We start from the raw sequence: 70687 nt of genomic DNA on the forward strand, positions 1-70687 counted from the left end.
CAACTAGTGATTTGTGGTACGGTACGATTAGAAAATCCGACGCTTTTTATAAGCTTACGGCGTCGCCCCTAATACGACTAAAAGGCCCGAACATCGTTAGCGACACTTTGAGATGTAAAGTCGATTAGCAAAGAAAAGGCTTGTTTTTTTGTCGGGTGAAGCTATGAGCAGGTTGTGATCAAATAACAAATGTTAAAAAGCTAATAAAGAGGTAATAACTATGGGAAACGTTTTTTTCGTGTTATTTTAAACAAAAATAACACGAAAAAAAACCGAAATTTTCTCTGTCTGGCCTTAAATCACCCGAGCAATAAAAAAAAAAAAAAAAAGAAAAAGCTGAAAATAAAAATGAAAAGAGAAAAAAATAATAAAAAAAAAGAAAAAAAGATGGAAAGATATATAAAAATCTCAAGAGAAAAAGAAGCCGCTAGTTTTGTGGTTCCTTAAGCACCCCCGCAACTTTTTAAATTGAGTTATTTTCGTATTTAACAATACCTTCTTTATGACGTAATAAAACGTAATGAGAATATTTTGATCGTGACCCTTTAAACCACATTTAAAGAATTTTTCTGAATAGAAATCACTGTCAAAACCAAAGTTGAAATTGAGCAAGAAAGCGACAAGTCACTAGAAAGGTAAGGTTTGATTATATTTAACGTTTCATGCATATATTTTGAGTCATCATCGTGAAAATTCTCCTTTTTAAAGTGTATAAAAATACATTCTTATAAACAGAAACATTTATTTTTTTTTAAGATTGTAATTTTCTTAAGTAAAAATGTGTTTATTTTTAAGATGAACGTTAAAGAAACCGGAGAAAATACAAAGAAAACGCTGGTACAAATGTTGTCAAAAAAGAATGTATTAGTTGCATGTGGTTTAGGCGCTGGAATTGGATTAATATGTATTCTTTTCTTAAAAATTTAACTTACAAGATTTATGGTCTAACAATAACATGAACATCACATATTTAAGCACTCTCTCTCAAAACGTTTTCCAACTTCCATAACTTACATCTTCAGATTTGAATGTAACTAAACAGCTCTCATTTCCGCACTTAAATACAATAAAATGCAAGCATTAACTAGCTACATTAGTTTTAGTTTTGGCTATTGTAGGGCTATATAGTTTAAGCTACACAGAGTGCTTAACATGCGGTAGCAACAAAATGATTCGACTAATTCTCTCTTTTTTTTTTTTTTTGTAAGTTTGTAAGTTTAAAATTTGCTATTAAAAATTAACAGAACTTTTATGGCAGGTAACTGTTTGTACTATTTGTTGATTTTGATTGCTTTCTTTATTATTATGGTATTTCAACTTTTAAAAGGATTTTATAGAAAAAGAAACGGATCAAAATGATAAGATCATCAAATTTTTATAGGTCTGCTTTGTAATACTTAAGCAATTATTACACCCATTATTTCATTTGAATAATTTTAAATTGGTATCATCAAACTATGGAATGGAAAGAGCGAAAAGAATAACAGAAACTCAACATTCAAGATGTTTTTAAGATGAATACTTCGACGTTAAGTTGCAGCTCAATTTGGAGTTTAAGGACAGGAGTCTGAAATGTTGTTAAACGTTAAAAAGAATGAAGTGTGATGTGTGAAATCAAAAAAGCTGCAGGACAACCTTGTATTTTAACAGAGAGAAGAGAGGGTCATCACAAAGAGAATTGCACGAAAAAAAAAAAGTTAGCTACGGTGTTAGAACTGTAAGACGACGTCTGCGTGCTTATTGATTGTTTGAAATGGGTTTTTTTAAGAAACTTTTGACTTTATATATCACATCACCCGAATCGAGTTTACTTGACTCAAAGATTGGATTCAAATTTAATATTAAACTAGAAATGAAGGTTTAAAATTAAGTCTTTGATCTGCAGGACATCAAACATGCTTTATTTAATCAGGTCTAAACAAACATAAATTTTGACTCCACACTGCAGAGAATATTGGTTCAATTTTTTTATGTCAAGTGAAGATGGCATTTGGGAAACTTACTTCACCGACTGTCAAGCGTGGTGGATGAGTCGTGATTGGGGGCTGCTTCAGTCTCAATGCGATTGGTCCGATTCACCGTATTGAGGGTATTCTTGATACAAGAAAATCATTGACAAGATAAAACTTACGGCAAACTTAAGGAGATACTTATTGATGTCCCTATTAGGCTTGTTGACTCCATGCCGAGACGTTGTCAGACTGTTATTAATGCAAAAGGCTACCTAACTAAATAATAACTGAAGTAATTCAAATCATTGTTCGAGGATCTATGGACAAAAAGTATATTTCCTTGCTTGTGATGTGATGGTCGCTTCATGATCCGTACAATTTCCGTTAAGCACTTTAAAAGCTGAGAACAATAAAAAAAAGAAAAGTAATTAAAATCAAAAAGTTAAAAAGTCACCACATTTTGTACAGTATATTTAACTCTTATCTCTCATTATACCATACTTAACTTTAATTTCTTAACCTTTTGCTGCGTAATTTAAACTAAAATACAACCAAATACAACAAAACAACCTTGTAATTGAGAGCATTTTAATTAATTTTTAATTAAAAGTAATTATCATAGTTTTTCAAGATAATGCTTTTTGCTTGCACATTCTAAAAATATTACTTACACAAATTACAGCTTATTTAAATATTTAGGGTAAAAATATATTAACATAGTTTAGAGTTATGCAGCTAAAAAACAAGAGTAAAACAATTTTGTAGAAACTTAATATAAAAACAACGTGGGGTGGGGGAGTAGGAGTGTAAGTACCATCATGCTTTAAGGAGCTCTGCAGTATTAAAACTTAAAAGTGTTGATTTTTCGAAACCGTGTTATATCTCGCAAAAATTTGTTTTAAACTTAATGGCGTTTTGCCAGATCAAATGTCAATTTACTTGAAAATATAATAATAAACATACTACTTAAATTTAGTACATATACTTTTTTTTTTTACAAGTATTACAGCGCTAAAGTATTTGAAACACGGCAAATACATGCATTAAAACATAAGTTTTAATGCAACATTCAACCGCAAGGCACGATAAATAAAATTATTTTCAACAAAATAAATTCTATTTAACCTGTAAAGACGTTTTTAAGAATTTTTTTTTGAAAATTGAGGAATAGTTAAAGTTTTAAATTGTTTCCGGAATATAAAAATGGTAGCCCATCAAATGTTTGACAAAGATGAAAATCAAATTAAAGTTTGAATTTAAAAAATTAAAAAATAGTTTAAGAAAATTATTAAATTGGAAAATAGAGTTTATGCATATGGTATGATTTTTGATGATTCACAATTTTTTGTGAATCATCAAATTATTTCAATATTGATTTTTGATGATTCACAATTTTTCGCCTCATAGCAGTTATCTAATTACTGAATATTTATTGAAATTGAACTTTGACTTCAGCGAACACAGTAATATGTAATATATAAATATAATATATAGTAGAATAAGGTCATTTTTCGTAATTAAAACAATACTTCCATAATATTTTAAACTTATGATAGTCTAATACAATTTTTTTTATATATTTTATTCACCAATCAGTATTTTTATTTAGCAAAAATAAGAGTATTAGAAAATCATGGATTTTTAAAGAAAAAATGAACCTTGACTTTTTTTGTTTTGTTTTACAGACTGGTTTAGAAATGAAAACGAGAAAGGAGGTTGGTGGGGTAAAAATGCCCCCAAGAACTGAGCTTCAAGCACAATAAACATCTTTTTTGTCATCTTAATGTAAAACAAGTTTTTTTTTTTATTTTTACACAAATGTTCTTTTTTTTTTTTTTGCTCTTCAACTATGTAAATAAAGATATAACTTTTTACATACCACAAAAAATTGGTTGTTTTTATCTTTTGGTGTGAGTTAAGCTGAAACTGTTAGGAAAATCATGCTTTGAGTAGAAAAAAGAATTTTAAAATATTAATCTGTAAAAATGGTTACTTTCATCATTATGGACAACATTTAGCGTAAAAGATGTCACTGTTAACATCAGTTTTCTGTCGAAATAGGAACCCAGGAGAACTCCTTACTCTAACCGAAAAGATTGCTTAAAGATCCGAACTTAATCTTTTGATTTTTTTCTGATTTAATAATTCAGGACGAGAATTTTTTATATAAAATAACAAAGTCAATAAAAATTCGCAATCCAATTAATTCCAATTAAAGCCGTTTTGTAAACGAATTTCATTGTCAAGAGCAATTTGATTGAATTTCTATTCAGATACCAATATTTTTTAGACCATAACTAATTCACTTGTTAAGTCACATGCACAAATGTCCTTACCATCTGTTAGACAAATTTGCAGATCACTGCAGTGTTGCCCAATGTCGCTGATATTTCTTGAACTTAATTTTCTAAAATTGAATGACAAGCTGAATTCGTCACAGATTTTTTTAAAATCTGTGACGAATTCATCTTGTCATTTAATAAAGGTTTTAGGGCTGTATAGATTAAATGGTTGAAAAAAAGTAAATTTCAAATTGTTTTGATGTAACATATTTTACTGAAAAAAAGCAATCAAGCGACATTTGTGTAACTGATTTCTTTTATCGATCGAGTCCTTTTATTGCATCAATTAGTGATGCAGCAACGTCGGTTTGCGTACCAATGCTCTGCATTACTGACCTGCTTAGAAAATGGTAACCGAAAAAAAGCAATCCAGTGATATTTTAACAATCGATTTAGTGAACCATTTAAATTTTGAATAAAGAAAATCTGCTTACATTTTCTGATGAGAAAATGTTAGTAAATTAAATATTAAGTCTTTTATTAAAGATTTTTAATTATTCAATGAAATCGAGCTGTACTCGATTTTTTGTTTTTTTAGATATGGCCCATTTTCTAAGCAGGAAATTTCATTTTGTTCACTTTGTTAATCTGTGTTAAAATCGAGCAAAACAAACCAATTTCATTCGCCGAACTTTAAGCATCATTTAGAATTATTCCGTCAATAGTTGAGTTACGAATATTAAGCAAGGCGTCTTTAAATTTCTTTCCATTTAGCATAAGTACTTTGGTGCAATTACTTTTACACTCCTTTCTCTTCTCACTCCTACCTTACATCTGAAGGAGGTTTAAGTGATAGATTGTCCATTAAATATTCTAACATGTGACCTTAATGCAGATAAAAACACTTTTTAAAAATCAAAAATGAAATCACTCTTACAGAGAGTTAGGCAACTGAAACTACCAGATTAAACTTGTTCTTTGCAAACAAAAATGGGAATATTTTTTTGCCCCAGAAACATAAGTATAGATTCTGTTAGACCTTCTCTAGTTGCTTCGTTGATATTTAAAAAATCAGAACCTAAAGAAAAATGGCAGGCTCCAGCTCTCAGCTTTTTTAACACAGGTTCTGGCACTGGCTCCTTTAAGATATCAAACTCTGGTAAAAAAAATCTCAAAGTGGTAAATCTATAAGGCACCAAAATTCTGGTGATTATTTATTCTTATCATTTATCTGGTAATCAGTTATTATTGCATTTATCATTTATCTGGGATTGCAGTTAACATTTATCTGGCATTGCAGTTATCATTTATGTGGTGATCAGATCATTGCATTTAACCGTTATTGCATACCAAGTATGTTACATTTGTATAATGAAAAGAAGAAATAGAAAAAAATTTAAATGACTTAAGCTCAATCTAAGAGCAAAAAATGAAATCCACGAGCTAACTTTTTTAACACATAAAAGACATTAAACAAAATACATATAAACATTTAAGACATTAAACAAAATTAGAAAGTTATTATTGAACTTTATTGTAACTATATCAAAGTAAATTGGCGTGATAATTTAAACGTGAATGAATTCTCGTTTGCTATTATTCGAAATCTTCATTAAGATAAAATAAAAACCTGGGGCCAATGCTATAAACATAAAAAAATAAGTTTTTACCGTAAAACACGAAGTTTTTACCTTAAAAAGCGAAGAAAAAAAAAGTCTATAAACATTCAAAAAAGTCCGTTTTTAAGATAAAAACTTCGCTATTAAATCCAATGCTATAAACGAACCAGGGAATCGCCTTTTCAGATAAAAAATGCGTTTTTTCGAAAAAAAACTGCAGATAGATTTTTTCAATGATATATTAAAAATAACTAGATGTCTAACTTCCGCGTATTTTTTGAAGCAAAAATCGGCCATTATGGGGGGGGGGGGGGGCAAATTTAACAAATCAAAAGCTTCGTATTTGTTTTGTTTTGATAAATAGCGTAAAGATTTTGCCCCCCATAATGGCCGATTTTTGCTTCACTTTTTCTTATACTGATTTACGGCAGTTAGACATCTAGTTATTCTTAATATATCATTGGATTTTTTATCTCAATTTTAGATATTTTCTTCGTGATTTTTGGCGGCCATTGTTGGAACAACGTTAGCGCTTCAAAATCATTGAACATTCTTTGTTTGTGTTTTTATGTAGATATTTTATAGATAAAACTGAAAAGGATTTTAGTAACTCCATAATAAACTAATTACTTAAAATACGCATTTAATCGATTATTCAGTTCCTTGTTGTGTCGACAAATATGTCATATAATATACAAATACACAACAAAATAAAATGCTGTCTAAAGAACTTAAAATGATACTAGCAATAAAGATCAGAGAAAACAAAGAGGTTCTTCTTGGGAACTTAGTATGTTTTAATTAGCAAACTATTTAAATAAAAATATGTATAATTACATGCATATATATATATATATATATATATATATATATATATATATATATATATATATATATATATATATATATATAATGTATGTATATATATTTATATACTTTCAATAGTTTTATTAACTTAATACACTAACATTGAAAATAGCTTCTCCTACACTGTGTATAATACGATAAATTGTGTTGGTAGAGATTCCATGACAGACAGTCTCTGAGAACATGAAAAAAAACATTTGTGCCAATAAAATGAAGAAATACCATTATCTGGAAACGTACTGAAATGCTTTTATTTCGCTTAGTATAATGTTGCAAACCATCTTTAAGCCTAGTTTCTAAAAATCTAATACAGCTCTTGGGACTCGATACTGCTCTCAAAAAACGTTGTCAGAAACATCTTCGTTAAAAAAGCGGCCATTTAAACTAAAACGAAATTGAAGAACAAAGCAAAAATATAATTTCTGCGCCTATTTAGTATGATTTCTGATTTTATTTGATAAAAAATCATTAAAAAAAACATCAAAGTTTAGTAATTTTAAGTGATGTTTTAAACACCAACCTCTCGAGGCAATCGGTGGCGAAGCTCATTTTCTGCAACTTCGAAATTTAAGTCTTCATCCGAAAAAATTAAATCATGTTCCTATTTCAATTTTACACAGTTTTTTTAAACACCAAATACTAGAATGTAAAAATATTCATAAAAATAGAATAGACAGCACAGCCCACTTAATAACTAATAAAATTCATTAAGTAGGCCTACTTAATAAAAATTTTAAAAAAATTGTTGTTTTCAATGACTTATTACGAATAAAAAAAGTACGTGAATTTTAGTGACGTATACGTTTTATGCTTTATAGCAATGGCCGAAAAAAATACAAACAGCGATAAATTCTTCGAGTTTACGAACTTTTTTTCGTAAAAAAAATTACGTGAAAAGTTGCGTTTTTACGAAAGATTTTCTCGAAAAAACTTCGAATTGTTTATAGCATTGGCCCCAGGTTGTTAATACTTTTAAAAGATAACTTTTAGACAAAAAAAAAATCGGTTTGTCGTATAATTTTGTACATTCAACTTCAGTTTAGAGCACTTTCCATTAGTTTTGAGACCCATGTTTTTATACGATTCTTAATCAGCATAAAATTCTCTATCAGAATCAATCAAAAAATTAGAGGAGGGGGTATGGTAGGGTGGGTTGGGGGAGAAAGTCGAGTAGCGCTGGATTTAGATAAATATCGGCAAGCATTTTTTCCATGGAAAAATGGAAAAAGATGGGTTTTTTTGCAGCCACTACGACTTGCCCTATCTTATTGATAAGATCAGTTGCATTTCTTTCTGCTAATCCATCCCGAATCGCAAGCTGTAATGTTTGTCACCTCACAATGCATGTGATGAACTTTCAAGAGATTCTACACTTCAAGCTTTATTTCATTTAGATCCAGCTATTCTTCTTCAGGATACAAAAGATATTGATTTTGTGATTATCGTTAAAATAGAGTTATTTACCTCAGCATAATCTGTTTTTTTATTTTCTTTTTGTCTTATATAGTTTTTGTCTTATATAACATGCTTATATATGTAAGAAAAAATGTATGTAAACGCCGATCTTCGAATGTTGTAATCGGTTTTAGTCAATCATTTTTGTTTATTAAGAACATACATCATTTAATATGTTTTCTTACAGTTTTTTGTATTTTCTTAAGGCACGTTTGAAGAACATCTTAAATTCCTGGGAATTGCGCTGTTATTTTGCAGTCAAAGGTTTTTATACGAGACGCTTGAATTTATCCAATCCAAAATGTTTGCACTTCTTTTATAAAGACACATAAACACAGTTTTAAAACTTTTGCGGACCATAGCTAAATCGCTGATTAAAAAAAAAAAAAAAAGCTGAAATGTAAATGATGATAAAGAAATGTGATATTTCAGATTTTAGATATACTATCAAAATAGCTGTTTAAAATGACTTATCAGGGTATGTTATGCAAATTTGATGTTTTATGCAATGTTTTGTATACAAAGTTGTCCCCAAACATACCCTAAAATACGTATCCTAAAAAGCTCACACGACTCTCCAATATAACGAAGTTGTCATTAAAATCTGATTTGTACGCCACTATTTATATTTGAATGCAGCTCTGGTAAATTGAATTTCTTAACAGAAATTAACTTTTCCGATCTCAAAAATTTGACTAAAAATGACTGCACAACAAGTTTTTTTTTTCGTATTCACTGTTATTACTTTCAGAGCATGTAAAGTCTAACAAGTGTTTATTTACTACTAAATGTTAAAACTAACTTTAAATATAACTTAAAACGATAACTAATAGAAATAAGCACCTTACTGATAGGTTCAGTTTCAGCTAGGCAACTTTTTTAGGAAAATAACAAGAAGGAAGTTCAATTAACAATCACAATTATAATAATAAAACATCAAAAGCAAGCTTGATAAAAGAACTACATATAAAAAAATATGCTTTAAGAACTCATTTTGTTGTAAAGATTTATACAAGCTAAAAATAAGATAGTATTATCTAAATTTTTGAAAGCAGTCAGTGTGTATATGTATAGTTAATAATGCATTTCTAACATTCTTTTTAAGGCAACCTACATGATAGCTTCAGTATGCTTAATGGAATCATCATAAGGATATCAGATAAGTTCTCATCTCCTCGCAAAGTAAGTCTTTATTACATTCAAGGTTTGTTTGATTTTCTATATTCTAATATAAGTACGATAGTTAATAAAAAATTTATGCAAAATATGTATATAACTTAAAGCACTTTAGGAGTCAATTTAGAGTGTTCATGCAGACTACAGTTCTTAATAAACTACTTTTGAAATTCTTGAAAATAATTTGATTATAGTTGTTTAACGAATTTAACATAGAAATAAGAAATACCAGAATAAGTAATTTTAATTGAATCTAAATGGATCTTTAACAAAAAATAACTAATTTTTAGTTTAATTTAACTATACTTTTATCATATAAATAATATTTTGCTATTATTTCTTGATAGACGCTTGATTGAGTAAAGCTTGATAAAAGGAAAATAGCCTTGTAAATGAAATGCAATACTCTTGTTGTTGTTAACAAATAAAACTCATTATGATGCAAAATAGACTTTTATGGCCAAAAAGTGGTAACTTCTTTGATTTTGATCTTTTCAGTATAAATTAGTTGACAAAGCCAATTTAGATAAGAAAATCTAGTTTCAATCAGTTTATTCACTATTCTATAGGGACCAGGATTTCCAAGGAGATGTGTGTGAGACTCCAAATAGAAAAAACAAATGTTTTTTTTGAGAATGTTATTGAAATTTTGAAATAAAGCTTAGAAAGGGACATTACCACTCATAAAAAAACTACCATCCCCTCTGCCTTGGATCTGTCCCTCTAAGAAGAATACAAATTTTCAATCAGTTTAAATAATTTAAACTTTTTAAATTTTGCTTTCAACTCAGAAAAAAAAATCTTAATGTTATTTTTGTTAAACAAATAAGTGTTGATAACTGGGTCTGTTCTAATGAGCAGATAATGGAGTTTATTTTCCATTAACCTTGTTTCTTGAAATTTTGTAAATGTAATGTTGCCTCTGCAGAATATATTCCAATAGGTAGTTCTAAGAAATCTGGTACTTGGTATCCTGGTGTAAAGTTGGAGGCATCTGAAGTTATGAAACAATATGATTTAAAGACATCTAAGTCAAAATGATAGCCACAGAAAACTACTTTCAAAAAATTACTGAGTATGAGGATTATATCTACATTATTTTACCATTATTTTGAGAAAATATCTTTGCTGTCTTTTAACCAGATTCAGCGTTCCTTAAATTCTTTAGTTGGTTTTTTGTTCTTAAACTGAAAATTATTCTTAGTTTTTTAAAAATTTCCTCTTGTTTGGCTATCATAAGTTTTTGAATGATTCAATTTTTGAAAGTGTGTGATTACCTATTGGCTTTAAAGTAGATCTTGTAAAAATTTCAATGGTTTTCAGTTTTTCTAGATAGCATGCTACTTATTGGCCCTAGTGTTGTTTTAAACTTGGGGTATATGTCCACGTTTTGTAAAGAGAATAAATTCTAATCAGCTTATGTTATGAATCAATAAGGTCACAATGTGCTTTCAAAGCCAGAGCGCATTCTTCAGTCATCATAATTGGTATGGGTTATATATTATTTTGAAAGAGAGTATGATTTTAAAATCAAAACTCATATATAAAAAGTCAAAGTATCTCTAAAGATTGTAATATTTGATAGAAAAAATTTTTTTTAATTGTAAAAATTTTTTAAATTAATTTAATTTAATTTAATTTTAAGTAAAGTGGTTGAGAAATCATTATTAGGAAATAACTAACCTAACTGTAAAGTTTTGTAAGTAAAGATTCTCTTGCACAACCAAACTCAGCAGCTTTTTGTGTAGCAAGAATTATTCCAAAATCTCTATATTTTATAATTTTAATTTATATGTAATGGGTTATATATATAACTTTTCCTAAAACAACTTTTATGTACCCATTATGCAGTGTGTGGTATAACATAAAAATCTAATTAAAATGATTACTATGAGTGGTGTATAACTTGTCCTTCTTTTTGTCCTATCTAAAAACTCAGTCCTTGGTTTTTCAGGTCCAGATCCTTCTTATTACTGGTTAAATGAGTTGCAAAAACAAAAAAAAAACTCTTCAATTTTAGTCTTAGTGTTCATTCTTATTCAAACACAAATACAAATTTAAATTTCATTTGTTACTTGTAAAAGTAACCAAGATATATTTTTACTATGTATCCATTAAATTTCTTTGTAATTTTAACAAATAAACAACTTAATTTAACTCTTAAACTTCTGAAGAAATTTTTGATGAGCTCAAAGCCTTAGAGAATATGATCCTATTTAAATTTTTTTGAAGGTTTTTTTATAAAGTTTTTAACTTTTACTCAAATATTAGTCAATTACATGAGATTTTTTTGAATACAGTTTTTGTCAAAAATTTTTCAACAGTTTTTTATCGTTTGTTTCAGGTCATTCTTCCTGCTGATTTTTCCAGTTCCACTGAAACTGAAAACTTAATTTCTTATAAAGTATATTTTTACACTTTTAGTTGCTTTTCTATAACAAATCTTATATTTTTAAATAGCTGTAAAAAGTTGTAAAATATTTTGTTAACATTTCATTGAGTTTTTTTTACTTGCTTTGTTTTATCTTTAGTATGATTTTACTAAGGAAAGATTGTCAGTTGATCTAGCAAAAGAAGAACGGTTGATGAAGGAAAAACAGCTGAATGCAAAGATAGAAGAAGAATTAAGGAATAGAGAAGAAATTCAGAAGGATGATTTATCAGGAAAAAAAACTAATGAAGAAAGTGCTAATAATGAGCAAAAAATTCTTGTGCCACAAGTAATTTCCTTAAAAGATTCCCCTGCACCGCCAAAACAAAGTACTCAAAATATTGACTTTCACGAGTTTGAATCTGAAAATGTGAACCCATTTGAACTTGTTGAATTGCAGACATTAAATGAGAAAGATGAACTGCAAAGAGTTCTTGATCCAAAATCTGTAAAGCCTCAAAAATATCCTTCAAAAATAGAAGATTTCAATTTAAATATCTTTTCTGAAAACCAAACAAATGCATCTAACATCTATTCTGTGTGTAATACAAAAAGTGTAACTGATTTTAGTTTAAACAATTACCCAATAAGCTCTTCAAATACTATATTTACATGGCAAAATATTGAAAATCCAATACTTGATACTACTCATAATAGCTATTTTTCTCCCACACAAAGTAATTTACTTACATATTCTGCAGCTAATTCCTCATCATTTGGAAACAATACATCTAGTGCACAAGTAAGAGTTGATAATATAGTTGGTTACCATTCTTATGGAGATTCTGTTCCAATAACCCCATACAGATCTGGAGATACTGTTCCAAGAGCAGACATTCCCATAGAAGTAAACTATCAATTCGGAGTTCATGATGGAGTTCAAGAGTTTCCAAACAAAATGTCTCGCACAAAGTCATTACCAAATTTAAATAACTCATTGTGTGATGAAAATGTATTAAATGCAAGTTTTAAATTAAATGACAAAGAAGACCGTTCTTGTAATAAAAGCATTGAAAACCTTAGCAATCTTAATATTGACACAAATCGAATCAACAATATTATGCAACAATATCAATTCCAGAGAATTTCTCAAGTACCTCAACCTGGAACCGGTATGGGAGTAAAGCAGGAATATCAAAATATATGTAGCACAAACTTTTCTGATTCAAATCCTTTCAAAGTTTCTTTATCGAGCGAAGATCATTTCAAGTCAAATATTCATTATAGTAAAGCAAACCATGAAAATAATACGGCATCTTATAAAGATTTTAGCACAGACCAAGCTTTTCATTCTGCAAATTACCATTCTGCAAATGTATTTTATCCAAATGATTTTACTTCAACATCAAATATGGCAAGTTATACTAACAATGTGAAAGATTTTAAAAATTTTCAGGAGCCAAATGTTTTTAATCCTATCTCTTGTTCTCAAAACATACACTCTGCACCAAATGTTAGAAGACTTCCTTCAATTTCAATGGACACTAATAGTTTGATAAATCCAGTACAAAAGAATATACTTGACCAACGTGTGAGGGTAGGTGTTTTTTAAAAAATTGTTTTTTGGTTCTCAATATTAAAAGCTGAATTGAAAATGATTTTGTATTACAGTTATATTGTTTTATTATACAGGTTACACTAAAAATATCGATAAGTATAACAAAAGGTCATATGTTGATTTTCATAGGTTTTTACAATTGACTTTAATATTTCTTGCAAATATCACTTAATATCTTATTACCTACAGAACATAAGATAATGGGTATTTCTAATTTCATTGCTAATAACTGAGTTGAAGATAAATCATTTTGACTTATCTTAACCAATATATTAAGTTTTTTTGTAGGCTCAAAATTTGCAAAAATGAACATTTTGCCTATTCATCGATATGTCATTTTACTGTCTCATTCTGAGATAATAAAATGATTTTGACTTTGAGCAAGAAAAATATTATATTCAAATGTTTTTCTACCTATTGAGTACTAAGGATTTTTATAGCATTCAGTTTGTCTCAGTTGTTTAGAGATTTTTCTCTCATTGTGATAAACAAGTCTACCAGTTTTTCTTAGAGTGAATAAACTCACAAAAGTATTAAATCAATTCAAGCTAAAATAGTCTTGCTTTTTATGCAAAAAGCAAGACTATTGACTATTTAAGCTTTAATTTATTTAATATTATATATACATACATATATATATATATATATATATATATATATATATATATATATATATATATATATATATATATATATATATATATATATATATATATATATATATATATATATAATTTTAATCATTAGAAAATCCCTGACCAAAATGTATCATTTAATTAAACTGAGTTGTTATAACTGTTTTTTGAAGTTGTGAACTGAAAATTTATTTCAAATAAATTAAATATCAATGGTAATGTTTGACTGTTGAAATTTTTTCTTGCATATTAAAAGAAGAAAAAACTAAAAAAATAATAAAGAAATAAAGAGAAAAATATTTTAAAAAATAATAAAAAATTATAGTTAAAAAATATTATAAAAAAATAAAGAGAAACTATCATTTTTCAGATTGCAACTGATACAACACAAACACATAAACTGGTAATTGCAGCAAGCACAAAGATTTTGCACACATCTGGCTTTTTTTTTTTTTTTTTTTTTCAAAAAACCCAGATTAAAAGGGCAATAAATGTTATTTTTTAAGATTTATTTAATATTTAGTCATCTGCCTTTTGTTCTTAAGTACCATTTCAATATATTTTGGCATGTTTTCAGAAAGTTTTTGAAAGTATTGCAAAGACATGTCCTAAATCCAAACCCTTTTTTTTTCTGTCATCAGTTTTAGAATTGAAGTGGAGCATGCTTGATAAATCTTTGATTTAATTTCCTTCCAAATATTTTCTATTGGGTTGATATCTGGGCTGTTGCTGGGCCATTCCAACATATTAAATCCTTTGCTCAAGAACCATGCTATTGATAACTTCAATATATGGCAATTTTTACCATCTTGCATAAAGAAAATTGATAAATTTCAAAAGGGTACAGAAATTTTTGTTCTAAACTCCTTATATAGCATTCAGAATTCAATTTTTCATTTTTAGTAAGAAAGTACAGTGTCCCTCTGCCTTATTTGCCACTAAAGCAACCCCAAATCATTACATGTACACTATATTTGACAGTTCTTTGGGATTTGGGATTGAATCGGTCAGAACCACAGGGGCGACCATAGGCACCAACTTTTGACCAAGGGGTGAACAGAAATGCTGGGAGGCAAAAATTTTCACCTCCCTACAAATACCACCACCCCACCTCACCCCCACCCCTACCCCTTAATCTAATGACAGCAGAATATCTAGTTCTTCCACATTCAGCCTCAGTGAAAAATCTTTTTGTCTAACCAGACCATTATTCGAGTGTCCAACTCTTATGCCCAAGCAAATGCAATTCTTTTCTTAGCCATCACCATAAGCTATTTCTTTTGCACTGACATGCAACATGGTAAGCCTAGGTCTTTTTGAAGCTTAACTTGATTTGTTCAAGCAGATACTTTTTCAAGCAATGACAGGTGTGTATTTTCAATTCAGTGCCCTTAGTTGTTAATTTAGGCCTACCAGTTTGCTTTTTATTTGAAGGAACTACTCCAAAAGGAAGATTTTTAGCTAATGCAAGAGTTTTTTCTCCACACCAAGCATATTTGGGCTTTTTCCATGTCTGTTAACTCTCTACCTTGCATCATAAATTTTCTATTTTAATTAGTTCAGTGCTTAATTCTCATTAAGCACTGAACTAATTTATGTTATGTATGTCTTTAAAACACCAGTGTACAGTTGCCAGATGCACCATAACCTTAAAATCTGTGCTAATATCAACAGAAACTAGAAATATTGGTGCATTTTATAAATACATGAAATGCAAAATTTTTGTGCTAGCTATTAATGCCTTAGAGTCAAGCATTTATGTTTCTGCTTTACTCAATTAAATCAGCTTAGCCTTATGGCAATATAGGATGCAAATTTTGGAAAATTGGTATTTTTTTGACCCAATTGCCTTCTATGGCATTATTTTTGTATTTTGGCACAGAAAAATTAAAATTCTTGAAAAAATATTTATTTTTAGAAAAAAAGTTTAAATTAATTTTTTCTCCTCATGATTTTTACAGATGATGAATAACATCTTTTGACTTTTGACATTTACATGTAAAAATGTTGCCAATGCTAAATTTATTGTATATATATTTTTGTATGTAGATTTATTTTTCTTCTATAGGTTAGATTCTGTAATGTTAATGATATCAAGCAGATGTTGTTTATTAAAGTAATAAATGGTACTTTAAAATTATCAATGCCATAGTATAGAGAAGATACATTTACTTGGAGATAGCTTATAGAGAAGATATATTGGTTAGGAAAGATAACTTATAGAGAAGATATAGAGTTTTTTAACTTATAGAGAAGATATATTGATTTGGAGAGATAACTTGTAGAGAAGATATATTGATTTGGAGAGATAACTTACAGAGAAGATATATTGATTTGGAGAGATAACTTACAGAGAAGATATATTGATTTGGAGAGATAACTTACAGAGAAGATATATTGATTTGGAGAGATAACTTACAGAGAAGATATATTGATTTGGAGAGATAACTTACAGAGAAGATATATTGATTTGGAGAGATAACTTACAGAGAAGATATATTGATTTGGAGAGATAACTTACAGAGAAGATATAGAGTTTTTTAGTTTACTATGTTAAAAATTTTCTAAATTTTTTCTTCATTAACAAAATATTTTAGTAGTAAATTACATACTATTTTTCCAAGGTATGAGTCAGAAACCCCAAAAAATGATGCTAAATATTAGTATGATATGAAATCTTTCTTGAATAAGTAATTTTAAACAGCACCACTAAATAACAAAAAAAGTTGCAGGTTAAATGATAAAATTACCAGTTTATATTACATAAAATACAATAATATACAATAAATATATACAATAATATAGTTGATTTGGAGATAACTTATAGAATTTTTGGCCTAGACACAATTACAAACTTATAGTTGATAGAAGAAGACTCAGAGAAATTTCTTTATCAGTTAAAGAAAGGAATAAATGTTTTTGTAATTAGAACCAAGTATTTTTCAAATTTTTGACTTTTTTTTATTTACAACTTTAAGGTCTTTACAACTTAAGGTCTTAATTGTTTTAAGGTCTTTATTGTAAAGTTGTTTCCCTGCCACCATTAAAGAGTTACAGAAGATAACTGGCAAGAAAAAGAAAAAATATCCAAGAAAGAAAAAAAAAGCTATAGAAAAAAGAATAGAAATCAAGGTACAAATCAAAGCTATAGAAGCCATTGAGCATAACGAAATTTACAAAAGTGTTCATTGTAAATCAATTGTAAACAGTTGAAACTAGCAAACTATGTAAACTGTGAATGCAGTAAAAAAAATAAAAAATATAAAAATGAAAATGTTCTTAAGAGTGTTTGGGACTACACTGCACTTAATAAGTCAAAAAGGAAATTAGATGATAAAGTTTTGGCCATCAAAAAGAAAGTATTACAAATGTATTTAGAAGCTGTAAAAATATCCACAAAAGTTGTCATAATGATAACTTTTAATTTATAGTCCTGCTATTGTGCATGTTACATAGTGTTGATACAAATACAAATTTAATTGCATCTGAAACTGTGGTGCTAATAAATAAATTATCATTCATAGCAGTTGTTTATTTGAAAAGGTTTTTGGCTTCTTGTTGGTTGAAACAACTAAAGCTAGAAAAGTAAAAACTGAAAAAATTAAAACTAAACTCAAACAGTGTTAAAAACTGATCAAAACTAAAACCAAACTTATGCTGCTTATGCTGAATAGGAAATTTACACTGGTTTAGTAATAAATGAAAAAACTTTTTATTTGTTAAAGTATTAGTAGCCTAACATTTTATTAAAACGTTAACTAAAATCTCTGTAAAGTTATAGATAAAAAAGATAAAATTATAAACATAGTTAATAGAGTTATAAATGTAGTAAATAAAAATATAACTGTAATTAACAAAATTATAAATATAGTTATTAAAGTTATAAATAAAGTTAACAAAATTATATAGTTGATTAAATTATAAATATAATTGATAAAATCATAGATATAGTTAACAAACTTGTAAGTAAAGTTAACAAAATTATAAATATAATTATTGATAATAATAAAAGCTTTTAACTTTACCTGTTTAGTCTTCCCGTTTCCCTGTATTACCTCATATATCTACTTCTCAGAAACCTGGCAACAGTCAATCATGGTTAATTGATGAAACTCCATCATTGTCAACGAGTGAAAAAACTTTTGCTCTCCAAATTTCAGCTATGGGTTTTCCACTTCCATGTGTTTCAAGGACCATAAAACGTCTTGGTGTTGATGAAAAAGAGGTTTGCCTTAGAAATTTTGATTAAAAATTTTTAACACTTTAATTTATTATTTCTATAAATTATAATTAATATATCACTTACAAGCACTAGACATAAAGTCACCTGGATTTTGAGTATTTTAAGTTATGTTTATTTACACGATTTTTAATTTTTTTTTTTTTTTAAAAAAAATCTCACTTTTTTTTTTTCAAGAAAAATAAATTTATAAAGTATAACCTTTTTGTTATTAAAACAGCAATAGTCCTTTTGTTTTTGTTCATAAAGTAAGTTAAAAGACCACAATATTTAACTTGTAGACATTTTTTTTCTTAAGTGTGATCAGACCAAGTGCAGGCAATTTTTTAAAGTTGGTTATTTATTCCTATTTATATTTTTGTGTTTAAATAAAATTTACATACTCATATTTAATACTTTTACATTTTCCAGATCGAATTTATAAAAAATAATTCACCATGGAAAGAATAAGTTTGATAGTCATCATCATCATCATCATCATCATCATCATCATCATCATCATCATCATCATCATCATCATCATCATCATCATCATCATTATCATCATCATAGTTTCTGAGCTATTTGAAACTGGAAAAATGCCTAGTGAAATTTTTAAGATTTTGAAATCTGATGTTAACCAATCTGGTGTCTATAAAATCTTAAAACATCTTAGAGAAACTAGATATTCCAAAGGTAAGAACCACCCTGAATTGAAAAACCAGAACACCCAACCTTATAAAGAGCAATTGAGAAAAAATCAGGAGAAATCCAAAGGGAAGCAGAAGAAAATTGGCTTCAGCAGCAAATGTCAGCTATGGTGCAATGCAAACCATATTAAAAGTTGATCTAAGACTTACAGCATTCAAAAAGAGCAAAGCTCAACTGCTGTCACAAATCATCAAAGCAAAGCGGTTGAGTAGAGTGAAGCTTCTTTTGGATAAGCTTAATGATGGCACACAACCTCCAGTGCTGTGGACAGATGAGAAATTATTTACAGTGCAAACAATGCAATTTTGCGAAACTATTTAAATAAAAATGTTTCTACACTTGGTCTGATCACCCCATAGTTTATATATTTAAAAAAAAAAACTTGGAATACTAACTACTTATAATCTAAGCATCTAATTCTTGGCATCAAATATCCTGTGGTTAATATCCAGAGGTAAATATCTAATTCCTAGGGTTAACTAATAACAATTTCATAATGCACCTAAAATACAGAACATTTTATTTTAATCTAATTATTTTCCTATTTATAGCATGCATCTCAATATGAGTGAATGATAAATTGTTCTTACAATTGGGTGCGATTAATTTTCCACCAAAAAAATAACATTCAAATTTTTGGAGTTCTGTTTTAAAGACTTGAGTGGTGTCAAAACTCAGTGGTGTCAAAACTCAACTTGAGTGGTGTCAAAACTCAGAGATTTCGTGTTTTTAAGAAATTTTAAAAGATATACTTTTATTTTTCTAAAAGTATTACCAAATTTGATATAAATTAGCTATTAGCCTTCAAATTAAAGATGACAATTCATAATTACAAAAAATGTTAGTTAAGTTAATTTAAGTATTATCTTTTTTGGGAACATTAAGCGGTTAAAGGTTAAAAATATTGTTACATACCATTTACATCATTTTACAGGTCAATCTTTTACTAACCACCATTCTGGGGTTGTTTTTTTAGGTGCTTGATTTTCTGTGTCTTTATGAAAAAACTAAAGAAAGTGGACACGAACCAGACAGTGTAGAGATGGGCTTAGTCTACTGTGCAAATAAACTCGACAAGGTTCTTGAATTTCCTTCATTCTTATTTTTCTATATTTTAAATCCTTTTATGTAAAACTATACTAAGCTTCTACTTTAAACTTCCTTTACTTGATATTCTTTGAAACCAAATTATAAAAACTAAAATGTTATGATTTTTTTAAATTTATTTTAATTCTTTTATTTTGAATCCATTAGCTTAAGCACCAGTGAAATATGGTCAACTTATTGTTGCAATTTTTAGACTGTTATCTTTTAACGAATCTCCCTTAATTTCTGATGTCTAAATATGGATCTAATTGTGTGCTCGTTTTTTGATGCCTTTTTTTGGTGATTGAGTTTTTTATTAGTTTAGAGTTTAACTTGTTTTTTAAAAACTTGTTTTTTAAAAACTTGTTTTTTAAAAACTTGTTTTTTAAAAACTTGTTTTTTAAAAACTTGTTTTTTAAAAACTTGTTTTTTTTTTATGATTGGATATTATTAACTATATTGAACTAATAATTTTTTCAGGTAAACGAATATTTGGAACTTGTAGAAAATTTTAAGAAACTTGGATTTCATTCGCGTGATATTCACAATGCAATCATTGAGTTCTCGTTTGATCAAGACAAAGTACTTGACTTTTTAACAAGGTAGAATAAGCAAGCATTTATTGTATGGTCTATATTCACGCTCGCGAGGTGCTACACGAGTTACTGTTTCACCAAGTGAAAGGTCCACATTTAACGCTTTCACTACTTGACTCACTTTTATCCATTTAACCGTTTACATTATGATGTGCGCAAACAAAAAAAATAAACAAACAAACAAACAAACAAAAAAACATTTGGAATCTAAAATTTATTACATTCAAATTATGATTTTACATTTCATCGGGTTTCATCTTTATTTTGATACATGTTTAGTTTTGTTGGTTTTTTTTTGTTTTTTTTTTGCCTGTATGAAAAAAAGTTCACTATTTTTTTATTAAACTTAAAAAATGTGTTGTTTTTTTTTAATATAATTTTTCATATAATTCCCAGTTCTTAATTTCATTTAAATATTTATTTCGTTTTTTGATTCTAATTTAGTGGGAATATCTATTCAGGTAGATAAAATTCTGTATTAGATACTAACTATAACATCTTGTAAGTTCTTTTACCGGAACCGATTTCATCTTATTGTGTAAAAAGTATGCATAGACCGTCCAATTTGATTTGAGTGGCACTTTGTTTCCCAAAAATTCAGTTTCGTATTTTTGATGGAGTAAAATTAGTAGCATCGTTGCTTTGTATTTTTATTTTGAATTTTATTTCGTTAAATGAAAGCAAAATTTTTATTTCCCTGTTCTGTGAAAAAATAAACCTGCTGTAGAGAATCTAGGATTAAACTACTGTTTTAACTCTCGAGAATTTAATTCTGTTCTTCCTTGTTTATTTTGGGTAAGTTTATGTTTAAAGTTATTCCGCTGCTTGGGTAAGAAGAAGAGTATACCGCCGAATAGGACTTACTTATTGCTCTCGGATATCTTGAGCCTGAATAAGAAGAGAATGAGGATGAAGAGTTTATCGATCTTTCACAGGAAGAGTGGGATAACAGTGAATTCAATCTTAATATAAGTTTACCTCATTGTTTCCTCTGAGAGATGAGATGTAGGTGTATTCAATTTGGTGTCGCAAGGTAGATGGTAATCAGGATCTATGACGAGATCTATGACTAAAATGGTCGATGAGCTCGCCGTAGATCTACTAACAGATTTATCTGTGGAGAGTTTTTAGTTTAGATATAATTCATTCCAAGTATCTTTTATGATTCTAAGATGTTGATAAAATTAAACACAAACTTAAATAAATCTACATCTTTCCGTCTACAACGGCAACGAGTGGCCCTGTTTTTGAAATAAAAAGCATAAGCTTGCAAAACATACTGACTGGAATTGACAGCACATATATTACCAAGTAATGTATTCAAAATCTACGCGATCGTTGATATAGCAATTACAATGAAATTAAATGATGCAATTCCCGATTTCGTATGTGATATGACAAGTTTAGTTTATTTTAGTCTATTTTAGCGGGACGGTTAAGTTGTTATAAATGACTGATCTTAGGTTATGTCCACATGTCCTAATGTTAAAATAGTTACGAAATATGTTTGAAAGAAGACCGTGTTGTGGATTTTAAATATAAGCAGTTTAAGAACTGAACTAAAGCGAAAAATTTCGGATGTAAGATACAGAATGCCGTGAATAATTCACCTATAGCTTTGAAGTTATTTTTAAGATTTTCTTGGGTTTTTCTTTTTCAAAAGCTACCCTTAAAGATTTCAATATTCTAAACGTGTTCCTTTTTCTCTCAGGTATCTATTTCAGTCTTTTCCATTTTTTTTGTTTGTTTGGTAAGCTCTTAAATACATCATTTCTTTCTGAGGTTGAAGTTGATGCTTAAGCGGTTTCAAGAAAAATATTTGATGGACGTATAAGCAAACTTAAACTAACTATTTTCCCCATTTCCTTAAAACCGGCGCTCGATAAATTACAAATTTCTATATTTGTCTTTTTAAAGAAATGTTGAATTTCTCGGAGTTTATTAAAATTATCAACTTTTCAAGAATTTTTTTTTAAAAAAAAAAGAATATTGGTATGACGAGTTTAAAATTTTTATAGAACCTTTTTTTTTTGAAACATAAGTTTGAGACATTTAATCGATTAGTAACTCTGCTCTGATGAAAGGTTGTAATAAAATGACATAAGGAATGCAAGGTATTCTAAAAGCTTTCCAAATATTCTCCATTATAATTGACAACGTTTCGACATTTTTCTGGTTTAGCCATAATGTCATAGGCGACTTATTTGGTTTCTGGTTGACAAACTGAATCAAGTGGTTTTTTTAAGCTTCTTTTGAAACCAGCTTAATTCTATTGAGAAAATTCTACAGAATTCTGAATAGGTGATAGTCAGAGGGTGCTGTGTTTGGATTTTACGGTTGGCGCAACAAAATTTCCCTTCCAGGTTCTTGCAATTTTTAATGGGTTCTTTAAAAAGTGTGTGATCGGGCGTTGTCAAGATAAAAGATAAAACCTTTTCTATTATTCATTTCGAACCATTTTCTTTCCATGGCCTGGAGTAATCTCTCTAGTTATCCACAGTAGACTTGTGAATCAATTGTCTGAAAAACTGGAACAAAGAAGACAGTTCGATGGAAGATTCCTTTCCAGTTCCACTACACACGTAACATCACATTGTTCGACATCAAACATCGCTTCGCGATTGCTTGTGACGGCTCACTATTGCTTATCCACGATTTTCTACGCTTTTGATTGTTTTATTTGATCCATCTATCAGATGTTAATTCGGTCTATCATGTTTTTCACGCACGACCCATGTATCAAGCTTATTTTTTGTAGCCAGCTTTCTGTATATAGTTCAAAACAGTTTTGTAGCCCGTGCTAATGTCTATATTGTAGGACATTTTTGAAGAATTTCATCAGCTTTTTCACTGATTAGACAACCAGAGCTTGAATCATCTTTCAAAATAAAATCTACCAGAACGAAAGCAAGCGAACTGTTTTTTCGTGCAGCAGATTTTGATAAAGTATTTTTACCTTTTATTGCACAATTTTTTTAACCTTTGCAGCGTTCTTTCCTTCGTCGTAATAATATAGCAAAAAATTGCGCAATTTTTCATTTCTTTTCTCCATTTTCGAACGATAACAACTTTACAGCCGCTACACAAATTTTGATGTTAAGACACAAATAAAATGTCCGAACTGTCATCTTTCCTACAAGCGCTTAACTCTTTCATGCGCTGGGTTGTTGTATAACAATAAATTAAACTAAGCTTCCCCAATTTAAATGGTGCATTCTAACCAATTGAAAACAATTTTATTTTATAAAGGAGAGTTAAAAAAGGCTATAGAAAAAGTCTACTCTATTATTTCGTAGTACCACTGTCATTTTGTAGATGATTTTTTATGAGTTATGTTAGTTACGGAAAAATAATTGGTGCATGAAAGGGTTAATGGTGTTGCTGCGATCGGTGACGTCGTCTATCGACGAAAACGCCACGAAAATTTTCCCAAAACCAATATATAAATTATTTTAAATTTGAATGATTTCAAATTGGCACCTATACTGTCAGATTCTAATCTTAATTTGAGTGAAATTCTAATCGCTTAAACATTTTTATTATTTAACTTTATAGTTTCCTATAAAGAAAATAGTCAACATACGGCTATTCAATAAATAATCTAAGGTAGCCCACTTGAAGTCCAACGTTAAATAATATTATCGTTCAGCACAATAAGATGCGAAAAATGTGAGCGGAACGAAAGAAAGCAACTTTAACAACTTGCAAACTTCGCACTAAAATCCTTATCGCGTCGACATAAAAAGCTTGCGTTTGGTGTCACCATAGCATAGAGAGAATCTAAAAACCATCATGACTACTGCTATTTCCATGCGGTCAATCTCTAAAAATATCTAAAATATTAAACATTGAATCAAGACACATTTTTTGTATTAGATCGATTAGATCGTATTAGTCCTGGTGAACTCGATCAAAAATACAAAACTGTGTCTTGATTCAATGTTTAATATTTTAGACATTTAAAAAATGTGTTATATTTTTTACAATAATATAATACTTTTTTCTACGGCCCATTTATCTCTGCTTCTTTCTCTTAAAAAGCAGAGATAAATGGGCGTAGAAAAATGTAAATCTTAGACCCATTAACTGATAAAGTAAACATGGATCCGTTTAGTAAGTATAAAAACAATGGAGGAAGAACTAGCTGCTTTAGTTCTGTTTAGATCTTTTCTTGGTCTGATTTTAGAAATCTTTGACTGTTAAAAACAGAATTTTTTTGTCTAATAAAACTAAATCCTGTATGCGTCCCTGATACACAAGCACGAACAAATGCAAATAACATTCAACAGAATCGTTTTTGTCAATTTTGTTGTAAAACCAGTTACTAAATTTTGAACAAAAAAGTTAAGATATAAAAATGCATGCATAAAAGATAATTTAACAATTTTGGTAAATAAGGGTTTCACTTGAAAACTTCTCAGTATTTTTATAAGCATTTTTGTAAATAAGGGTTTCAAGTTTTTATTCACGTAAAATTGAGCAATTACTGAGTAAAAGCAGTTGCTCATTTTTATTCACCCGGCCTAGGGTTCTCACTTGAAAACTCCTCAGTATTTTTATAAGCCTTTTCATTTTTAGGTATTTTTGGAATCATTTATTTATTTTTTGCTGTTTGATTATGATACTTTCAGGAATATCAAAAAATGCCAAATAACAAAAGAAAATACATTAAATCAGAAAAATTAACATTTGTATGATTTAGAGAAAGAATAGTATAAAGATCTGATATTTCACTATAAAATGCTCATACCGCTTAATAATATTATATATTAGGATATAAACATTAAACTGTAGTTACTCTTAATGCCCTTAGGGCCCTGTATCCTAAATACTCTTCTACTGCCAACTCTAAGATAAATCATCACCCCCCCCCCACCCCAATTAACAACAACCTTGTTGTATAGGCCTGTTAGTATTGTCATGGTTTGTAGTGACTCTACTCTCATGTTGGTGATCAGACTTTTCTAATGTAATTAATTTATAAAGTGAAATCAAGATCACATTTTGTAAAGCTGCCAAATTAAGAGTTAATTTGAAATTAAATTTTCAATAATATCAGTTAACTTGGTTTATCAAACAACTTCATACAACATGAAACAATTTTTTGATGGTGATGTTTTTTACTCCATTAAATTAGTAGTTATACAATAGGATTTAAATTTAATTTTACAATATTAATAAGTAGCTAATTTTCGTATTACATTAAAAAATCAAAATTAAATACCCAATTTTTCAGAAGGAAACTAACTAAAAATGCTCATCTGAAATTTTTGTATTTTTATCTAATGATGTGCTTGAATCCAGATATTCATGTTTTGTTAGAGGCTCTTTCTCATTTACCTCTAATCCTTGTTGAGGGTTTAGATGTCTATATAAACTGTTTACAGTATAAAGTTTCCCAAAAAATGAGGGGTCAAAATGAGAACTTTCGCTGACAATTACTGCATCACTTTTCAAAAATTCGCTCATGTGTAAGTTCTTTAGTTCTCGCAAATGTTTTATCATCTCCTTACTATTCTCTTTTTTATTTCTAAGTTGAATCTTGTGAAGTTTTTCCTCTAAATAAAATGAACTAAGAGTTAATTATTGATAAAAAGTTAATTTGATAAAAAAAAGTAACAGAATTGAAAAATTTAACTTTATTTTACCAAAAAGAAAAAAAACAAAAAAACAACCTAGTATCAAAGAATAGTCAAGTCCTGAAGGAATCTTATTTTTCTTTACACTTGGGAATTTGATTGTTGTAATAAAGTCATTTTCAAATCCTTTATGTATTTCTTCATTTGAAATTGATGCTTTCTCTGTTAAAAATACAACTTTATTGGTTGTAGGTTCTTGTTCTGTTAACCACGCATCAGCATTAGTTTGCATCTAAAAACTAGTTTATAAATAAGTCAAAAAAACTGATTTTAAAATAAAAATTACCAAACAATAAAGGTACAGCTACCCATTATTGTTAATTAAATAACCTTAAAAATCTTAAACAATCCTAATAATTACTTAACTATTCCTTTCGTTTTTTAAGGGTCACAGCTTCAAAAAAGTTATCACTTCTGCATTACCAATAAATAAACAAAGTTAGTATTAAATCATGTCTTGTGTAACTTTTAAAAAATCAAAAATGTTAAATTAAAAATAAAAAATATTTAAGTGCACTAAAAAAATTATCATAAACAATGGAAGAATAATTGTAGCTTAACTTAAAAAATTGAATTGACATTTAATTGTGACTTTAGTTTTTTTCTCCTTTAAACTTCAAACGATTTCGGTTTATGCTGACTGTTACGGAAACAGGTATGGGCCAGGGTGCAAAATTCCTAAAAGTTTTTTTAACGTAAACTATCGTTATTGAGTTTAATGGCCGGGAAAGAAGTCTACGCTAACGAATATCGTCACAAAAGGGATTTCTGTGTGCATCAATGAGCCCCTTACTTTAGTAGAAATTCATAATCTGAGATCCGATTTGAATTTTCCATTCTTTTCTTAAAATAAAATGATATTTATTCTATTAATTTCCTCACTATCTTATGTTGAAGGAAATCTTTGTGGACCTGAAGGATACTACGCTTATGATTTACTTAGGTGAGCAAAGCTAAAGTGAAATTTAGAATTACTTATTTTTTTATTTGTGTTTAGTTACTGATTTTAAATTGTAAAATGAGAAATAAGTTTAATAGCTACTGGATATTGTCAGATCATCTTTGTTTCCTAAAAGCTAAAATACCATAAATTACATTAAAAAATCAAAAGATATTCTACTATATATACTCTTTTGATCATAAAACTTAAGTCAGCATTTGATGAGTGCTGAAAAGGCAATTTGTAAGTTAAAATATTCTAAGTTTAATATTAAATCTCTTTTTCAAAAAAAGCTTTTATGAGCTTATTTATATTTTGTTGCTATAAAATAAATATAAGATTACAATTATTAACTTTTCACTTTTTTTAGCACTGTATGTTGAGGTTTTGAAGAGAGAAAAAATATATATTAGCTAAAATTTGTTGTTAAAATGTGCAGTCAACATCTGCTGATGTAAATTCTATTATAAAAATTTATTACCTTTTGGCTTTGCCTTATCATGTTTAGTCCCTAGAAAAAAAATTTTGCTTTTATTAAAATTGCATATAACAAATATTTGCTGTGGCAAACATAATAAGTGATATAGATACTATTTGCTGTAAGGATTGGATTGAGACTGTATGTATACAAGTGTTGAGTAGTTTGTAAAACTCATGTTTATTAATTGCTAAATGCACTGGCATTTGTGTAGCAGTAACCAGAAAATTTTATGGTAGAAAGCTGTAAGCAATAAGTTAATAGTCTAAAATTAATAACTATTTATAGCTAAAAGAATAATAATTTACTGATATTTTGGTTGTGAAGTTATAACATTTTAGTAAACTTAGAATAAATTTCTTTGTAATTTTAACAAGTTCTTGTACTTATTTTATAGTCCAAAGTTCTGGTATGTTGATTTGAAATCTACAGAATGCCCACCAATCTCTCAAGACTTTATTAACAAAAATATTTCAGTGAATGAAAGTTTCTGCCGAATTTATTTCAACTTATGCAATGATATGAGCTATCAATGTGCAGGTACCGTTTGTGCTCGGTATTTAAAAACGTTAGACTATGTAATCATACTTGGTGAAAGTAGTGAAGATCCCTTTAATGAAGGTTCATGATTTATGTTTCATTGTTTTGATGTTCTTCTTTTAGTTAAATGTTTTCATAGAATTTATTAAAGTGGTATCATACTTATGTTGACAAAAGTAGTTTTAATTTTTGCTTCATTTTTATCTATACTTTGATTATACAATGAAAATTTGTTCAATCATATTTTTAGGTCTAAATTCCTTTGAAGTATCATATCAAGGAGAAGAACTCCCATGTGCTAAAGGCATGACAGAAGTAGAGACAAAAATAAAATTCTCTTGCAATCAAAATGCAACTTGGAACACAACAGCAGTAGAAGCACATGGTGGTGCAAAAGCACCACAACCTTTTGTTTCTTTTGACCAAAATAGTTGTCAGGTAATTTTTGGAAGTATAAGTCATGTTTTTAGCTCAACAAGTATGTGATTTGATTATTTCAAAATAGTATTATTAAGTTTTTTTTTTCAGTCTGAATGAGGTCATTGTAGGCAAATTGAATGACAGTTATAACTGATTGCAGTCTAAGTTACAGCTAAAATGAATGTTTTGTATATCTTTTTTGTTTGTATCATTAGATACTTGTAGGATTTGATACTTGCATCATTTAACACTTGCATCATTTAGCACATAGTTCTGATTTAATAGAACAAATTGAATTGTTAATAGAAAGAAGCAAGGCATTGACATAAAAACTTTATTCGGTTCCAAAAGTGTTTTTTAAAATTCAACTGTTAGATATATTTATGGTTAAAATTAGTGCTTGTTAAAAGCAGTGAAAGTTTAGAGTACAAAACCCTAGTTACAAAAAATAATATTAACATATTTAAACATCATTAGCTATCCTAGGTAATGTTTTAAAATGTCTCTTTTATCATTTTTGAAGGACCTTCAGAGCCAATAAAGCTTCACAGAATTTTCTTGTTTTCTCCCAAGCTATTGTTTTATACTGGAGAAACTTAAAATATTTGGATTCTAAGAGTTATTTTTATGTTATGCAATCTTTTTTTATGTACATATCTCACATTAGTGCAGTAAACTCCCACTTTTTCACTGAGATGTTAAAAATTATTCTTTCTGGAGATTTGCCCCCTTCAATTTGTTTCATTTGCAAGAATAAAATTATATCCAAAGATTCTGCTTTTCAATTTCTTTATCATCCTCAGCAATGTAAATGACAGTGCCATGAGCAAACATTCTTGCTTCATTGAAGAAAAGGAGAAATGCTAAAGGACCTACAATAGATCCTCAAGGTACCCCACAAGTAATGGTTGTTCATCTGATAAATAGCCATTAATTTCTAGGGATTGCTTGCACTTAAATAAATAGGAACAAAACCAGTCAAGTTCGTATGCTCTTAGTTCATAAGCATAAAGTTTACTTACTCTAATATTTTTGACAATACAGGTGGGCTAGATCTTGTTTGGTAGTTGTTTGAATCATTTAGCAATCCTAATTTGTATATAGGGATGATTTTTTGCTTTTTTCTAACCAGCAGAGATTTTTTCTGTTCTAAGAGATAAGTTTGTAATATGGCTAAAATAGCTGATAGCTAAAGTAGAAGTATTATCTTTCAAAAAGAATTCTGTGCAAACCAAACTTTTATTGCATTTTACATATTTAAGCTGTTTTTCTATATCTGTTTCTGAATCATGTTTAAAAACAAACTTTTTAAGTAATGCATCACTTTTTTTTTTCTCTCTTAAATTCAACCGATAACCACGGAAAAAATCCACCTTTTACACGCTTTGTAACTAATGTTGTATGGATATTAATAGTTTTAAGTATAATAGAATAAAGAAAAATATGGGGTAATTGAACATCTGAGGTGTCATATAGAGTTCCAATTAAAAAAGATTAAACTGATCATACACTTAAGTTGAGTTATAGAGTTTTAGTTATAAAGATCAAGTTGACCATACACACATTTTTTGTTGTAGTTTGTGTTATTTCTGCATTTTATTACATAATGAAGGTATTTTTTATAATTTACCTTTTGAGAGCGTCCTATCATATCGGTCTTATAGACTTAAAAAAAAAATGTCTGTTATTGATAAATTTTCTGGTTTGTTAAAGTTACATAAAATAAAGTTTTTGAGTCTATTTTTATTCTTGTTGGCTGAAAATAATAAAAAATAATAAAAATTCATAACTATTTAATTTCATAAATTAGATGTATTTAGCATGATTTGAGAGACAAATTAAAATTAGTTAAATATAATTGCTCCCAATTCCTGAGGGAAGTAAGCAGTAGTTAACAAACAACGTTTTTTTGACATAATTTCTCAACATATACATTCAATATTTAAGCACTAAAAGTCTTCGCGTCTCCTATAACATTTTTATTTATATAATAGGCTACCCACCTTCCAACTCCTGGTGTTCGATTTTTTTAATAAAGTTATATTTTGGAAAAGAATAAATGTTGTTATTGTTTAACTCTGATTTATGTATGATATTTGTTTCAGTAATAGCAAAAAAGGTTAAAAAATCCCTATTTATGATTTAAAAATACATTTAATTGATACAAACAACAACAGCAAAAAAAAAAAAAAATTTAAAAAAAAACACAGTTTTAATGAAAAAAAATTTTTTAACCGTTTTTTTTTACAAACATTCTATTTCGCAACACTTATGAAGACGTTTTATTTTTCACAGTACTCTCTGATTTTCAATTATTCGAATGCGTGTCAAGTCTCACCCAAGAACGAAAAAAAATCTACCACTATAAGCAACGGTTCATTTATCCTTATGCTGTAAGTGTTAAACTCACATCTTTAAGACGCTGTATAAAAATTTTCTTATCTTTTCAAATTAATTAGATGTGAATGTGAGTTATCACAGCTTTTTGTTCTCTATAGAGTGATCCCTGGCTTTGCACTCTACATGCTCTTAGGTGTATTGTTCAACTTAGCTAGAGGAAAAAAAGGAAAATTCGTGATCCCTCATTTAGAATTTTGGGTGCAGCTGCCAGATTTAATAATGGTGGGTATCTTGATTTTTTTTTTTTTGTTATTTTTTTTAAAGTTTGTTTCAAGGACTTGCGATGTCTCTGCGCATGTAAATTCAATTTTATGAGTTTATCGTTAAAAAATCATCGCGGTAACTCTCATCGCGGTAGTTTCGGAAACGTAAAAGTAGTGTTTATAAAGTTACGGAGAAAAATGTTCTTCGGTTTAGGACGGGTTTGCATTTACGATGGCGACGATCACTTGCCGTCACGAAGATCGCTTTCCACAAGAATATCAAGACATCGAATAATCCAGATACGAAAAATAGGATGGTAATTTATTGGACAAGCAGCGTAACTTGCTCATCTTCACAGCAAAAGACTTTTTCGCTTTTTCACATTTAATAAACCAATGACGTTTCTCTTGTTCTACTGTTGCATCGACAGTTTCGTAGAAGATACGGAAAAGGTTTCATCGCCTTGGAAACGGTTTATGTCTTGTGCGTTACACTTTCTTCTAATCCGAAATTCTGTTGGACTATTTTCGTAACCAAGTTATTTGCGTACTCAAGCACACTTTTATTAGGTCCAAATTTTGTTCTTAAAGTAAAATTAAAAGGATATTAAGAAAAGGTTTTATAAAATCCTCTTCGCATGCTTGTGATCTCGCGCGTTTATCGTAAACTTGCGCGCCTATTGTATAGTTAGTACTTTTCTAGATAAATTAAAGTTTTATAAAATGTAAATATTTACAATTTTTAAAGAAATTTGCGTGCATTTATTATCTTTGAAAGTTCTTTGAAGTTAGTCGAAAATATTTTCATAATTTTTTTTGCTTTTTTGAGTGTTTTTTTATTAGTTTATAATAATTGCGTTTAATTGAGTTTAACTTGGTAAAGGCGGTTCATGTTCCCAAATCAAATCAAACCTTTCACTCAGATTTTATCTCTTTTAAAAACTTTTCTTTTGATTGAAATTTTTTCTTCTGACATCCTAAGCGTAAGTTTCTGTATTCTTGTCATTTATATCGCCTAAGTTAAAATTGTAAACTATTCAATTTTTAATGTAACTGATGGGGATTCTTAGTGTACGCGGTTTTAAAGGGATGAACGTTTGCACAATTATAAAATGCTAATTGTTTTCTAACATTTACAATGAAAAAAAATAGCGGTGCAGGATGTTGAAGTTTTTTTTAATGATTAGCTGTTGAGTAATATAATTTCAACTTAAGTATTGAAGTAACTACGACCAAATTGCTTTAAATCAGGGGGTCAAAATAAAAGTTTCAAAAAACAAAACCTTTGAGGTCCAAAATATGTAATGCAAATAAAATGACAAATAAAATGACAAATAAAATGACAAATAAAATGACAAATAAAATGACAAATAAAACGACAAATAAAATGACAAATAAAATGACAAATAAAATGACAAATAAAACGACAAATAAAATGACAAATAAAATGACAAATAAAACTGAAAATGACTATTATTACAACTCTCTCAAACCATTACAAAAGTTTACCAGAAAATTGCTACTCTTTAATCGAGTAAGATCTTTTTGTACTATGAAAAGATAGTTTAGCCTTTGAGAAAGCCTGAGCTAAACATTTAAAATTTCTGCAACATCTGATGTTCATACAACTTTTATCATGTCTCTCAAAAGTGTTGGTATTGTTTTTTTTTATTGCTAGCAAATCAGTGGCTCAGTACATCATGATTTTATAAAGACGTGGGAAAATTTGGATTGCCTCTAAATTATAATTAACATCTTCTAAATCTGAGCAGCATCTTCTGAAAAAAGTCATTGAGTAAAAATAGTATCCACGTGAGTTTCAAGAAAAATAATTTGTGCTGAAAAATAAAGAAATTTTCTTGTTTGTTTTTCGATAACTCAATTCTTGTGTAGAATCACAAGAAAAATAATCGAACTTTAAACACCTAAAGTATATCAGATAAAAAAAAAGAAATCTTTTTTCCTATGAGTTATATATTTATTTCAGGAATAACATTGAATTATCCAATAAAAATTTAAAAAAAAACTCAGTAATAGCGAAGAAATTAGTGACAACTGTCAAGGTATACTTGGGTCGTTAGGAAAGTTCGTAGAACTTCCCTATAAAAAAAAAAAAGAAGAGTTTTTTTTAATTTTATTTTATTAAATGTTCAAAATAATGTCCATCGTTATCTATACAAAGTTGCATCCTTTCAAGCCATTTGTCAAACGTTTTTTTATACTCTTCTTTGGGTATACTTTGAAGTAGCTTCGTTATGCGAGTTTTTTGACTTTCGACGTCAGTATCGTCATAAAGATTTTTTTTTATCAAAACGAATAGCCAATAATTGGATGGAGCTAAGTCTGGTGAGTATGGTGGGTGGCGAATTATTGTAATTCCAGCTTGGTTTAGACAATTTGTGACGGTTTCAGTCACATGGGGTTGAGCATTATCATGGAGAAATTTGAAACTTTGAGTGCCTGTTTTAGGTCTTTGCTTATTTATTTCGCATATAAGAGGTTTCAAACAATTTTTTATATAATATTCCCTAGTAATGGTTTCTCCCTTTCCAACATAACCCAAATGAACAACACCTGTTGTTTTGAAGAAGATGTAGAACATGTTTTTCGGCTGAAACCTGTCGCATCTTACCATAGTTCTTGGACTTTCACCTTAACCGACCCAACTAGCGTTAGCTGACTTGTGTCCAACTTGTCTCAAATAAAACCACGATTCATCCCCTGTAATATTATCACATAGTCTCCATGGGCCGTTTCTGAAAAGGGCTAAATTTTCCTTACATGCCTCAACTCTATTCTTGCGATTTTGATCGGTTTACTCGTGGGGTATCCAACGTGACGTTAATTTTCTTTTTTTAAGTGCGTTGCGAATGATTTCGTTGATTGTAAAACGATTAATCGATGTCAGGGCTTCAATTATATCATGTGTTGCATGCGGATTTTCTTCAATAATGGCTTGCACACGTTCAATATTCTCAGCTGTATACATGGTTTAAGGGTGCCCTGAGCGAGGATCATCTTCAAGACTCTCTCTACCATCTTTAAATAAAGTAGCCCACTTGCCAACTGTATCATATTTTGGAGCTTGTTCACCATGAACTAAAACCAATTCATCGGTTATGGCTTGTGCTGAAACTCCAAGTAGAGCACGGGTTTAATATATGCTCGATATTCAAATTTTTCCATTTTTAAATTTTTTCTTTTAAACGTATATAATAAAATTTAAATAAATTTAATAAACATTCAAAATATTTCAAAAAGTACTTAAAATGTTCATAATTAAACACAGTTTAAAATGATGTATAAATATTTAATTATTTCCTGTCTCATTGTATCTTTATAGATGAAGTTCTACGAACTTTCCTAACGACCTAAGTATTTTCATTCAAATCAAATATTTTTGGTTTTAAATTTCAAGCTAACTTTATCAAGTGTTTGCCAATTATTACTAAAAAATTTCGAGCTCAATTTTCTCTCTTTTCTATACCATATTTTTTTTTTCTCTACCATATCTTTTTATCTCTACCATATCTTTTTATCTCTACCATATCTTTTTATCTCTACCATATCTTTTTAAATTACAGAACTTGATTGTACTTTGATATATATTTTAACTATCCTATTACCCGACTTGTAACTAAAACAAATTCTCTGCTTTCAGATATCGTGTAAAATACTCTCATGTAATTTTAAGATATTTATATAAGTGTAAATAACTGTTGCGAGTTTAACATATCGCGAGGTTAGAATTATTTTGTTCTATCTCCCGTTTTAAAAGTTGGGAGAAAATGAGTTGTTAATTTTAGTAAATAATGATTGCTTTAAATACACTCTTTTTTACAGTTTCTTTTCTAAATAATTTGTTTCAACATAAATTATTTAAAGCATAAGTTATTATTTCTTTAAAAATTAAAGCTAAAATTTTTAATAATTTTTACTTTAAGAAAAAAATCAAAAGCTTTCTCCCAACGTTTAAACTTGGAGAGAGAACAAAATAATTCTAAGCTCGCGATATATGTTGCATGCATGAAGAAATAATTGTTGCAAGTTTAGCATATGTGAAACATTAAAGTTAATGTAAACTTTAATGTTGTATATATGTTAAACTCCTAATGTTGTATATATGTTAAACTCCTAACAGTTATTTCTTCATGCATGCAACATATATGCAAAATTTGCAAAATGTTTTTGTAGTACAATTTTTAGTTCTATTGGTCATTGGTTTTCAGAAGGCTTTATATTTTGAAAAACTCGAAGATATTCAAAAATAATTTGTAGTACTTTTTCAAAAAGAGAAAGATAAAACAGAAAAAAAAGTCAGGAAATAAAAGTCTTAAATGAACTAATAAAGATTAAGCATGTACATTCTTTGCGATGGTCACTTTCAACTCTTTCAAATCAAATAATTAACAGCTATTTGTTATTATTGTCTTGCAGACTATCAGTGAATTAAATTTTTGTCGAGGATGAGATTCTTAGGCGGATGCTAATGTAGCAGATGGAATGAACAATCCTTTGTTAGTGAAGTTGAAGATTTTTTTTTTCTTCACTTTTTTAAAAAAGTTAGGTGCTGTTTAAATTTTTTTTTTTTTTCCTTCAGTTTCTTCTTTTTCTTCTTCATTCTTTATGAATAACTTGAAATTGTTCATACAAAAAAAAGTTTTTATAATGAAGAAGTTCATTTGAAATTTTTAACCTTTTTGTTTATTAATTTTTTATTATTATTTTTTTTTTTTGAGGTATATATCTCTTTGTTGGGCAGGATCAAAAGCGGCCGCCTATATATATACTAACCTATCACCCACAGACATAATGTTCATTGGGTTTTACAATTTTTAATACTAAACCCAAGGAAGTGAAAAATACTGAGTTGTGTCAATATTTTTTTTCTCTGTGTTTAGTATTGAAAATTTTAAGTGTAGAAAAGACAACTGCAATAGACTTTCAGAATTCTAAGATTTAAGTGAGGTTAAGTTGTCGACATCAATCTTGGAGCCCCATTTTTAAAAATGAAAACAAATATCTATTTTTAATTGCAGCGTCATTATGTTCTTTGGAAATTAGAACTCAAAACTGAAAAGGTACCCCTAGGAATGCCTATAATGTGCTTATAATTGAGCTTCGGTTCCCAACCATTTTCAGAGAGAGGAGGGGGATCTAAGTTCGCTTGTGCTCTTGGATAAAAATACATTGAGAATTATTCTTCATTTAATATTTGAAATCAAACTAAAATGAGCGCAAGAGATTGTAAACCCATAATGCAACAATGCTAATTCAAAAAGTCTATATACTTCGGCTGTCGAGTCAACTTCTTGAATTAATGAATAAATTTTGAAATCACTTTGAAGTCTTATGTTAGAGATAAACAATACTCAGAGAAAAGTTTAGTGAAATATGATTGTTTTCATGTGAGCTTAATATGTAATGTGCTTATTTTTATGTGAAGCAAGTACGTGTCTTTGGCCACAGCAATCAATACATAATACTCTTTTAAAGAGACAATTCTACTGACTTTTTATATAAGTTCGGTAACTATAGGTTCATATCCTTTACTTTAACTAATTTATATAGTATGTCAAACTTTATATTCTTTTTACATATCAAACTCCTATACTAAAGAAAAGATTTTATTAGTTTCTTGTAGAACTTGAAGGGCTTAAAGAAGTCATATTAATATCGGTTGACACTGGAGTTGGTATTTGATTAACTCTAGCGATATTTGATCAATTCCAGCTAGAAGTTTAAAAATACATAACTATGAATTTACTCAAATAAATATTCATTATCAGAACAACTGTTATTCTGTCTGCTAAAATAATAATTTTTAAAGATAATTTCTCAGAATGCTAAGGAGATTAAAAGTCAATATTTTTTATTATTCTTTATCATAATAAATAAGAACATAGTGAGCCATCTATAAATAATTAAGCTTTATCCAAAAATTTGTGAATTTCATCTGTAATATGAAGTTGATTTACAATTTTATGACAAAGTTTTCTTAAGAAAAAAAACTTTCTTGTACTTATGTAAACTGTTTTTATAGTTAAAAACAAAGATGGATCTATTTTAACAAACCAAGTTTGAATCATAATTTTGGATTTTAGTGCTGCATAAAAAACCACCACAATTAATTTATTAATATAGATGTCCAGCCAGGGTAAGACTTTTTGTCAAATTTAATTTAAAGCTAAAAATTGTAAATTTAAAAAGAATAGAAAAAATAAAACTAGTTAGAACATATGATTGAGGTTTTTCATTCTGACGTTTTTCTAGAAAAATGCTTAAATATTTTCTTCAATTTAATAATTTTAGGTATGAAAAGAATGAACAATGATGGTGGATCTGGGGGAGGAGCAAAAAAGATGCGAGGAGACTCTGTCACTTTAAGATTTCTTCTAATGAGCAAGGTTTTGTGTTTCTATTTTCGTGCACACTATCTTTAGCATAAATTATGTTTCCTAAATAAAGCAAATATGTATGGTTATTAAGATTTATTTTGTTTGATTCTATCAATAAAATATTTTAATATTTTAATTGTGGGAAGTGAAATGCCTGGTTTAAAGGACAAACTATGGTTATGTTTCTCCATTAGATAATTTAACCACCATTTTGTTAAATCAGTTGTCATTACATTTCTTTGATAATATTGATAAAATCACTTTTTTTTTTTTTTATCTGTGTTAAGTCTGTAGCTCATTTAAGATTATGTTTTTTCTGAAAAAAATAATCTCTTTTTTTATGCTTAGAAATGATTGAAAATTATGCTTTTCAATGTTTACAGATGGGTAAAAACATGTTACCCAGTTATTTGTAAATTTAGAAACAAGTTGTTTTTTTCTTGAAATTTGATTAACTTATTCTTTTACAACTAATGCAAATACAAATTTTCAAATTTAAATGTCAAACAGTTAAAGAAATATTGGGGTTAGAAATTCACCCAGTTTCTTAAAAAGACCTGGTATTTTCATGTCTAAAGAATCTTTGTTTAACTTTGTTTGAGCAATCACATGATTTAAGAAGATTAAATTGTGATTTAATTCCAGAGGAAAAAGTTTGTATTGCATATCAAATATAAGTATATCTATATACAAATGCTAAAAGTGAAAAAAGCTCAAAAAAGTTACACCTAAATTTCAAATCTGCTGCAGAGGGAAAAAAAGAAAAGTTAAAGTGCCAACTAAAATTAAAAATCATTCCAACCAAAACTTTTAAATAGGTCTAAATAGTTTAGAAATATTAAAATTAAGAATATAAATAAAAATCATTCAATCTTTTAAAAAAGAGTCTTTGTAACAGAAAGATGTTCTTTGTAACAGAGCAACTTTGCAGATACTGTAAAAAAATTTTATTGTAAGAGCTATGTTAATGTAATTTAAAATAAATTTACCTTGCATTAAAAAAAGAAAATTATAGCCAATTAAAAAAAAAACCCATTTTAGGTTTACTTCTTTGAAACTAAAACAATATATTTTATCTGGTGCAAGCAGGACTCATTTAGTCTGTGTTAACACTTAGCATCAAACAGTAAGATATTTTTTTAGTTAAATATAAATGTTAAACCCTTTTACATAATGTTTTGTTCATAATTCTTTTTAAAACATATTTGTATTGAAGGATATTACACTGATAAGTAGTTTAAAGTTAAGTTTAGAAACTTATACCCCATTTACACCAAAAATAAAACTTGTTTTAATCGTGGTTATTTAAACTTGTGATGCATTTTTCCATTCACACTGCTTTTTAAAACAATATTTCAAATAAATGAGTTTTAAAAAATGGTAGCTAAATAAAACACCGTTTTAACAGCGAGTGTTATTTAAACTCGGTTTTGTTGGTGTGAATGGGTTATTAGCTTTAAACTACTCTCTCCTCTCCCTCCCACCCTCCCGCCCTCCCCCAAAGAAATTTATATTAGGGGGGGGGGGGGGGATCATGTTAATTTTAGTTCACAAATCTAAAACTTAATTATTAATTTCTTAAGTTGTTAAATAAGATCTTCAGAGTCTACTTGTGAAAGTCATTCTGTACTCACAGTTAAATAATTCTATGATCATTTTTTCTTTTATAAGAAAACTGACTTAAGAGCCAGGTCTTTTTCAAGGTCAAAATTTAAACCCCCATACTCCTTTTCAACCGTTTGCTTTTAACTTGAAATTTTGCATTTTCATTAGTTGTAATCAGGTAAGTTAATCAAATTGGAAAATAAATCCAAAGAATCAATTTTTTGCATTGAGTAGTTTAGCAAGTAACAACCTAAATGTTCAGTGGAGTAAGGTCTGGGCTTTGAGCAGGTCATTCTGGTAAATTTAATTTATTTTTTACCTCTCTGTAAGTTATTTCATAAGGAATGGCTTCTTTGTTGGCATGCAACCCCTGAATCTAGCTTCTTTGATGACTTATATACTGTTCCTACTGTGCCTACTGTGATCTTTTATTGTTTTCAAGATTAACAGGAACTTTCTAAATATTTTCAAATCTATTTTCATCCTTTCAATATTTTATTTTCAAAATAAACATAACAAATTAAGCAGTTAAAATATTTTTGTAATTTGCAAAACACTTGCTCCTATTCCATTCATTTGTGCATGTTTTCTGAATAGCTTTTCAATAAAAGTTTATGAAGAAGTATTTTTGTAAATTCATTTTTTTCTAAAATCAACATACTCATTAAGTCAGAGGGTAAATTTTTTTTTTTTTTATTCAAAAACTTTGCGCACTAAAGCTATTTCATTTCAAAACTAATTACTAATGATTGTACATTAGCAATTAGTTTTGAAATGAAATAGCTTTGCACATACTTTGAGATCTCTTTTTTAAAAAAGATATAAAAGTTTTTTTTTTAATTCATACTATTTAAGTAAAATAAGTTAGTTGTTTTTATGGATAAAGTGTTTTTTATTTACAATATTCACTTATATATTATAATGGGAAGAATTGTCACAGCAAAAAAACATGTTTATTTGACTTTCTAAAAAAAAAAATTGCCTGTCTAGTCATGTTTTTTTTTTTTTTACTGAATTTTATTAATTTAGTAGAGTAGCAGTTAATTATAAAGGTATCTATTTTTGGTTTACCCTTGAATAATAGTTTGTGTTTGTTAAAGTTTACATAGTTAAAATTTTATTTCATAAGTAAAGAAAAATAAAATAGTACATTGACTGACTATTTATTCTTCATTGAAATTTTAAAAAATATATTACTCAGAGGCAAAGATAATTCATTAGAATTTTCAAATTAAACCTATGTAAAATTGAAAAACGTTTGAAATATTTTAACTTACATATTGTATTTCTATTGTATTTTTCTATTGTATTTTTCTATTGTAGCATGCAGGAGGAATCATTGGAAAGGTAAACAGATTTTTTTTTTTTTTTTTGAAATAAAACGTTTCTTATATTTCAACTCTTTAAAATGTCAACACATTTATTGGCAATAAAATTGTTGTGAATTAAGCCTTCATATCATTCATTTTTTTATCGTTCAATTTTCAACAGGCAACACCTAGTAATCAAGAAAAAGCTTAAAAAGGAATATCTAATAATAAAATAATATAAAAACTTAAAGAAAAATATTTTATAGCCAAAGTATCAATACCTTACAAGCGTTGTCAAAATTCATTAATTCAAAATCATAGTGTCAAAACTCTCAAATTAGACCGGTTACTCCAGTTTATTAACATCATATAGTTTGGTTTTGATTGGTTAGTAAATTTAGAAAATTTATATGCTTCCCTAATATTTGATTAATTTAAAAGAAGAGGTCTGTTAAACATTGTAGAAAATGAGCCTGTTAACCATTCATATGCTATTTTTGTTAATTTAATAGATAATTTTTAAAGAAATTTTACTGAAATTTGAGCTCATGAGTTTTCTCAAAATCACTAATTTATCACACTAGGATGTATTTTATCCCTGAATTGAATAAAAATATTAAAAAATGAATTGCTTTGCAATTTATGTAAAGTCTTTTTAAATCGACTAATAAGATAAACAGCTTGACTAATTAGAATAACAAACTTGAGTTCAATTACAGGGTTGCAGTTAAAGGATCACAAACTACTTATACTGTTTTGTAGTTACTGATCCTTTAACTGCAACCCTGTAAAAGAACTCAAGCTTGTTGCAAACTATAAGTTTTTGATAAATTTCAGTGACAAATGAAACTCAAATAACATTTTCAGAATCAGAAAAGTTTTACGATAATAAGATTATTTGACATTTATAAATGTCAAATAATTTTATTACATTAAAACTTCTGATTCTGAAAAAAAAAAAAAAATGATTCTTTTCTAAAACAATATTTGTGCAATAAATATTATATTAGAAAAGAATTATTTTTTTATTGTATATAATCATTTTTAGTTTTAAGATGTTTTTGTAATTCAATATTTTTATGAAATATTTGCTTTTGTTTGTAGGGTGGACAAACTATAAAAAGGCTTCGTTCAGAGGCAAGTATTTTAAACTTATGCCTTTACTTGTCATAAAATATTTTTAATAAAAGTTTTTATCCGAACCTGAACTTTGAACTTTGCTCTTTATTATTTTAAAGAATTTTGCATTAAATGTATTATTGCTAATGTATTTCTTTTTACTTTCTTTCCCGCTTCCTCTCTACCCGTCCAACCCATTCACGTCCCTTAAAATGATCGATGGATTTGTCAACCCTACATTGTACTACTTTATAATCTATAGTACAGTGCCACAGTCAATGTCCCGGATTCAAACTCTTCAGAGCGGTAGGTCCCGTTCCCGTTGTAAGTCCATACATACTTTGTACTTCAGAGCAAAAATTGAAGTGTCAAAGCTATTTTTTTAGGCAGATTATTCGATGAAAGTCATAAATTCAAAATCCATTTAAAGGGAAGGAAAACTGAATGTGACAAAAATAAATGAAATCTATCAGCGCTTGAATTAATTGTTGAATTATTTAGTTGCTTAAATGTTAAATTTTTCAATAGCAGGTAAAATGGTATTTTATAAGCTCTAGGCATGAGTAGTTCTAATTAACAGTACCTGCTGATATTTCAAGGTCACATGTGTTATAGCACATGTCATTTAATGGTGTAAACCTGGGTTAATTAAAATTTTGAAGAACCTTTAGCTCATGAGAAACCTTATGATTTGGTTATTTTGCATGGTATTTAGAGTACTTATACTTTAGAACTTCATAGTGTGTATTCAAACTTATGATTAAGTTTCAAAAGTCTTTGACAAACCCTGTTTCAAGGGTTCTCACCCATATCTGTGACCAAACCCTTATAATGACAGTTCTGAAGAAATTTAAACTTTTCAAGGTGATGCGAAATTGTAAAATCAGTTGTTGTAGGTAGTTGCATGTATGTGATCATGATATATCAGCTCATAAATTATTTTGAGCGCTGATCTGCCTTTTTTTTTTACTCCATATTCAATGTAATTTACATGTTTAACAGTTGCTGTATTAAAAGCATTTTTTAGAAGGAAAAATATAAGTTTTTGTGTGGCACAAATGTGTCTTTTGTGGCAGTACTGTTGCATGATTTTTAAAACGATTTAAAGTAAAATACATAGAACATCTGGCAATTCTTGAAAATTACATGGAAAAGGTTGTTTTTTTTTTAATTTTAGTGTGTTATCAATTGGAGCATCACAGGAAAATGCTTTAAAAGTTTTATGTGAATGCTTACCGTTATTTCATGAGGTATTTTATTAGATTTTTCTTTTTTTGTTATAAACTTATTTTGCTACTAAATGACCTTTTATGCATAAAATATAACTTGTATCTAGCCACCTTATCCAGTTAGTAGTGGAAGCAACCAGAATCAAAAGAATGAATTTGAGATTGATTTTCTTGTACATTCCAGTCAAGTTGGTGGTATAATTGGTCGGTCTGGCTTTAAAATAAAAGAACTTAGGGAGGTATTAAACATATGTGAATAAATCCATTCTATTGGTTTATAAATTTTATCAAAACTGAAAAAAGTGCTACAATTCCTAAGAAAGTTTCTACTTTCTTTAAAGCAAACCAACACAAGTGTGAAAGTGTTCCAAGAATGTCTCCCTAACTCTACAGAGCGTGTAGTTGCATTAGGGGGCGGTGAATCTGAGATAGTTGATGCACTTAAAAAAATACTAGAAATCATGCAAGAATCACCTATTAAAGGAAATATAGCTTTGTATGATCCAAGTCAAGAGTGGAACGGTGGACAAGACAGTTACAGTGGTTCACCCATGAATAATATGCGCAGTGGTGGAATGTTAAGTCGGGGCAATACCCGCACTGGAATGGGACGTACTGGGGGTAGAAGTGGTTTTCAAGGTGGAAACTTCAATCAACAAGGTGGTGGATTTGGCAGAGGGGTAAGTTCAACAATGAAACCAAATAAAGAAATTTTTTTTTTTAAGTTTTTAAAGAATTCCTAATTTAATTCCTAATTAAGTCGTTACTCGTCTTTCTGTTCTAATGAGCATTTATTATACTTACTATATGGGAGACACTAGTAAATTTTTTGGAATCATGCATATCACAATTTAAGTTTTTGTTTCATATTTTAGAATTGTAATTACTGCTTGTTAAATTCCGTACATTAAAAAATTTGTGTATAAAATGTGACCTTAAATTTGGCATTTGAATATTCTAATAGTTTTCATCGTTGAGCGTATTTTTTTTGGTTAGTTGTGAATCAAAGTTCATTTTTTAAAAAACTTTTAAATTAGACAAATTTTCTTAAAGGAACATTGTTCCCAGTGACAGTTGATGTTTCAGAGCAATTATTAAGTTAATCAAATAACTTGATTTTCAATAACGGTTTTGTTGACAACGTTTTTTGTTTTAAAAATTATTAAATTTAGGGCGGAAATCATGGCGGGAATTTTCAAAACGATTTTTCTGGTAGTCAAGAATTCAGTAACGGGGGCGGCGGCAGTGGTTTTAACAACTCTCAAAGTTTCAACGATTTTAACAGTCAAGGTTTATTTTGACTTTTCTTTTTTCTTAGCACATCGTCTACAGTGTACACTATTACACGAATAGAATTATGTTTTTTCTTTGCATTTCTTTCTAGCTAATGAACAGAACTCTTCTGGGAAATTTAAAAAGCAAATAACTAGCAATTACAATTTTTTACTTTTTCAGCTTCTTATCTTCACTATACTAAAACTCTTATTTCGCACATATTTTCATCATTGCAAAAACATTTTTATTAGGTAGTGGTAATGGAGGTGGAGACTCTATGTTTGGTCAAGGTGATATACAAACAACGCAAGTAACCATTCCAAACGATGTAAGATCATTTTTGTTCATGAGTTAATAATAGTTAAAAGTTTCTTATGCTTGATAACTATTTTCTGTTCCTTAGTTGGCTGGTGCTATAATCGGTCGCGGAGGAGAAAGAATACGTAATATTAGGTAAATCTTGTACCAAATACTTTTTCTGTGTTTACGCTTTTATATTGTTTTCGAAGACCCTGGAAGGTTTAAATATTTTCAACTTTTCCAATTCTGTGCTTTGCTTTAAAGTTGAAACGAAAAACACGCGTCAACTTTGAAGTTGCGTAAGCCTTAAAATTACTTCCAAAAAAAAAAGATGACCATTTACTGTATTTTCGTTTCTATAAAAAAATGATCAAATTAAATTTATAGGCAACGAAGCGGTGCTGATATTAAAATACAAGATCCTGGAGAAGGTAAAAACGATCGTGTTATAACTATAACTGGAACGCAGGATCAAATACAATATGGACAGTTTCTCATGCAGCAGAGGTAATTTTTAAATCCTAATATCCAGTATTTTAGGTCTTAGTGTCATTGTGACGTCATGGTTTCTAATTTATCTTGTTACGTATAGTAATTTATGCAGTGTCTTCTTTCATATTATTAGCGTTCGTCAATACTCAGGAAAGAAGGTTGGTGGTCAACCGTAGTTTATTTCGCGAAACCTGTCTGTGAAATGGGTGAATCTGTCTTCATCTTCTGTGAGATTAACCACCTGTTCTTTAATGTACAACAGAGTCTTCTTAAGATGTGCGAGTTTTTGTTACGAATAAATTATTTGAAAGAGAAAATAAATTAACATGTTTTATATGAGCACTACGTATTAAACTCTTCATTAGTAAAAGTAAATTACAAAGAAATCTTTCAACGGTACGATATACTGGACGATAGTTCTTTTTAACGAATGACCAAAATTCATTGTTTATATAGAAAACGGTTTACGGATTCAAAATGCGAGGAAAAAAAGTATTTTGTTGCATTCATTTTTTTTTTTTATCTTTTTATTATTATTATTATTATTATTATTATTATTATTATTATTATTATTATTATTATTATACAGAGTCTTTAGGGTATGCTGACCAATTTTTGCCATGTTGATATTGAAATAACGTAGCATGCTTTTTTTGTATCTTCCTTGTTCCAAGCCTTTTGTTTTGCCACATCATTCCATTTCTAATTGAAGTTGTCCAATTCAAATGTGATATTATATTGGAGCAATCTCTTAGCTTTAGAAGCCGTTAGCTTAAGATAGTTGTCCTGCTGATATGTCCAAATTAACAGCATTAATCATCCTCAGCACTAAAAGTTTCAGTTTTTTAGTACAATGTGTCCCAAAGATCGCATTGTACTAAAAAACTGAAATTTTTAGTGTTAGTAATAAATGGAAGTTTGCTTTTTAGAACTTTTTTACATTAAGTTTTGAAAGTTGTTTAGTAATTGAGCCCTATCTGAGCGCTGAAGAAATTTTTATCGCATTCTTCATAACTAACCATAGCAAATCTCGCAATAAATTTGCGATTTCGGCTCTGATGTTTTATTTTAAATGATTTAAAGTTGTTGACATCCCAGCAAACACAACCATACAAGACTTAAACGGTAAACCGTACGGGATTTGACCGCGGGATCTACACGGGAACCATATGGGCATAATTAAAAAAAAACGTAAAATCTTTCGGCTGCTTTTTTCTTTTCCCCGTATTGATCCCAGATTTCTTCCAGATGTATTTTAAATAGATCTAGTTAGTAGATTTTGTTTTTAAATTTGATTATTTATAATTTACATTTTTTATATTTCATATATTATTATTATTGTTATTATCATTATTGTCATTATCACTATTATTTTTATTATCATTATTATTACTATTATAATTATTATTGTTATTATCATTATTGTTATTATTATTATTATTTTTATTATCACTATTTTATTATCGCTATACAAATTGCAACTTATTTAAATAATCACATACCACAATTTAAATGGTGATTTAATTTATTTAAAATGAAACAAATAAACATTAAAATTTTAATGTTGATATAGATTAATTATAACTTACATTTTTTAGAGTTTGCTAACAAAATCTAAAAAATGTAAATTATAAATAATCAAGTTTAAAAGAAAATCTATTAATTAGATCTATTTAAAATACATCTGGAAGAAATCTGGGATCAATACGGGGAAAAGAAAAAAGCAGCCGAAAGGTCTTTCGTTTTTGTTTTTTTTTTATTATACCCATATGGCTCCCGTGTAGATCCCACGGTCACATTCCGTACAAGCACAACCATACGGTTCCTGTTTGGGTCCCGTATGGTTGTGCTTGCTGGGATGTTTATCTATACTTTAGACATCAGATAGCCCTACAGAAAAAAATCTGGAGCTGTTAAATTCGGTAACTGGACGGGCAAATTAAAATGACCGTGCTTGGAAATGATGTAGTCAGGAAAAATCTGTCGCATTGCATCCATTATTTCTCAAGCAGTATAGGCCAGTATTCTGCAGTCCTAATTGATTTATTTTAGGCACCAAAACTGTTCAATCATTTGTAACTGCGTTAGCTCTGTCATCTTCAAAAAAATAAGGTTAAACGATGTTTGAGCCATAACTCCGCACCATATAATAACCTCACGCGGATTTAAAGGCCTTGCGTGAGTTTACCTTAGATTTGCATTTTCTCAGAATCTTCAGTTTTGTTTATTTACTAATCTATATTTAGTTCAAAATGAGCTTCGTCTGACATTAACAGTCTTGAATTTTGATATTTCAAACATAGAAGTACACAGTCCACGTTATACTTTTTCTATTATGTGCTTTAAAAGTAAAAAAAAATCATTGTGGTTAATGCAGTTTCTTACTCCTCAGCAAGTCCATAGTAACTTTTTATAAAAAAAACTTTTTCTTATTTTTTTAAAACTTAAACACATTTAGCGAATGATGAACTTTTTTTTAATTTCATGGTGGAGAACCCAGAGATTAGAGGACACTTAAACTACAAATATAAAGAGAATTGGAATACTTTATGGGTCAAATTGAACAATAAAAAAATCCGAAATAAAATTTCTGGTCTTTAAAATTTTAAAACTTAAACACATTTAGCGAATGATGAACTTTTTTTTTTTCATAAACGCTTTCTGGCCAACTTTTTGTAATAAAGAAAAATGATCAGGGTCACTTCAAAACAACTTAGACTGAAGTTCATGTAGTTGTAACAAAACGAGTTAATAAAGAAAACAAAAACTTTAGCAAATAGTAACAATGTTAGTAAATAGAAGGTGATGCAATTCACTATGTTACTTTAAATTAAATAAGTTGCACAAGACAACACTGTTCAATGGCATTTTTAATTTTAGATTCTTACATATATTTTTTATGCTGATTCCAAAAATGGTTTTAGAATTGTTGCAGCACGTTTTTATGTCTAAGATTTATCAGAAGGATTTGTTAAACCAGGATATTTTTTCAAATATTAGATTTACCGGAAAGTTTTGTCCGCTTTTGGAATAAAATAAAATACAAATTTTTCTTATCGCTAATTAACAATTATGTAATGGTTCACTCTGCGATCTCCGATGTTGTCAAAAAAAGATCTTGCTTCAGCATGGTCTTTACAACATTGTCATCGATCAAAAATGGTCGTCCAGAAAGTGGCTCAGAAAGGTCGAAACCACCTGATTCGAGTTTTTCGAACCTTCTTCTGCATGTCTTATCCGAAATTGTACCTTCACAAAACACTTTCAATAAATTTTACACGCTTCTGTAGCATTTCTTCCTTGTTCAAATTTGTATAAAATACACTGGAGTAAATGAACTTTATCTCTGGCCGATAGGAACAACTGTCGCTTCACACTTCTTTCAACAACTGTCGCTTCACACTAAGACTAATGAGAATCAGTTTTATTTTAGTTAAACTGCTTTGTCAGTATGTATACTTTAAGTGATAAAATTAGCTGTGCTTACCGGTCGAAAAAACAGAATTGTCCGGTAGACCTTATATTTATCAAAATTTTATATATTTTTTCGATTGACGAATATCCGTATATTTTGTATTTTTCAGTCCTTATGAGATAATAGGAGGATCTAAAGCAACGCGTGATAACTTTAAAACGATTTAATAGTTTTGATTGGTGTTAAGTATTCCGAAATGATTTACAAGTTTTGTTGATCATTGTTCGTCGTCGAACTCTTCACCAGGCATTATATTTGAATAGTATAAGCAAAGTTTGGCGACATTCGACAATTTGGTGACAAAGTTTGGTGACAAAGTTGAGTGAACTTCACAAGACTTTTTACCTATTTATCTCCTCAAATTTTTATCATTTTAAACCCATCTACGAAGAAACAATGATACTTACATAAGTGAATTTGTAACCAGTCAAATTAAGTGACGTTCAATTTCCAAGCATGGCAATAAGGTCATAGCAGAGATGGGTCCTGTATAAAAAATCAATACTCATGCCAAGCAAAAATCTTAGCATAAAAAATATAAAAATAACAAAATAAATCAGTGTTACTTTGACACCTATTTTTTGTTATATTATAAGAAAAGGTTTTGACATTTGTAATTCCAATTTTTAAAGCAACTTACTCTTAGTAAAAATTTACTTATTAAATTGTTGAAAAATTAAACAGTCTTCAAACGGATCAGGAATTTATACTAAAATTTCTAAATGTTTTTTTCACTGTTAGTTTTTGCCACCTACGTTTCTCAGGCAGATTTCCACAGCGCGTCATTTACGAGATTAATTTGACGTAAGTCATTCTGCCATATTACACTTTTCTCGTTTGTACCGGTGGGTGAGATGGGTCGCGTGTTCTTTAAAAGAACAGCTTCTATGCTCTCTCTTTGGCTAATACTAATTGCTATTGTCATAAATGATGTTGTGGTATCTATGCCGGAATTGGTCATAGACAACAATTAGATTTAAAATTGATATTTTTCTTCATTAATTTTAGCACAACGAATTTGCTCACTTACTTCAGCACGGCGAAGAAGATAAATACGGCTGGCATCAAAAGTAACAAAAAAATGTGAGAACTTTAGTTCAAAATCGTTTTTAACTAACTGCTTCAATAACTTTAGAAACTGTTTATTGCCGATTTCAAAAAAAGCTAAACAACTTTAATGTGAAACGTGAGAATTGCGTTCGTCAAAAAATCATTATTTTCCTTTATTCGAGTGTTTCGTTCCTTCTTCAAAAAACTTTTTTTTAACCAAACAAACTCTGCTGAGTAGCAGACTTGCAGATTTTAACTTCCAATCTGAAGTATGTGACCCCAAAAACCCTTACTTTTTTTTGTATAATTATTAAATTAAAAATCTCTTTATAGTGTAAGGGGAATTGCGAAGAATGTTTTTGATTGTTACGATTTCAAATCGGCGGGTTATCGATTGAATGTGGGATCTTAAAACTATTGTTCGTTTTTTATTGATAAATTTCAATATTTTTATGAGTTGGAATTTTCGATTGAGATATAATTACAGCTTGAATGTGTTCAAAACAAGAAATAAGTAATCGCTTATAAAATTCATACAAAATAGTGCAATTAGTATCTTTTTGACAATCTTCGAATCCAGTGTCATGTCAGCTTCTTAGGCTGAAATAAAACCTTTGAGCCAAAAAATAAGTCTTATACAAAGCATAAGAATTAATACATCCAAACTAAAGAAAAAACAACATAAATGAACTCTTACTGATTTTACACGAAGCTTCAATCATTGTTTTGACACAGCAAAGTGACGACAGCATTTTTTTTTTTTTTTTCCTCATAGAAATTGATATTAAAAGAAAAACCAAAAAAGTGTTAACCAAAAAAAGAAAAACAGAAACGCTAACGACGTTCGTCGCCATTAAGTTGGATGGGTAACAAACGTTCGATTAGAAAAATCAGATACGAAAAGTTTTAACATGTTTTTTAACTTTTCGTTAAAAAAAAAAAAAATTGTTGTAGCTGAAGCGTTGGTCTCTGATCAACAGAGAAATTTACTTGTTTATGAAAAAGCTACAAAAATAGAATATAACAATCACAACACCCGACCTGCTATTTAAAAAAAGTTGTTTTTTTTTTATCTGAAGTCTGTTGTTTCCTTTTTAACCGTTTGGTAAGAGGCAACTTGTTTTGGTGTAAAAATATTCACGCAAGCGATTATATCGCTGGTGTTTCTTGAGAGATCCAATGAGACGGGAGCATTGGTATCTTCAGTCTGCTGAAGCTTATTACCGGCAAATGACTTAGCAGCAGAATTATAGTCAGCGTGACGACGCTCGTGTTTTGACAAATGATCGCTTCTCATAAAACGTTTAGAGCAAACAGAACAAACGTAATTCTTTTCACCTGTATGCACGCGATGGTGTCGTGCAAGTTCATCGGAACGGGCGAATCGTTTGCCACAAACGAAATCGTCTGTTTTCCAGGAGCAAATAAATGGTCTTTCACCAGTGTGAACTCTGATGTGAGCCTTCAGATGAGAACTTTTACCGTAACTTTTTGAACAATTCTCGTAACTACAATTATGTGTTTTCTTTATTTCGTTTTTTCGGGGTTTTCTCTTTCTACCGGAGTTATTTATTTGATCTACGCCGACATGCGCGATGTTGTTACCTAACAAAGTAGAATGAGAGGCAACAAGTGTTGAGTATGAGTCGTTTAATGAGAGCACCTCACTTTCCGTTTTACTTTTTCCATTAATTCCATCTTTTTTCATCATTTCTTCAGCTGGAGAAGATGACATGCTTCTTGGGGGAGTTAGAAAAAAACAGCTTTCGTTTGAACGATTTTCTTTTGAACAATTTTTATTCGTATGAACTCTGCTTTCTTTCAAAGATGCTAAAATACTAATGACTTTTTCAAGTGTGTTTTCAAGAATTTCTACTCGATCGTTGTTGGTATTCAACATGATGTAAAACCTTTTCAATTCGTGACTTTTTTCTTAAAATAAAGTAATACTAAGCCATATAATAAACTCCTTTTTTCAATAAAACAAACCAAGCAGTTTCATTCTTAGGAAAACTGAAACTGAATATTTCATCGAAAAACATAGATAAAATCTTTTAAACGAATCACCCTTTACTTTAAAACATTTGCTTCACTTTCCTACCCACATCTAACGTAACTAACACAAACAGCTGGCTTTCGACTCAAAAATAGATTTAATTGTTTTTTATATTATTTGATTGGCTAAAAAAACAATCGCTTCGAACTCAAAAATCTAGTGGCTGAAATAAAAAAGTTAGATTTTAGCGCGTCAAACGCAAAAGAAACGCAAAGCCAGTTTTTTCAAAAAAGTTTGCCAAGCGTGAATTAATCTTACGCACGACGTTTACAGATGGTGACATTTATAAGAAACCCCTTTAAAACAAGACCATGTTTAAACATTTTTTATGCAGAGGTAATACACATAAAGCGTATTTTAATATAATTGAATTAAAAAAAAAATTGTATATATATATATATATATATATATATATATATATATATATATATATATATATATATATATATATAATATATGCACCACATCGAAATTATCTGAATTGTCTTTTGCTCAACCGATTTTCTACACTTCATAACTCTTGAGAAATAGCCACCTTACTCGTCTGATTTAAACCCAATTGTCTATTCAAATAGACAATTGGGGGTTTATGAGTTGACTTTTTTTGGTACGATTTTACACAATCTCTGTGTTCAAGGTTATACTTCATCGTAAATCGGTCTTTTCTGTACATAACTAATTAAAAATTGAAACAATTAAAAATTTTTAAAAGGCATTTTCACAAAAAGCAATTAACGGTTTAAAATGGTCTCAATTAAACTAACGATAGAAGTTTCTAGTTCACCACAATTTCCAAACAAATAGCACAAATCCATATTTACTTGTATGCAGGTTTATCGTTCAGTACTAAACAGTAACTTAAGCATATAGCTATTTAAAATGTATATATGATCAATATAGAAATATAACTTCATTCTGTTGTTTAAAATAAGACAGTGGATGATGTCTTTAACTATTTTTTTCTGGTCAAAAGCAAAAAGTTCTGAAAAGAAAAGCACGCAAAAAGATTTTCTTGGATCCCCTCCTTTATCTTTATCACCCTTCTTCTCGGTGAATTTTATTTCACTGGTATAATCCTTTTATTCTCCTACAACTTAAGTTCCGATAATTTTAGCTTTAATTTTAAGCTTCTAATTATCTCCTCTAAACAACGACGAGTTTAATGCAATGATGCTTTAACTCCTTTCTGTAATTACGCTCTTTATTCTTATGTGCATTGGAAACAAAAAAAAAAACCCAAAATAAAAATTCCGATAGTTTAGAAATTAATATTTGGAACTGGGGTTGGGTTTGTATATAGGGTGTGATTAGTAGGAGAGCATAAAAGAAAGAGTTATTATTTAAAAAAAAAATAGGTGTAAATTTTTTAACAGGCGACTTTTATTTTTCAGAGAATTACTTCCTACACCATCATTTTTAAATTAAACTTTTAAGTATTTCATAGAACCATTTATGGCAGCACCACGAGATTTCACCCTGCTTGTCATCATGCGATAAGTATAATGGTATTAGTCTAATCAACTTAATTTAAAGATACAGTTCTTCGTAACGCTCCCTTCCAACTAAAGGCCTCATTCAGCAAAAAGCTGTTAAAGTTTAACGTTCGTGACAATATTTAGAAGCGTTACCCTAAGCATTTTTCAACATTAATCATATCAGAACGAGAAAAGACTCTGATTATGCTAATTTATTCATAAAAAAAAAACTAGCCTTATCAGTAGCAGTTAATATAATCGAACGATTTTCGGAAAGATAATAATATCATAATAAATCAAAGTGGATAATAAACTCCATTGGCTCCAATGGCAACAACAAAGCATTGTTGCTAATAAAATTCTAATGCAGTGTTGCAATAGTTCGCAATTCCAAAGCAAATGAGCAACAATGGAAATCAAACAGAGTTTCGAAGGTGATTGGTGGATAACTATCAATAATGCGCAAAAAAGTCACTTTCGAGTTATGGCTAGATGAACATTCTGCTTAATAAACACAAAGTATTACATTGCGCTTGCGCAAACGTTTTCACAAACTGAATGATTTTTTTTGATCTCGAATGAATTTTGTTACGCATGGCTAAATGCTTGACTTATTTTCAACTTTCAAAAGTACTTCGTGCCCAGCGCATAAACTATTATTCCATTATTTTTAAAGAAAGTGTTTGGCAGTTCAAGCTTAAGGTTGTCATTGCATAATAGAAATCACAACAAGATACTGATTATTGATTTTCAAAAAAATGTGGAAATTAAACCTGAAAAAAAATCAAAAGATATAAACTTAAACAAACTTATCTAATTAAAAGCGCACTGAAGCAGTAAGTAAACTGTTAATCAAGTAAGATGTAAAAAAATTTCTCCGATAATTTCTTTTTTAAATGAAGATGCTGTGAGATTTTATTGCAGAGATATTATTGTGGAGATATTACTGTAAAGATATTATTTAGGAGTTTGATTTGGGAATGGCTGCTTTATCCTCTTCGCAAGTCCTGGAAAATATACACGAACAACTTGTGTGCGCCATCTGTTTGGAGAGATTTGAGGATCCAAGATTGTTGAACTGTCTTCACACATTTTGCTGCCAATGTTTACATAAAATAATAAATCAAAAACCGACTGAAGCTATTGAATGTCCAACCTGCAGAGAAGAGACTTTAATACCGTCAAAAGGCATTACAGAGCTGAAAACGAATTTTTTCATAAACAGTTTATTGGATTTAGTCCATCACAAGATTGAAGAGTTGAAAAACGAAAAGAAAAAAGGCGAACATTGCGAACAGTGTCAAGAACAAGACAATGCTACTTCTAGGTACGATTTTTAAAATTTAAGTTGTACTAAATTTAAATATACGATGTTATTTTTACTTCTTCGGTGAAAATCCTTTCCTTTTTGTAGGTGCATAGAATGTGATTTGGTATTATGCGGAGGATGCATTGCCGATCATCGTAGAAATCGCTCCACACTTGATCATAGAATTGTAGCAATGGAAGACGATGAGGATGTTAATAAGCAATCGTTAGATAAATATACCCTCACCTTTTGTCGATACCACACACGTAATGTTATCAAATATTTCTGCAACACATGCGATGAGGCAGTTTGCAGAGTGTGCACTATACTCGAGCATCGAGAGCATCAGTTCGTTTACCCAAAAGACGCCATACCCCAGCAGAAGCCAATTATCGAAGAGTTATTAGAAAAAACCAAAGAGAATATTCCATTACTAAAAACTACTATCAAAGACATTCATTCTATGTCTAATACGCTTCGAGAGTGTCGCGAGTCTTTGATCCTTGAGATAAATGCAAAGACTCAAGCACGCATCGAAGCTTTGCTAGTAGCAAAAGGAAAGCTGCTCCAAGAGCTTGATCGAATACATCGAGGTAAGCAAAAAACTCTCAGCCTTCAATCAGATGCAGTTGAGTTAGAACTTGGTAAAATAAGTGGGTGTTGTGCGTTTGCCGAAAATGTTTTAAAATTTGGGAACGAAGTTGAAGTCCTGCAAATAAAGTCTCGTTTGCAGCAATTAAATAGTATCACAATTAAACTAGATCCAGAAGAAGATGATTCCATTCAATATGTCGGTGAGAGCGAGTCTGTTGAGGCAGTAATGGAATCTCTAGGTAAAATATGCTCAAGTCAAACATTTGCATCACTATCATACGCTGAAGGAGAAGGGTTGGAAACACCGAGAGTGGGAATCGAGTCAAACATAATCGTTCATGCTCAAAACAGACATGGCAAAAAAAAGTCCGGAAGCGATCGAGTTGAAGCAGTGATGGTGTTACCCGACGAAACTAAACGAATTTTGAACGCCTTGGACAATGGTAAGCATATCAAAATCAATCTTAGTTCTAAAAATAAAACCAGTTTGAAGGTCTTTCGTCAAAAAAAAATTGGAAGTCAATTTTTTGTAAAATGATAGTTTTGTTGTAGTTTTTTTTGTGTGAAATATTAACTTTCTGTATACGAAAGATATTCTGTTACTAAAAAAATAAAGGATATGTTATAATTTTCAAAATCTTTTAAATCTGTGTATAATAAAAAACTACTCATCAAGGGGGTTGGCTTTCTAAATAATCAAACTGTCAAAATATCTTTGAATTGCATTACCAAATATTACATATTTGGTAATGCATTTCAAAGATATTTTGACAGTTTATATAAAAGTACATATACCAAATATTTGATGTAAAAGCCAAAAAAAGAGCAAGGCACCCCCTTGGTTGATAGTCGCACTCTTGTTTAACAGACTTAATTCTTTTAGATGATGGAACGTATACTATTCGGTTTACACCCGATGTTAATGGAAGACATTTACTTCATATTACAATCAAAACAAAGCCTATTAATGGTAGCCCTTTTGAAATTTTTGTTATCAACAGGCGAGAGTATAGTGAAGTTGGCCCTAGTTTATTAAAATTTGGTCAGTACGGTTCAAAGCGCAGAGAATTCAAATCACCTTTTGGTGTAGCAAGTGATAACGAAGGGTTCATTTATGTAGCTGATAGTTATAATCACAGAATCCAAACATTTGGTCCTCGTGGAGAATTTGTACATATGTTTGGATCTCATGGAGATAGAAAAGGTGAGTTTAACTGTCCAACTGATGTAGCAGTATCTCCAAACAGCCGTCTGGTCGTATGTGACAATGGTAACAATCGTGTTCAAGTTTTTGGTAGAAATGGAAACTTTATTGCTAAATTTGGTCGAGAAGGCATTAAAAATGGAAATTTTAAATCCCCTTGGGGTGTTACAGTTTCTCCAGTATCAAGAGAGATAATAGTCGCAGATACCGACAATCATCGTATACAAATTTTTTCTTCAGAAGGGAAATTTATAATGAAGTTTGGTTGCAATGGCGATCGTCCTGGTCAATTTAACTCACCATGCTATGTTGCCGCTAACGCGGAAAATGAACATATATTAGTTTCGGACTCAAAAAATCATCGTATACAGATTTTTGATAGGCGAGGAAAGTTTATTCAATTATTTGGAACACAGGGGCAAGAAGATGGACAATTTAACCATCCGCGAGGGCTTTCCATGGATATTGCAAATAATATAATAGTATCTGATATGGGAAACCATAGGCTTCAGATATTAACTTACGCAGGGAAAATGGTCAAATGTGTTGGAACAGAAGGAAACGGAGATGGTCAATTGTCATTTCCCGAAAGTGTTGCTGTGACACCGAACGGTTTTATAATTGTTTCGGACTTAAGCAATAATCGCATTCAAGTGTTTTGATTTTTTTTTTTTTTTTTTATTACTATTTTTTCATTATTTAACTAATTTTTTACATAAAGTATATAACTTTTAATATATTTGTATATAAAACTTTAAAAAATCAATGATTAATTTATACATTTATTTGTTTAATAACAGCATAAAAGTAATCTGAAGACCATATTTTAGTGCTACTTTAACACTTCCTGGTCCTTTTTTAGTTTTTAAATATTTTACTTTACACCAATTTTTTAATATTTCTACAAACTTACCAAAAAAAAATCTTATGCCAAAATTTTTCAGTTAAATAAAAGTTGTTTTTCTATTAACTATGCTTATTAAAAATTTACGGCACCAGCTGAAAGGTGTGCGTTTATTTCAAAAATAGTCAGCACCGCTAAAATTATAAATGTAAACGAGCCTCTTTCTCAAACCAGGTGTCAAATATTTTCTCTATTTAAGTAATTTGTACTCTACATAGTAATATGCATTCTTATTGGTACAATTTACATAACTTTGTAAACAAAGCTGATATTTAGGAAGTCATGCTTTGATTATTGTTAGATTAATATCTATCTTGATATTAATCACAATTTAACAATTTGAAAAGAAAAAGAAAGCTAACATGATAGTTTGTAATACACCATCGTAAGAAATGAGATTTAATTTAACGTAGACCAACAAGTAAAGAACTTGATCTACATTACACTAAAAATGTACTAAACTGTCAGTGTAAAATTATGGCATGGAGATGTTTCTCGTCATCTGATGTTGGTTCTTATTAACTAATAACAGACAGAACAGCTGATATTTTTATCAACATTCAGGGTCGATAAAAATATTAGCTGTCTGTTACTATCTGAATAGAACCAACACGACATTAAATCTAACTTTTAATCTATATATTGGTTCAAAGTTTGTTATCAATTTCTCATATAAAAATTATTTAAATTTTATTAAAATTTTTCTTATATATGAAAATTCGATTTAAACTTTTTAAAAACAAAAATGAAACTTTTGATGCTGAGTCAACATAATTTGTCTAAAATTTTGCCTTTACTAAAACAAGGATATCGGGAGTAAAGTTTGCACTTAATACACCATATTTTGGTAGCAAAAGAGTTGCTCCAGGGCATAAGAAAAAAATATTTTTAAAATGTTGGATAAATCCGAAATGGCAGCATTAAACGTACAGATATTGATTTATTGCGTGTGTTGATTTGACTACATTCAAACTAGCTTATTTATTCTTTAAATTTTATAGTTCTAACTCCAGCCCTCATAGATATATTAATAAACATACTGTGAAAATTTGAAGACAAAACTGAAGATATTTTAACAAAACTGAAGATATTTTTTACGTTTTTCGTAAAACATTAAAATTTGAAAGTCTTAAATATCGCATTAAGTTTTAAAATTTTAAAGACGAGAATTTAAAATTTCCAAGACCAGATTTAAAAGTTCAATTTTTCTTGATTTCGCATGAAGTTCCTTCATCAGTTTTACAACACGTTCAGCAATTTGGTTAGATCTGGGAGTATCAATTAATGACTCCTCGACTGACCAATTGCATCTTATCTGGATGATTGAAATAAACAGTTCATTGAAGGACGCTTCATTGCAATGTTGTGAATAGAACTAAGTATTTGCCAATTGGTAGCAGATGAAGTCATATGCTGGAGCGAGGATGTTGCGTCACTCTGATATTAGAAATAATGCTTTAGCAGCAAATATCGCACGTAAGTTCCATCTGGCTTGGTGTAAATTTGGGAGTTTCTTCCAGCTGATTCAAGGCCAACGTGAAGTTGTTTTGCTATGACGATATACCTGACAGTTCATATAAGAACTCGAAATCATCTCGCCATCCAGGGTTCTTGCCTGTGTCGACATCATCTGTCGTAACGAGGTGGTAATCAGCCTGAAGAGAGACAGTTTTCTGTTAATTTGTCAATGAAGGAATAGTTGAGCTCTGGTTTGCTCGTTGGCTCTTGAATAAGAAAATTTATGACATGCTCCTGAAGGAGGTCTAGTTCATGGTGCTGACAGCCAATATATTGTGGCTTCTGAAAGCCCTTGCTCAAGACATCATCCTGTATGAGCTTTACACTCTCGTCCAAACGACCAGTATTTACTGCGTTCGTGTCGCAGATTATCATGCAAATATTTTCCCAAGCATCGTGTTCATCAGTTAGCTGATGTAGTTCCTAGTGAATGGCCGCGGCAGAATCACTCTCACATTTAATAATACCGACTACTTGATACTCTTCCACTTGCTTTCTTTTACTATTAAACTGGAGACAATAGGGATCTTCGCTTTGAAGTTTTTCAACAATTTTGGTTTTCATTTTCTGTCCTTAAGAGATAACTCGTGTCCAGACACCTGTCTGACTTGGAATCGGACACATCATGACCCTGTTCAGTGATGGTTGCAAGAATGTCATGTGCTATGTGTAGAAATGTTGTTTTTCAGTACTAGTAAACCCGGTGTTGTAGTGCTTGCTATTTTAGCATTTCGGTTTGCATTCAGAAGATCACGTGGAGGTTTCAGAATCCAAAGACTTTAAGACAATTTTATGTGTTTGTGTGAGTTGCGATTGAGAAGAGCTGGCTTAGTTTTTTTTAGTTTGACTTTGCACTGTTGCTGGAATTTCCATAAGACATTTTATGTTTTAAAGGTGATTAAACGTCTTGTACTTTTCTTCCTCTCCGTAAGTCTTGCAATCTTGCACTGAAAATGAGATAAATTATCCAAAATATTCAAAAATATTCCAGTATATTTGCACCTGAAACAGAAAATATGATAATAGAATAATCATATGTAGCGAACTCGCCCCACGCTGAAGCGATTCCAGAAGGTATATCTGGGATAAAAAAAAATAAACAACCATCTGTAAATGCTTTGTTTATAATTAAATGGAAACAGCTGACTGGAATCTGCTTAAAGTCTAGAACGTCATAAAAATTCAGTATGAAATTGAAACCGATAGTCAAACTGCACGATGTGTGAACAAAAAAAAATAAAAAATGGGGGGAACTTTTCTCCATTTATTTAAAAACTAACGTTGCTACTGTCATCTGCATACAATTGAGGTGGTGAAAATCAAAGTGGTATAACTCACTTCATTAGAACTTTTCAGGGTAGAGCATTTTATCCCATTAAGTGCAAAAAAAACAGGTTTAATGTTAGAGATTTTGAAAATATTGAATGATGTTAAGGTGGTAGTCTACCTTAAAATATGAAAATTTTCAAAATTTCAAATTGTACTGTTTTACCCAATATCATATACGTAGAAAATGATGGTGATATTTGTTTTTCAAAAAAATATTTACAACTTATATGATTTTATCATTAGATATAGGTGGTATAATTTTTTTTTTTATAAAAATTGCATAAATTTTGCGATTTCAAAAAAAAAAAAAAAAAAATTAAAATCGGATCTTTAAAAAAATTTAAAAAACGAAGCCTACCTGAACTTGTTTTAATCATTGGTAAGCATCTAAAAGTAATCCAGGACATCCGCATGTGGTTTTAAAGTTTAACCAAAAGTATAACTCGAAATATATTCGAAAAGATTTAATAGAAGCAGACTTTTGCTGCTGGCAGATATATTTTGTATTTATATATTATTATAGTTCTTAATTTACTATAATTTATTTGATTCGTGCTAAAAGTCCTACTTGTGTATTCAGTTAGATGATTATGATTATTATTCAAGTTTAGAAAAAAATAATAAGTATGGAAAATAAAAAACTTGATGCTGGAAAAAGACGAAAGGCAGGAGGATCAAGAATTTTCAAAAAACGACGCTTTCATGGCAAAAGTTTTTTTAAAGCTCCTGAACCCAACATCGACTCGGAAAATAGTCTTGTTAATAACATACTTTCAACAAGTAATTTAAATGCTTCAACTTCATCAAAGGAACTTACATTATTAAATCATAAAGCAACAACAGTATCAACAAAACGAACTTCATTACCTAATAACAAATCGAATTTTCCACACTGTTACATCATGTTGGATAGCTTTGTTTTAAAAAGTATCATAGATGAAATTGCTATGTTCCCTGAATGTCAATGGAGGAATTTTTATTGAGCTTTCTACAGATTTATCAAGAAAGAAAGGACTGTCTGTTTTATTAGAGTTTACATGTACAGCCTCAGTCTGCTCATGGAGTAAAAGGGTTTACACTAGCCAAGAAATTGATGATGAATCTCATGGGCAATATCAATCGGATGTAAATATGAGATCCATTATTGCTATGAGGGAAATAGGAAAGGGGTATGCTGCTTTAACAACCTTTTGTGGTTTTATGAATTTACCTCCACCAATGCATAAAAAAACATTTCATGATATTCAAAGAAATATATTAGTGGCTTACAAGCAAGTTGCTCTAAACTTTATGAATAAAGCAGCTGTTGAGATTAAGTAAGGTCTTGGTGAGAACAAGACAGATATTATATATAGCGTTTTACTAATTTACAATTTACTAACTTATTGCTTTATGTATTTTTATTCTTTTCTTGTTTTTAAAGTGGTTTTTAAACTTTGAAGTCTTAAAAAAACATTTCTAAAGCCAATTATGATTTGAAACAGATTGTTTTTCAAAAATAATGCTTTGTTAATGCAATTTGTGAGTTTTTGGCTTAAATTAGACTAAAAGAGTTGGATTTTTTTTTTTTTTTTTCTGTTTTTCTCAAAATAAGTTTTTTTGAAACGGTGCGATAAATAACTTTTCTCAATTAAATGCTATGGACCTGAAATTTGGTACATTGATTCTTTTATATATAATCTATTAGCTGAATTAAAAAAATTATTTTAACTTTTTTGGTTCTTTAGTTAATTGGGATGAAAATCTGTATTTTGGGTCAAAATTTTGCTGCCATTTTGAATTATCATTTAAACAAAAACTTTTTAATATTTTTTTTCCTTAATTCAGCCAATTCAACTTCCTTGTTAGATGATGCACAAAAAAATCCAGAACTGTATCTTTAATCGTTCTTAAGTTATTTATCGCAGCGTAAATGCCCTTTTTTTGGTCCTGCGGACCAAAAAACAGTGTTCCAAAACCAAATTTGAAAATTTAAATTCCTTAGTTTTGTAAGGTTTTTTATATTGCAGCCAAAAATTGGGTTTTTTTTATACAAAATTCTAGGATTTAGGCTTAAAGGTAGACTACCACCTTAGTAAAAGACTTTTATTTATTGAAACTGTTTGAACTGTTAATGTTTTTACAGGTAATAATAAAATTAACGTTTAAATGGAGTTACACCACTTTGACTCTCACCACCTCAATTGTTCCTCGAATGTAAGGGGGTTTCAGTTTCGTAACAAAAAATATTGATGATAGTACACTAACGGTCATACTATTTTAATTACAAGAAATTATTCTACCACTATCAATATTCTATCAATACATCATTCGTGGTAAAAACTAATCGAAAAATCTGAAAATGATACCTTTCTTATATTCAGCGAGAGTCGACTGAATTTAAAACCATATAGAGATGAGGGTAAGAGATTTTACTTACTCTGTTCTAAGTTAAGCTGCGTAAAAAAAAACAACCCTTTTTTATGTACTTCGATGATTTGTACAAGTGTTTAAAAAGGACAACAGAAAAACATACAAATATTGTGCTTTTCACCAAAGATAATCGCAAGGCAGTATACATATTTCCTGAACAACAGAAAGTTCGTAAATCATCTACAATAATATTCTTTTTCTAAAACAAAATTTTATATGAAAATGGCAGTCTCTCTACTGTTTTCATCTTTATGTTCGGTTCTTTGGTATGCGAAGGCCGATTTGAGTTGAAAAAGACGCTTTCAAGGTTCAAGATTGTTACGACATGAAGAAAAACATTATTAACACACACAAACAAACCTTCGAAGGCATTAGTTGATACTTTCCCCACAAGCTAATAAGTGTATAGCAACAATACAAAAACTTTGCACGTGCCATAAGGTTACAAACAGTGACGTTGGTTCTGATCTTTTTGATATTTAAAAACAAAACAAAAAACTGATTTAAACATCCATTATCAAACGAGTGTTAACGTTTTGTCTGAAAAAGTAATCTGGCGGAAACAGCCGTAAACTTGCCGTCTTTATAGAAACGCACAACACATGTAAAACCATTGAACATTCGCCGTCGGTGGCCTCTATGTCATTTGGTATCCTGTATACTCGGGAAGCGTGTACGGTGGTCAAAGAGAAACCACAACTTGAAGTCATAAAACCACTCCCGGGCCACCACAGGGACTATTTTTAATATTGCGAATTGTACATTGGCTGTGAGTAGTCTGCTTGTGAAGAAAATGGATGATAGCCACCACGATCTCCTTGGTAAGACGAATCTTGAGATAATACTTGATCAGCCTGCGATTTAAGTTGAAAGTCATCTCCTAAGTAACTATCCTAAAAACAAAGAGTAAAATTGTTAGTAACAGCCTCCAAAGAGTTCGCACTAATTAAGTTTAAAAAGAAAACTTTTTTTTTTATTTTAAAAATGCATGATCTTACTTGAGATAGTTCTGGTTGTGAGAGTGGTTGAGACAAAGGATGCATTTGTTGACTCATGCCTCCCTGAGTAAGAGGACCTTGTGATAGCGGGCCTTGAGATAAGTCCTATAAAGTTTTATAAATGTTTACAAACTATTTACTAATATCCTAAACCAAAAGTTAAAAAACATAAAAAGAAATCATTTAAAACCTGGCTAACTCCATTTCTGTTACTATTAGTGTTGAAGTTTCCTCCAGCTTTCTGGTTCATCCTTGGACCCACTGGCATGCGTGGCCGACTTTGATGTCCTGGACGCACAGACATTGCCTTAAAATTGGATTTTAAATTAAAAGTTACAATAGATTAGTGAAGTAAAATTAGACTTAAGTTTCAAATAAGGAAGGATATAAAAATTAAACTTCAGGAAATTCTGAGTTTGTAAAAGTTCTGATTAAGAGTTAGGCAGAGGATCCTTTCCTGATCAATTCAATACATGTATAATCATACTTTTAAAAAAACCTAAAAGGTAATTCCAAAATTGAAATCATGTTGGTACCTGATGATTGAATTGATAAGTTGGAGGTGGCATTGGTGACATGAACATGCCAACTGGTATCGGCATATTAGCAGCAAATGCATTTCTGGCTTGATCAGGACCAGTAGGAAAAAAATTCATCCTATCATGAGTGCGATAGTATGAATCCATCACTGGATCAACATGGGGTCTAATGTTTCTATTTGCATACATGCCTGGTGCAATAAGGGCTTCTCTAGCATCAAACATTGTATTAGTCATAAAACGGCCACCTGGATTCGTTCGATTGACCAGCTTCCTAGGTTTACTAAACTGAATCATGCTTTCTTTTAAGTTGTTTAAGGGACCTGAAAAGAAAAAATTAGAAAAAAAAAAAAAAAAAAAAAACCACTACAAAAGTTAAACAACTTTAAATAAAAAAATAATCACCTTCCACTAGAACTCTTTTTTCTTTGTAGTCATTGAGAAGGTGGTTCCACAAAGGTTGTTTGGATAGAACTTTAGGATTGCCAATTATAATTAGACCATATTTTGAGCGGGTAAGAGCCACATTTAGCCTACGAGGATCTTTCAAAAATCCAATACCTTGATGTTCATTTGATCGTGCACAAGACATAATAATGTAATCTTTCTCTCGCCCTTGGAATGCATCCACACTTGCAACTTCAATGTTCTAAATATTGTACTATAAAAACTGTGTATCTGGGAAATTTAATCACAACTGCAATTATAAGATCTAAACTGGCATACAATACTTTCAGCAAGATTTTAAGCTTAGTAAATTTTAATGACTAAAAATTATTGTAATCAAAAACCCATTTTTTGAAACTATGTAAAAGAGGAAGATGGGCATGAAAGAGGTGTGGATATTTCTAAGGGTAAAATTTGACTATTTTTCGATATATTCTATTATTTTTGACCTTAAAACAAAAAAAAAAAAACAAAAACAAAACAAAACAAAACAAAAAATTTGAAAAAAAAAAAATTCGTATTCCTTTTTAATAGGGAATGAGCATTGTTTGTTATATACTAAAAAATCTCTTTATAATTTTCATTTGTTTAATTTTTACTTACCATTGGATCAGTAAAAAGTATTTAACAAAACATTAAAAAAAAAAACACAAAAACAACAAAAACAACAAACAAACAAACCTGATACAAAGTGGCATGCAGAGAACCACTAAACTGCATGTAGGCAACAATGTATGCTCTTTGTCCTTCATAAGGAGTTATAATGCCCATTTGCTCTGGCTTAACACCTGCACGCAAAAACCTTGTAGCAATTTTCTCAACTGTAGCAGCTTCAGTTCTTTATAAATGTAAGTTAAAAACCTTTAAAAATCACACTAGAAGGCTTGGTGTGTAAGATAGCTAATAGAAAACATCCTAGCTGGATGAACTGTAAATAAAACAACATTGTGAAAAAGAAAAAAAACCTGTTTAAGTAAGATGTGCCAGAAGAAGATATCTCTTCTTGACCAGTGGTTGCATAAAAGAACATAGGTTTATCAGCAACAGGCCATGGAAAATCAACACCAGGCTGAGATCGCTCCGCTAAAGTAAATTTAGATTAAATATTGTGATTCATCGGTTCAAACATCACTAATTTATTTTGATGCATGAATTTAGATACAAAAGAACAAAACCTTAATTTGCTGCATAAAAACAAATTTATCTTAATACTGTTATCAATTATATTTACCAACTGTAACACCATTTTGGAGGGTGCCATCATAAAATAAATTTGATGGGAATTCACTTAGTGAAGGGTGCATACGGTACTGAACTTGCAAACGAATAGGCCTTATACCAAGAACAACAAGTCGTTCAAATAGTGATTGTGATAAACCAGCACTGTATAAGCAATAAAAGAAAAATAAAGTTAAATGCACAAAAAAAAAACCTATTAGCAATAATAAAATTTAATAAAAAGCTTGCCTTGCAGCTTTTTTACACATAACTACAGGACCAAGTTGGCAATGATCCCCAACTAGGACAAGCTGAATAAAGCATAAAAATGATTAAACATAAGCAACACAGATGAAAGTAAATAATATACTTATAATTTAATAGCCTTGTACTCTAAAATAATGTATATAAAAAAACACCAGTGATAAGATAGTTGTTAACTTTAATAAGTCAACACCAAAGCCAGTGCTTAGCAACTTGCCCACTTTCAACATTTAAAACATTTCTTTTTTTCTATCAAGTGGAAAACCATCAGTTTTTTTAATAAAAATAAAAAAAAAAAAAAAAAAAAGTGATCTAAATTAACACAACTCAAAATGAGCTATTTCAATAAACTTAACTATTAAAAAAAAAAAGACCTGTTTAGTCCCATGCACAATAGGCACCATACATTCAGGTTCAGTGGCCTGTGTGGATTCATCAATCAGAACACATCTGAAACGCAGTTTTGCAACACGAAGACGGGGATCACCAGCACCAATACATGTTGTACAAATAACGTCAGCATGCTTTAAATTAAAAGCTTAAAATTTCCAAACACCGTTTTTTAAGTTCTCATCAAAATTTATTTATTTGAAAAGAATGAAGATATTTTGAAAGAATATTTTAATGGAAGTTAAAGTATGCTACACTAAATACATGTTAAATAAATAAAAAACATAAAAAAGAAATTTTTATCATAACATCCTTTAAAAACTCAATAGAAAAAGTTTTTTAAAACAATGATTCTAATAATTTTTTTCCTAAAACAGTAATACTTTTATAACTTGAATTGCAGATTTATATTTACAATACTTTGAACATAAATCTACAATTTAAAGAAAAAGGTTTTCATTAGTAAAATTGTTAATAAATTTTACCTGGAGCAATTCTTTTTCAGCAGATGTTTTTAGGGTTTTATATCGCTTTTCATCAGAAGAGGAAAGCTCTCCTTGATCATCCTTCAACTGTTGTAGTTTCTGTAGTTCAGGCATACTGTCCATATTTCTAACTTGATTGTGAAGTGCAAGAAATCCAACAGGTGAATCAATTGCTTCTCGACTCTTAGCAGCTAGGCGAACTACCTAGGAGAAGAATGTTAAAAATAAGACAGATTATCATAATAGGATAATAGATTTCTTTGTACTTAAGTAAAAAGAAAAATATATATATAATAGCACAGAAAATATGAGTATCACAGATTGTTATTATTAAGTCTTGCAAATGAAAACAAAATAATAAATAAGGCAGTAAAAAAAAAAAAACACTAGAGATAAACTTGAACAGGAAAAAACCTTTAATCCTGTCTTATGTATTTTTTCAGTAAGTTGATCTACAGCAATATTACTGGGAGCACATACAAGGATCTGTCCCAACCCTTGTTTAGCAAGATGATAAACAATACTTGCTGAAGTTACAGTCTTTCCAGTTCCTGGAGGGCCCTGAGTAAAAAAAAATGTAAATGCTAACAGTTACAGAAAACCAGGCCTATAGTATTCCATAGATATAAATAAAAAACACATTACAAAAGCTATAGTACTTACCTGAATAAGACTTAAAGGTCTCTGTAGAACAGTTTTAACAGCATAAACTTGTGAATGGTTTAATTCAGGCAGGCCAGGTGCTGAAAACCTAAAAAAAGATTTTTGCAAAAAACGAAAAATTCTCATAAATTCAGTAAAATGAATCAATAAATTAATAACAATCCATTAGACTTTTCTAAAACTTTTTTTTTGTCTTTGTTACTTCAATACCTTTTAGGAAGATTACACTTGACATTTTGCTCTTCTACATCATGACCTAACAGTTTATGATAAATGTAGCCACTAACAGATGTTTCATCAACAGCAAATGTCTTCATTGCATATTGCATTCTTAAACAAGAATAAAGAATTAATTGATTTAATTACAAGCCAATTAACACCCTTGTTTTTGTGGGTGCATCACTCAAGTATTTGGGTCACTACTGAGATCCACAGAATCAACAGAATTTTGTAAAAGTTAACAAAAAAGAATAGTTTACCTGTCAAATGATGTTGACTTCCAAATAAAATCTACAGAGAAATGATGGGTACATTCTGTTGGAACACCATCATTCTTTCTTAACTCAAGACCAACTTCCTCCCCAAAATCTTTGCAGAGTTTAAAAGTTAAGATCATGTAATTATATAAAAATTTTTAAATATAAATAACTATATTACTACTAAATTATTACTATATACTTAAGTATTCATACAATTTCTTCACCACTGTTTTGAAGTGATTTTATTTACAAAGAATAAATTTCAAAATTTTTACAACCAAATTTACAACTTGATTATTAAATAACTAAATAAACCTTTTATAACACTTTAATTTAAGCTGAAAAGATACTATTAGGAACTTTTGTTACATGACCTTCCCCAGACCATGGTTTCCTCATTTCACCATTATAGCGTAAACGGAGCTCATCACCCTGCATTAAGCGCATTTCACCATCAGCACGAGGAAAGTTGAAGTATGCAATTCGTTTCTTGTTTAAACCAATGTCCCAACGAACAACAATATTATCTTGAGACTAAGAGAAAATACCAGATCTCTTCATAATAAAACATAAATTAACATTTAATATTAAGAAAATAGCTTTTATTAATTAAATTCTAACTTTTAAATAAATAAAAAAAATTGAACATTACAGGATTTTACTTTTGAAAATCTTTTTGACTTTTTAATAACATTTACATTAGAAAATCTGAATGACAAGCAGGCCATACTAAGAAAACTACTTCAGAATAAACCAAAAATGTTTTAAGAAATGTCCAGTATGATTATTAAACTTCTGTTAAACAACAATTTGGTAGGTTTATAAAAATATGACTTGAACTATACTTTACATCTTTTAAATGATTTTTGAAAGGTTGATGTTTTAATTTAAGCATTTCAAAAACCATTTTTAATATAAAATTGTTTTTATCATAAATAATTAAGAAAAGGATCTATAAAACACATCTTTGTTCATCTGACAAGGAATACTAACAGAATCTAAAGTCCACCAAAGACATTACTAAACACATTGTCTTAAAGGTTGATGCAAATCATAAACTTTACAATGAATCCAAATATGACAATGCCCTAAAACTTCAAATACCTTACCTGTGATTCTTTTAGCTTTTTGTCATACTCTGCTTCGTGATTAACAAGAGGGCCAAATATATTTTGATACTGGTAAGCATCTTCATACCTAGAGAACAAGTCAAAAAATTTGTTTCATAAATTAAACAAAAAAAAATTAGTAGTGGATATAACAGCTGAGAAGCTGATCCTACTCATCTTAAAATTATAATAGATTAAGTTTTAACAGATGTAATTCATAATAGATAAGTTTGGCCTTTAACAACTAAAAGGTAGATTACTTTCATACAGAAAGTTTTACTTTTTTTCTTGTTTAAATAAAAGTTTTCAATGTTAACATTTATTGCCAGTAATGGATATTTGAAGTCTAGATTTTAAATACGGGCAGAAATACTTGTTTAAAGTTTATTTTGGTATAGCAAAATATAGCAGCATGATAGAGCAAGAAGTTGTCACCTACTATATTACAATATACCTGAGTATCCTAATAGTAATAGACTAGAAAATAATTTATGAATTTATATACAATTTCATAAACAAGCAGAAAAGACAAAACCTAACTTTAATACATATTACCTTAACAATACTGCTTGAGGCTCTTCATCGACTCCAGGTTTCTCAAGATCTTCAAGTACTGCATCTGGATTGTCCTGAAAAAAAGTCGATTTTTCATTAACAATACTCTTTTTAAATTTTCAGAAAGAATTTTATTGAAACTTAAAAAGTGTATAGTATCAGAAATAACAGCCAGACATAAGTCTTTGATTGGTCTACAATATGATGAAGTCATAACGGTCGAAATCCATTACAATTTGCGAAAAAGTAAGCATAAGAGTTTCATTTTTTGATTTTCAACAAATAATAACAAATTAAGTACAAACTTCTATATCAGTCTTTTAAGATAAATCAAAATTTCTAAAGCTTATTAAAATAGAACTTTTTATGCATTTAAAACAGCAAAGCTTTTGGTGGGATAAGTTTCTATTCATACAGAAATTTGTTTACAAAAATAAGTATAACGATTTTAATTGAACAGCAATTCTATTTAGTGTCTTGAAGGGTTGAAACAAACTAACATATGGCACATGATATTTTATTTTTTTCTCTCTAATTTAAAATAGTTGACATGTCTAAAAAAAATCACTTTAAATTCAATTGATTTCAAAAGAATGATATAGAGGTTTGTATTCTATTCATTAAAAAACCAAAAAACCAAACACAGATGCTTAGTAAAAAGATAAATCTATATTGCCAAGTCTAACCACTTGAAAATTTTAAAAACACCAGAATAAATTTTTCAATTATCTTATTGGTCTATTGGATATTGTCAAACAATCTGCATAAAGAATTTTCTCTCTCTCTATTGAACTGTAACCATAACTAATTTTCACAACTTATACAAATGAGATTTTTGTAGTTATAATCTTTTATTTGGTCAGTTTCTAAGTTCTAATAAAAAGTACAGAGAGAACTTTGTAGAGTTAAAAGTCTAAATTTATATTCATAACAAATAGTTATGAAAGAAATGAAACATTGAATGAACATGACCCCTTTTTTCTGCATAAACAATTCAAAACTTAATATGAGATACAAGATTTTGAACAAAAATTTAAAGTTATCAATTAAAGCATATTCTCAAGCAATAATCAGGCAATAATCTGAGACAAAAGCTAACAAAATATCTTTCAACTAAATGTTTTTAAAATCTGCATTACCTTCCATAATTCTTCTAATTTATTGATTTGTGTAGCAGAAATCTGCCTAGCTCGAAGTTGTTCTTGCTCAGAAGGAATTTTTACCAACCAAGAAAGAAAACAACGGTCATGAATTAATGGTTGCCATTGAGTTTGATCCC

At 29.4% G+C, this 70687-nt stretch overlaps 7 protein-coding genes and 1 long non-coding RNA gene across 13 annotated transcripts in view; 5 read left to right on the forward strand and 3 right to left on the reverse strand.

Moving 5' to 3' along the window:
- The first annotated feature begins 563 nt into the window (after positions 1-563).
- LOC149893501 (uncharacterized) lies at positions 564-3832 on the forward strand. The gene is made up of 3 exons (XR_016452581.1): positions 564-635; positions 796-904; positions 3638-3832. It is a non-coding gene; the product is annotated as an uncharacterized LOC149893501 (long non-coding RNA).
- A 4675-nt stretch (positions 3833-8507) lies between these two features.
- LOC145187299 (uncharacterized) lies at positions 8508-21267 on the forward strand. Of its 4 annotated transcripts, none has more exons than XM_090087246.1 (7): positions 8508-8653; positions 9281-9357; positions 11696-11755; positions 11883-13319; positions 18009-18200; positions 19882-19983; positions 20472-21267. In XM_090087246.1, exons 1-7 carry the CDS (start codon positions 8641-8643, stop codon positions 20595-20597), a joined length of 2007 nt encoding a protein of 668 aa, XP_089943372.1. In that variant the 5' UTR covers positions 8508-8640; the 3' UTR covers positions 20598-21267. The 4 variants fall into 4 exon arrangements, with proteins under 4 accessions (XP_089943372.1, XP_089943386.1, XP_089943394.1 ...); XM_090087260.1 differs by having other exon boundaries at positions 18051-18200; positions 20472-21132; XM_090087268.1 differs by lacking the exon at positions 8508-8653 and adding an exon at positions 8713-8819 and having other exon boundaries at positions 18051-18200; positions 20472-21132.
- Positions 21268-25687: 4420 nt separating this feature from the next.
- Positions 25688-26722, reverse strand: LOC149893502 (uncharacterized). The gene is made up of 3 exons (XM_090087673.1): positions 26593-26722; positions 26263-26465; positions 25688-26145 (listed from the first exon to the last, which is right to left on the reverse strand). Exons 2-3 carry the CDS (start codon positions 26456-26458, stop codon positions 25835-25837), a joined length of 507 nt encoding a protein of 168 aa, XP_089943799.1. The 5' UTR covers positions 26459-26465; positions 26593-26722; the 3' UTR covers positions 25688-25834.
- A 178-nt stretch (positions 26723-26900) lies between these two features.
- Positions 26901-32366, forward strand: LOC145188014 (cation-dependent mannose-6-phosphate receptor-like). The gene is made up of 6 exons (XM_090087596.1): positions 26901-27169; positions 28042-28265; positions 28435-28622; positions 30900-30997; positions 31103-31226; positions 31422-32366. Exons 1-6 carry the CDS (start codon positions 27081-27083, stop codon positions 31500-31502), a joined length of 804 nt encoding a protein of 267 aa, XP_089943722.1. The 5' UTR covers positions 26901-27080; the 3' UTR covers positions 31503-32366.
- A 4106-nt stretch (positions 32367-36472) lies between these two features.
- Positions 36473-45256, forward strand: LOC145187515 (heterogeneous nuclear ribonucleoprotein K-like). Of its 2 annotated transcripts, XM_090087534.1 has the most exons (13): positions 36473-37364; positions 37520-37614; positions 40534-40557; positions 41625-41657; positions 41902-41945; positions 42817-42889; positions 42976-43107; positions 43210-43548; positions 44041-44158; positions 44395-44471; positions 44547-44596; positions 44831-44950; positions 45069-45256. In XM_090087534.1, exons 1-13 carry the CDS (start codon positions 37352-37354, stop codon positions 45109-45111), a joined length of 1161 nt encoding a protein of 386 aa, XP_089943660.1. In that variant the 5' UTR covers positions 36473-37351; the 3' UTR covers positions 45112-45256. The 2 variants fall into 2 exon arrangements, with proteins under 2 accessions (XP_089943660.1, XP_089943664.1); XM_090087538.1 differs by lacking the exon at positions 41902-41945 and having other exon boundaries at positions 37238-37364.
- Positions 45257-49953: 4697 nt separating this feature from the next.
- LOC145187894 (uncharacterized) lies at positions 49954-51597 on the reverse strand. Its single transcript, XM_080064413.2, has one exon. It carries the CDS (start codon positions 51358-51360, stop codon positions 50530-50532), a length of 831 nt encoding a protein of 276 aa, XP_079920539.2. The 5' UTR covers positions 51361-51597; the 3' UTR covers positions 49954-50529.
- A 2068-nt stretch (positions 51598-53665) lies between these two features.
- LOC145187382 (E3 ubiquitin-protein ligase TRIM71-like) lies at positions 53666-56912 on the forward strand. Of its 2 annotated transcripts, none has more exons than XM_090087229.1 (4): positions 53666-53827; positions 53957-54318; positions 54406-55337; positions 55778-56912. In XM_090087229.1, exons 2-4 carry the CDS (start codon positions 53972-53974, stop codon positions 56758-56760), a joined length of 2262 nt encoding a protein of 753 aa, XP_089943355.1. In that variant the 5' UTR covers positions 53666-53827; positions 53957-53971; the 3' UTR covers positions 56761-56912. The 2 variants fall into 2 exon arrangements, with proteins under 2 accessions (XP_089943355.1, XP_089943360.1); XM_090087234.1 differs by having other exon boundaries at positions 53727-53847.
- A 5449-nt stretch (positions 56913-62361) lies between these two features.
- The window catches only part of LOC145188044 (regulator of nonsense transcripts 1-like), an 11207-nt gene continuing 2881 nt past the window's right edge, over positions 62362-70687 (reverse strand). The window contains exons 4-22 of the mRNA XM_090087188.1: positions 70548-70687; positions 69409-69482; positions 68854-68941; positions 68095-68278; positions 67745-67853; positions 67476-67595; positions 67266-67353; positions 67017-67163; positions 66603-66806; positions 66102-66251; positions 65713-65774; positions 65477-65628; positions 65211-65328; positions 64927-65083; positions 64204-64447; positions 63796-64121; positions 63450-63566; positions 63260-63364; positions 62362-63154 (exon numbers count right to left, since the gene is read on the reverse strand). The exon at positions 70548-70687 is cut by the window's right edge and continues 209 nt beyond it. Coding sequence (XP_089943314.1) covers positions 63005-63154; positions 63260-63364; positions 63450-63566; positions 63796-64121; positions 64204-64447; positions 64927-65083; positions 65211-65328; positions 65477-65628; positions 65713-65774; positions 66102-66251; positions 66603-66806; positions 67017-67163; positions 67266-67353; positions 67476-67595; positions 67745-67853; positions 68095-68278; positions 68854-68941; positions 69409-69482; positions 70548-70687 — 2735 coding nt within the window. The 3' untranslated portion in view covers positions 62362-63004. The remainder of the gene's footprint in view (positions 63155-63259; positions 63365-63449; positions 63567-63795; positions 64122-64203; positions 64448-64926; positions 65084-65210; positions 65329-65476; positions 65629-65712; positions 65775-66101; positions 66252-66602; positions 66807-67016; positions 67164-67265; positions 67354-67475; positions 67596-67744; positions 67854-68094; positions 68279-68853; positions 68942-69408; positions 69483-70547) is intronic.

The sequence above is a fragment of the Hydra viridissima genome, unplaced genomic scaffold, assembly GCF_058129835.1.
Source record: "Hydra viridissima isolate aposymbiotic clone 2 unplaced genomic scaffold, HvirCarnegie_v1 scaffold_1, whole genome shotgun sequence".
Taxonomy (NCBI): domain Eukaryota; kingdom Metazoa; phylum Cnidaria; class Hydrozoa; order Anthoathecata; family Hydridae; genus Hydra; species Hydra viridissima.

Excerpts from the sequence above, each read along its gene's own strand:
- LOC145187299 (XM_090087246.1), top strand. Across the intron at positions 11,756-11,882 it reads AAAACTTAATTTCTTATAAA|TATGATTTTACTAAGGAAAG; the intron begins GTATATTTTTAC and ends TTTTATCTTTAG. Across the intron at positions 13,320-18,008 it reads TACTTGACCAACGTGTGAGG|TCTTCCCGTTTCCCTGTATT; the intron begins GTAGGTGTTTTT and ends TTACCTGTTTAG.
- LOC149893502 (XM_090087673.1), bottom strand. The coding sequence starts at position 26,458 with ATGCAAACTAATGCTGATGCGTGGTTAACAGAACAAGAACCTACAACC. Across the intron at positions 26,146-26,262 it reads TGACTATTCTTTGATACTAG|AGGAAAAACTTCACAAGATT; the intron begins GTTGTTTTTTTG and ends CATTTTATTTAG.
- LOC145188014 (XM_090087596.1), top strand. The coding sequence starts at position 27,081 with ATGATATTTATTCTATTAATTTCCTCACTATCTTATGTTGAAGGAAAT. Across the intron at positions 27,170-28,041 it reads TACGCTTATGATTTACTTAG|TCCAAAGTTCTGGTATGTTG; the intron begins GTGAGCAAAGCT and ends CTTATTTTATAG. Across the intron at positions 30,998-31,102 it reads GGTTCATTTATCCTTATGCT|AGTGATCCCTGGCTTTGCAC; the intron begins GTAAGTGTTAAA and ends TGTTCTCTATAG.
- LOC145187515 (XM_090087534.1), top strand. Across the intron at positions 41,946-42,816 it reads GATTCAAACTCTTCAGAGCG|TGTGTTATCAATTGGAGCAT; the intron begins GTAGGTCCCGTT and ends TTTTAATTTTAG. Across the intron at positions 43,108-43,209 it reads AAATAAAAGAACTTAGGGAG|CAAACCAACACAAGTGTGAA; the intron begins GTATTAAACATA and ends CTTTCTTTAAAG.
- LOC145187894 (XM_080064413.2), bottom strand. The coding sequence starts at position 51,360 with ATGTTGAATACCAACAACGATCGAGTAGAAATTCTTGAAAACACACTT.
- LOC145187382 (XM_090087229.1), top strand. The coding sequence starts at position 53,972 with ATGGCTGCTTTATCCTCTTCGCAAGTCCTGGAAAATATACACGAACAA. Across the intron at positions 54,319-54,405 it reads CAAGACAATGCTACTTCTAG|GTGCATAGAATGTGATTTGG; the intron begins GTACGATTTTTA and ends TCCTTTTTGTAG. Across the intron at positions 55,338-55,777 it reads TTTGAACGCCTTGGACAATG|ATGATGGAACGTATACTATT; the intron begins GTAAGCATATCA and ends TAATTCTTTTAG.